The sequence below is a fragment of the Hemiscyllium ocellatum genome, chromosome 21 (assembly GCF_020745735.1).
Source record: "Hemiscyllium ocellatum isolate sHemOce1 chromosome 21, sHemOce1.pat.X.cur, whole genome shotgun sequence".
NCBI lineage: Eukaryota > Metazoa > Chordata > Chondrichthyes > Orectolobiformes > Hemiscylliidae > Hemiscyllium > Hemiscyllium ocellatum.
Genome location: NC_083421.1, coordinates 2,618,545 through 2,690,633, shown reverse-complemented (window position 1 = coordinate 2,690,633; position 72,089 = coordinate 2,618,545).

Below are 72,089 nucleotides of genomic sequence, written 5' to 3'. Positions count from 1 at the left end.
AGCCTCTAAACGCTTCCCATTCATATGTTTGTCCAAATGCCTTTCAGATATTGTCACTGTACTTGCAGCTACCAGCTCATCTGGCAGCACATTCCATATGCACACCTCCTCTGTGTGAAAAAGTTGCTGTTTTGTCCCTGTTAAATCTTCCCCTTTTCAACTTAAAGCTGTATCCTATATGGTTAGTCTCGCCTATCGTGTGGAAAGACCTTGGCAATTCACCCTGTCTAATCCTCCCATGATTTTATTAACTTCCATAATGTCACCTCTCAACGTTCTCCATTCCATTTGAAACCAACTTCAAGAACAAGCATTCAATAATAAGCAATGCAAATTTGAAACAATATTTTAAAAATGACAGGTAAAGAACACTCAGCCCACATTTCATACTGTGATTTGTTTTTCTTCATGTTACAACACTAAGGCAGGTGAAACTCTTACTAGTGCCAATAAGACGTCAAGAAAATAAATTCCTTTGTCTAACGGGGATATAATCTCTACAGTGAAAAGGTTTCTCTAGCCAGAGCTATGTAAGAACGGGACTGGTTATACCACACGGTCAGCGTTCAGTTGCCTTTAGTACAGTGAGAAGAAAACTGAGAATACTTTTTGAAATTTGGATTATTCAGTGCAAAGGGGAAGAGGTGTTTTCAATAAATTTACTCCAAGAAGGAAACTTTCGGGAGTGAGATGAATGGAGAGGCCGAACCAAACTGAGACCAGAGGCAAAGTGGCAGCAGAAACGGAGCTTGATGCTACTGCAGGGAAGGTAGACCTGATCAAAGAACTTCAGTTGTCGTGGTCGGGACCATAATGTCAGAGAATGTGCTCTGTAATTGGAGAGGGAGAACCTGGAATCAGAAAGGGGAGACAAGCAGGGAAGAGGATAGAGCAGCAATGGCATGAATTTCAAGGTGTAATTTAGGAAGCACTATTGAAATTCATGCCTCGCATCTGCTTCTGGTGCCATAAATAAATGCCCTAAATCTGGGTACACAGTAATTCTCGTTAATTTGTGATTGAATAGTATCCTTGACACTATGGTTCATCTTCTATCAAGTTCTTCTTTTCAAACAGAAACAATAATTTCTGTGCAGTCTGGGATATCTGCTTGAATGTCTGCCCATGTATACCCACTGACCTTCCTCTGGGTGTAATTCCACATCACGACTCAGACCAGATGTGAGACACAAATCCTCAATTTAGATGTCTGGTTCTATTCAATCATTCGGGGGAACGTCTGCATGTGGGTGAACATATGATCAACGGAGACTGACTCAATCACACCTCCCAGCTGAAGCAACAATTCACTTGTACTCTTTCAATCCAGTCTCCTGTCATTGCTGCTCACAATGCAGTCTCCGTTACACTGCTGAGACCCAACAGAGACTGTACTGAGGAACATTCTCACTCTGTCTGCCGGAATAACCTTGATCTTCTCACTGCTTCCCATTTCAATAACCTTCCTTGCTCTCATGCTGACATTTCAGTCCTCAGCTGCTGCAATGTTCCAATGAAGCTCGTGTAACACCTCACTTTATGGGTTTTACGTTTCCGCCAGTAGGAGTTTACATTAATTTCCATAACTTCACATTCTGAACCCATTATGGCTGTTCTCCATTTTATATACATTCTGTTTCCTGGTTTCCCTATGACCTTGTCTAGATCTTGTTTATGTTGCACTCAGTAGAGAAAAGCTATTTCTCCCATTCAGACTCTAATATGCACCCAATTTACATCTATTTCTCTTTCACCACAATCAAACGTCCCTCCTCTGTGACATTGCTTCTCCACATGCTCTCTTTCCCCTCATCACTCGTTCAATTTTGTCAAAGGATTAGAACGTCATTTTCAGTTCTGAACAAGGGTCAAGCTGGACTTGAAATGCTATCTCTGTTTCTCTGTCTACGCAGATGCTGCCAGACCTGCTGAGTTTCTCCAGCAATTTCTGCTTTTGAACAGCTTGCAAGACGTGTATCAAAGCTGCTAAAACGCCCTGTCTAACATGGAGCATCATAAACTGGAAAGTGAAGAATAACACAAGATGTACAAACACATTGGTTCTGAAATTACATAAGATTGGCATCATTGACAATACAAAGTTCTGAATCAAGGCCATGGAGAGAAACAGAGAGAAACAGTTACAATGTTAAAACCGAAAATGGCACGACTGGACGGAAAAGATTCAGATGAATATTAGAATTGGAATCGTTGCAGTGTGGAAACAGGCCCTTCGACCCAACAAATCCATACTGAACCTCTGAAGACTAAACCAACCAGACCCATTCCCCTATCATATATTTACCCCTGACGAATAGACCTAACCTGTATATTCCTGAACACTATAGGCAGTTCCGTAAGGTCAATAACCTGCACATTTTTGGATTGTGGATGGGAACCGGAGAATGCAAAAAAAACTCACACAGACACAGGGAAAATGTGCAAGACTGTTGCCAGAGGATGGCATCAGACCTGAATCTCCAGCGCTGTGAGGCAGCATTGTTAACCACTGAGCCACAGTACTGCCTCACGGAAAATATTTAGGGGTTTCCAGAAACATGACAAATAAGAGGTGTCACACCATGGACAGACACTCAGAGGAATTAGAATATTAAAATGGAAGTGTTACCACATCATTAACCAGAAGAGGTCACGGGGTGATGGGTGAATGGGTCTCGGTGTGAACTGGGGGACAGACAGCTGAATTGCATTGCAGATATTGCAGCTCAAACCTGGAAATTCATGTGGTACGATAGATCACAGCTGGACAGAAGGAAAATTGTATTCACTTACAACCTGTAACGTTTGCCCAGTCTAACCTTTCAGTCTATTATTCCCATTATCGGATCGGTGATTCAATGATGCTATACCAGGATCAGAACCATGTGTACCTAAAACTGATGACAATCCATTTACTGCTATCACATTGACTACTGTACTTACATTCCAAACAGCAGGACTAATATCTGATAGAGAGGCCAACACGATTACAAAGCAAACAGATCAGATCGAAGCTCTGCAGTCCTGTCAAATCCAGTCAGAAATGGAGTTGAACCATGGAACAATTGACAAGATAAAATCACTCCACGAATATTATTTGAAAACAATATTCATTGGGATTAGGGCGTCGCTGACTGGGTCAGTATTTATTGCACAGAGGACTGTTTAGATTCAATGATATTGCTGTGTGTCTGGAGTTACATGTGGGCCTGAGCAGGTATGGATTGCAGCTTCCTTCCCTAAAGGACTTCAGTGAATCAAATTATTTCTCCCACAATCAGCAATTGATTCATGATCATCATTAAACTCTTAATCCCAAACATTTATTGGATTTGAATTCCATCATGTACTGTAACAGGATTCGAACTCAGGTCACCAGAACATTACTGGGGCTAGCAAGGCCAATAACCTGCACATTTTTGGAATGTGGGAGGGAGCACATCAGCAGAAACATCACTTGGCTATCGCTTTAACATTCCGTGAAAAAATGGAAACTTTGTGCACATCAGTGTAAAAGACAATGATGCAGTGTATACACCATCCTCAGCATGAAGTGCTACTTGGATGATCCCCACAGAAGCACAGATGCCAGACTTCAAACAATTCGATTCGCTGCACGTGACATGAAGAAACAACTGAACACAGTAGATACGACAAAGGCAATGGGCCCTGACACCATTCCTGCAATAGAACGAAAGACTTGTGCTGCACAACAAGCCGTGTCTCTGTGGATGCTGTTTCATTCCAGCTCCACCTCTGACATTTCTCTGGCAACGCGGAAAATTACACAAAAGTGTCCCAACCCTAAGAGGAGAATAATTTCAATCTTACCAATTACCACCCCCTCAGTCCCATCACGATAATCAAATTGGTCGGAATTCCTTTGACGGAACTGTCGACCAGCACAGAAATAACGTGCACAGTGCTGTGTCCGATCGGCCCCCATGTGGAGATGGTGTTGCTGTGAAAATATCACTGGATTACTAATCCAGACCAGAATAATGCTCTGGCAGCTGGTGGAAGTTAGAAGCAATTAATAAAATATCGAGATCTAAATCTGGTACCAGTAATATTGACCTTGAAGCGCATGTCAATTGTTAACGTAAATTTCCTTCCCCAGTGTACATTCAGGAAGTGAATCTCCCGTGCTTTCCTGGTCGAGCCAAAAAGTGACTCCAGACACACAAACATGTGCTAAACTCTCCAATGGTCTCTGAAGCGGCCATGCAAGGCCGTTATATCAAACTTCTCCGAGGTCTTAATGGATAAAAATGACATAACACCCGGCACCAGCCTCTGAATCGGAAAATGGAATAGGAAGCACAGTTCTGTCGACACTGCAGAGACCTCCTTCCTTACATCTGAGAGGTTATGACAACATTAACAGAGCTTTCCCACAGACTGCACAGAAACATCGTGAAATGAGTGGGCCTTTCAACACATTGAGTAAAAAATGAGGTCTGCAGATGCTGGAGATCACAGCTGAAAATGTATTGCTGGTTAAAGCACAGCAGGTTAGGCAGAATCTCAGGAATAGGAAATTCGACGTTTCGAGCATAAGCCTTTCATCAGGCCCTTCCCGATGAAGGGCTTATGCTGGAAACGTCGAATTTCCTATTCCTGAGATGCTGCCTAACCTGCTGTGCTTTAACCAGCAACACATTTTCAGCTTTCAACACATTGAGCCTTCCCCAATCTAGGTTTTGACTAAACAACTCTTCAATTCACTTTTCCCTAACACTATATATAGTATATCCTTTGAAGTGATCATATATCAGAAAAATATGAAGTAGGAACTTTGGTCCGTCAATTTTGTTCTCCCATTCAATATAACAATGGCTGCTCCTGTATCTCCACACCAAACTACTGCTGCAACTTCACCCCTTTAGTGTCTCGAAATCCTTATTTATATTCAGTGCCTTAGTTTCCACAGTCTTATGTGGGACAGAATTCCCCAGGTTCACCAGACTGCGAGTGGAGACATTTATTCTCATCTGAATGCAGAGTGGCTTGCCTGTACCTAATACTGTGACCTTTGTTTTAGACGTCCCATCCAGTGGAATTACCATCCCTGCTGACAATCTGTTTCACCCTGTCAGAGTTATATATATTTCACTGCGATCTCCACCCATTTTCTTAAACTCCGTGGAATACAGGCCCAGTCGCCTCAAGCTCTGCTCCCACAGGAAGCCTGTCATTCCAGAGATCAGTCTGGTGATACTGACTGCACTCCCTCAGTGTCAGGTTTGTGCTTTGTCAGATAAGGAGACCAATACTGCACACATATTGCACAATGTTCGAGATGGGAGCTCAGCAAGGCCCTGTGTAGCTGTCGTAAGACACACCTGAGCTTAAATCCCCCGCAAATGAAGGTCAACACACCATTTATCTTTCTACCTGCTTTCTGTTGCAGCAGTATTGCTTTCGGTGACTGGTGTACAAGGAGATCGAGATCCTTTTCAATGATACAGCTCCCCACTTGGTGTGTCTATGTATACTGGTCAGCGTTTCAATATCAATCCCAGTATTGATTTCTGGCTTCAGAACTCACTGCCCTGCATGGGCCTTGGAGCTTGGTGCTGAAGAAGTCAACAAATGTATGCACATAAGTATCTTCATGCAGCAACGTTTTTACATTAATTCCTTTTGAAATGTTCGTCTATTTTTTCCTACCAAATTGCTCCATGTTACGTCTATCCACATTGTTCTTCATCTGCCACGTATTTTATTATTTCGTCCACCTGTCTCAATCACCTTGAAACTTTTTTGATATCCTCCTCACCCACTTACAATCTCAGACAGGTACCATCCGCAGATTTGGAAAGATTACATTTAATACACATGAACAAATGTTTGATCTGTTTTCTGAATAGATGGGGCCCAAACAGGAATTCCTGGATTATCCCGCTAGTCATTGCTTTCTACTGCAAAATATCTAGAATGGTTTATGCTGATTCACTTTTTCCTGTCAGCTCTCCTATTCTCAACCCATGCCAGTATATTAGATCTCGCTGTTACACACTGTTGTGGGCCAGGACAGACCCTCTCAAATCATTTCAAGGAAATAGCACAGACCCAACGTTTGCTCGCTGACTTCAGCAAGTGTAAGGCGGATATTCCAGGAGTGACGCAGCTGGTCAAATCGCTTAGTTTTAAACAAAACAGAATGTCTTTGCAAGGTTACTGAGTGAGACACAAACACAAGAGGATACAATACAGAATAACTTAACCCAACTGAAAACCCAACAGATTATCCCAACTTAATGAAGGTGTTTCAAGTACTTGATATGACATCCCATGGCAAAGCCGAAAGGAAAAAAAATAAACAAACCCAGTTTCTTACAGGAGAGTTGTCAGAGAGAGTGACGAACGACATTGACCTGCTTCTCTGGGTCCGGGAGCTTTACAACTGGCTGCCTGCTTTAAGTAAACAGCCAGACTGCGAAAATCATATCAAACAAACCAAAGCAGGGGAGCTGAATTAGGATAACTGGCCACTCCACTTTCTTAAGAACAGAAGAACTAGGAGCAGGAGGAGGCGGTCTGGTCCTCTGCCATTCAATAAGATCAAGACTGATCTACTCGTGGACTCTGATCTACCTTCCCGCGCTGTTACCGTATCCATTATTTACTTTATTATTCAAACAGTATCTACCTCAGTTTTAAATACATTTACTGAATTAGTATGAACTACCTAACTGGGCAGGGAATTCCAGAGATTACAAACCTCTGGGTGAAGAGGTCCCTTCTCAATTCAATCCTAAATCTACTCCCTCTAATGTTGAGGTCATTCCCTCTTGTCCTAGCTTCACCTGCCAGTGGAAGCATCCTGTCTACTTCTATCTCATATACTGACTGCATAATTTTATATGTTTGTATGAGGTCATCCTCTCATTCTTCTAAATTCCAATAAATATAGTTCCAATACGCTAAGTCACACCTCATAAGCCAACCCCCTCACCTCTAGAATCACCCGAATAAACCACCTCTGCACTCCCTCCAGTGCCAGTATACCCTTCCTGAAGTAAGGAGAACAAAACTGCATGCAGTACTCCAGGTGTGGCGTGACCAGCACCCTGGACAGCTGCAACATAACCTCCCTGCTGATAACCTCGATCCCTTTAGCAATGAAGGGCAACATTACATTTGCTTTCCTCAGTAACTGCTGTACCTGCAGACCAACCTTCTGTGATTCATGCACATGGACACGCAGGTCCCTCTGCACATCAGCAGGCTGCAACGTTTTACCATTCAAGTAATAATCCTTTTTACTGGCACTCCCAACAAAATGGATCGCATCACATTTATCAATATTTATTTCCATCTGCCAGACCTTTACTCACTCCCTCAAAGTATCTATGTTCATCCACCAAGTCCCACAGTCCTCTGCATGCTTTGCTATTAAACGCACCTTCGTGTCATCTGCAAACCTTGACACATTATACGTTCTCTCTAACTCCAAATCATCTATATAAATTGTGAATAATTGTGGCCCCAACACTGATCCCTGAGGCACACCAACAAATATTGATTGCCAGCCAGAATATCACTCACTTGCACTCACAATTTGCTTCCTGTTAGTCAAGCAATCCTCTATCTATACTGATACTTTGCCCGTAACGTCATGCACCATTTTCTTGTGCAGTAGCTTGTTGTGCGGCAACTTGTTGAAGACCTTTTGAAAATCTAGGTACACCATAGACACTGGGGCCTCGTTGTCCACTTTGCTCCATATTAACTCCATAGATTTCCAAAAGACTTGTTAAACATGACCTGTCCTTCATGAACCCATGCTGCGTATGCACAATGGGACGATTTCTATTGAAATGCCTTGCTATTTCTTCCTTGATAATACACTCAAGCAGTTTCCCAACTACACAGGAAAAGATAACTGGTCTATAGAACATAGAACATAGAACATAGAAGGATACAGCGCAGTACAGGCCCTTCGGCCCTCGATGTTGCGCCGACCGAATCCTACCTAACCTATACTAGCCCAATAACTTCCAAATGCCTATCCAATGCCCGCTTAAATGACCATAAAGAAGGAGAGTTCACCACTGATACGGTGAACTCTGATACACTGATACGCAGGGCATTCCATGAACTCACAACCCGCTGTGTGAAGAATCTACCCCTAACATCTGTCCTATACCTACCTCCCCTTAATTTAAAGCTATGTCCCCTAGTAACACCTGACTCCATTAGCGGTAAAAGGTTCTTAGTATCTACCCTATCTAAACCCCTAATCATCTTATACACTTCTATCAGATCTCCCCTAAACCTTCTCTTCTCCAATGAGAACAGCCCCAAGTGCCTCAGCCTTTCCTCATAAGATTTTCCTACCATTCCAGGCAACATCCTGGTAAACCTCCTCTGCACTCGTTCTAAAGCTTCCACATCCTTCCTATAGTATGGCGACCAAAACTGCACACAATACTCCAGATGAGGCCTCACCAGAGTCTTATACAACTGCAACATGACCTCAGGACTCCGGAACTCAATTCCTCTGCCAATAAAGCCCAGTACACCATATGCCTTCCTCACAGCACTATTTACCTGGGTGGCAACTTTCAGAGATCTGTGTACATGGACACCAAGATCCCTCTGCTCATCCACACTACCAAGTAGCCTACCATTAGCCCAGTAATCCATCACCTTGTTATTCCTACCAAAGTGAACGACTTCGCACTTAGCTACATTGAATTCCATTTGCCACATTTCCGCCCAGCTCTGCAACTTATCTATATCCCTCTGTAACTTACCACTTCCTTCCTCACTATCCACAACTCCACCGACTTTTGTGTCATCCGCAAACTTGCTTACCCAGCTTTCAAGTCCTTCCTCTAGATCATTTATAAAGATAACAAAAAGCAATGGTCCCAAAATAGATCCTTGTGGTACACCGCTAGTAACTGCGCTCCAAGATGAACATAATCCATCAACTACTACCCTCTGTCTCCTTCCAGCCAGCCAATTCCTAATCCAAACCTCTAATGTATCCTCAATGCCATACCTCCGAAGTTTTAGCATTAGCCTACCATGGGGAACCTTATCGAACGCCTTACTAAAATCCATATACACATCATCTACTGCTTTACCCTCGTCCACTTCCTTAGTCACCTTCTCAAAGAACTCAATAACGTTTGTGAGGCACGACCTGCCCTTCACAAAACCATGCTGGCTATCCCTGATCACGTTATTCCTACCCAGATGTTCATAAATCTTATCCCTTACCATTCTCTCTAAGACTTTGCCCACCACTGAAGTCAGACTCACTGGCCTATAGTTACTAGGGCTATCCCTACTCCCTTTCTTGAACAATGGGACCACATTCGCTATCCTCCAGTCCTCTGGTACTATTCCCGTTGACAATGACGACATAAAAATCCAGGCCAATGGCTCTGCTATCTCCTCCCTAGCTTCCCATAGGATCCTGGGGTAAATGCCATCAGGCCCAGGAGACTTATCTATATTCATCCTTTCCAATATTCCCAAAACCTCTTCCCTGCATATTTCCAGGGCATCCATTCTAATTATTTGTGATTCCATATTCGCATCAGCAACAGTGTCCTGTTCCTGAGTGAATACTGATGAAAAGTACTGATTTAATGTCTCTCCAATCTCCTCCGCCTCCACACACAACTTCCCACTACTATCCTTGACTGGACCGATACCTACCCTAGTCATCCTTTTATTCTTGATATACCTATAGAAAGCCTTTGGGTTTTCCCTAATCCTACCAGCTAAAGACTTTTCATGTCCCCTTCTCGCTTCTCTTAGCTCCCTCTTTAGCTCCTTCCTGGCTACCTTATAACTCTCAATCGCCCCTACTGAACCTTCACGCCTCATCTTTACATATGCCGCCTTCTTCCCTTTCACAAGGGACTCCAATTCCTTACAAAACCACGGCTGCCTCACAAGGCCCTTTACACCATGCCTGACTGGTACATACTTATCGAGGACACGCAGTAGCTGCTCCTTGAACAATCCCCACATCTCATTAGTGTTCTTCTCTTGAAGCCTGTTTTTCTAATCCACACATCCTAAGTCATGCCTCACTGCATCATAATTTCCCATATTTTGTTTACCTCCCTTTTTAAACAGTGGTGTCACATGTGCTGTTTTCCAATCTGCTGGGAATGCCATGGAGTTCAGCAAATTTTGTCAAACTACCACAATTGCATTTACTATTTCTCCCACGATCTTTTCTAGAACCATGGGATGCATTCCATCATGGCCAGGAGACTTGCCTACCCTCAGCTCCGTTAGCTTGCCCAATGCTATCTCTTCCATAATAATGATTGTTTCCAAGGTCCTCACCGACCTCCGCCTCTTCGGCAATTACTAGCATGCTATTAGTGTCATTCACTATGATGATAGATACCAAACACCTGTTCAATGCCTCGGTCATTTCGTCATATCCTATAACTAAATGACTCTTCCCATCCTCTGAAGCACCAACATTTACTCAAGTCATTTTTTTTATATATTTATGGTATATACTATCATCTATCTATCTTTATATACTTTACTTGTTTTTTTGTTTTGTTTTCTCTAGTGTTCTATCATATTTTTCTTTATAATTCATTTTGTGGCTTTCTGTTGACCTTTATAGTTTTCCCCAAGCTTCTAGGTTTCTGCTGTTCTTGGCCACTTCGCATTCCTTCTCTTTCAATTTGATAGCGTCCCTTATTTTCTTAGACACAATTGACAGATTACCCATTTTCTTAGAGTCTTTCCTTGTCCCTGGAATATACTTTTGCCACGGAAATTAAAGATCTCCTTTGAAAATTATCCACTGCTAGTCAACTCTCCCATCATGAAGTATTTGTTTCGAGGCGACTTTCGCCTACGCCTCCTTCATTGTATTGTAGTCTCGCTTGCTGAAGCACGGTACCCTGGTATTGGATTTTATCTTCACACTCTCCATCTGTATTCGAAATTCAACCATACTGTGATCTCTCCTTCACTATGATGTGAATAATTATTCTTGTCTCATTGTACATCACGAGACCTATGAGACCTTGCTCCTCACTATGCGTGCGATTATGTTATACTTGAAAACATTCCCAAGTAGTCAAACCCAGACTTTTTGGATTCGTTGCTTTTAAGACGTCCATGAAAAATAAAACAAGGACAGAATAAACTTGTTAAAGGAGTAGCATTGTCACAAAACTAGACTTGGGACTTCATCAAAAGTGTTTCTGATAATCCAAATTCACTGCATCCATTGCTGCACCGTAATTTATTTCTCAATCAGTTTTTCAAATATGATTGGCCTTTAATAAATCGTCAATGACTTTTCCTCTGTTCATTACTTTTCCACTAATGTAATTTTCAAAGTTCCCTTGTAATTCGTCCTTTCTAATAGACTTTTGTATTGTCCTGATTTTTTTTGGTACTAAGCAGACTGTGATTCCCTGCCTCATTTAGCAATACTGGGGTTACATTTGCTGCTGTCAAATCTGTGAATTCAGTTCCAGAATCATCAAGCATTTGGAAGAGGATAAACAGAGTATTCATTATTACCTTGGCCACCTCCATTAGTAATCAACGAGAAGATTAACAGGTCATGGGGATTTATCAGATTTCAGTCAATGTAATTTATCTAAAACTGTTTATGTACAGATTTGATTCTATTTACTTTTTCTCAGTAGATTGAGATGTGCTTGAAATTTATTTTTTCAAATGTTTTCTTTTGTGAAGGCAGAACAGAAGTGTTTGCTTCATAGTGTTGACATTTTCCTGTTCTCCGTTCTCTGGTTTCAGCTGCAATGATTTTCTCTCACATTTCACCTTTTTATACTCTATGTTGAGAAGCTTTTACATTTCACTCCATTTAATGTACGCTTCATAAACCGATCATTTCCTGTCTTAAGCTGCTCAGTGATTGACCTTTAACAGTCATACAATCACAGAAGCATACTCTGTACAGTCAGAAATACAGTACAATCTACATTTGTCCCACTTTCAAACATCAGGGCGGTAGGCGCGAGTGTTATGACACTTCAAGTACTTGTACAGGTACCTTTTCACGGCTGTGAGATGACCCACAATAACTTCCCTCAAAAAAGTGTATTCCAGACACCAACATCCACTGGGTGAAAAACTATCCTGAAATCCTCGCTAAACCTCAAACCTTTCACTTTAAAAGTGTCCTCCTTTGTTCTTGACCCTCTGACTTCAAGCAACCACTGCTGTCTCTCCATCCTGTCCATGCCCTTCATAATCTTACCCTACGGAATCACGTTCCCTCTCAGTATTCTCTGCTCCAAAGTAAACAACCCGAGCTTATCCAGCCACTCTCTAAAGCTGATATGCTCCATTGCAGGGAACATCGTGGTGACTCTCTTCTGTGCCACTTTCAGTGCAATCACATCTTTCCTGTAATGTGGAGCCCTGAACTGCACACAGTATTCCATCTTAGCCTAAACCAATTGCTGTATAGCTCTTGTAATCTATGCCTCGATTAGTAAAGACTATGCCTATTGTCTCCAATTACTTCTTAACTAATCTATTACCCATTCCCGTCACATTCAAGGATGTGTGGAGAAGCATCTTCTGAAATTCCGAGTCCGCTGTCATTTATTGGGTCCTCCTCTGTCTGCTTTCTTCTTCCTCATATTTATCAGGATTACATTCCATCTGCCATTGATCTGCCCATCTGACCGTTCCATCTGCATCTTCCAGTAACGTTAGACGTTCCCCCTCACTGCCAATCACCCGAGTAATCTATGTGTCTGACACAAACCTAATTATTACACTCTCTCCATGCCCCTTCACATTCACATCTATATCAATTTTGAATACCACAAATAATAAGGGACATAGCACTGACACACAAACAGTCTTCAACAGCCACCTATTTTCCACAATAGTTTCTCGCACACTGATCTGCTACTCACTGGTATGTAGTTCCTTGGTTAATCTCTACAAACCTTCCCATAAATGGAGTTTTCCAGTCCTCAGCACTTACCTGTGACCAGATTGCATTTACACATTTGCATCAGTGCCTTTCATCCATTGTTTCCAACAGCAGCCTGAGGTGTAACTGAGCTGGATCTAGGGACGTGTCCAATTTTTTACCAGCCAAAACTATCAAGCAAGCCCTGTACACATCTTACATCAATCTGCTCGAGAGCCTCTCAGTCCATCTTCTGGAATTCTGTCCCTGCATCCTCCTTCTCCCAAGTAAAACAGACATGAAGCTCTCATATATCAATCTATCAATGCTCACCAGATTCACAAACAGATTCCCTCCTTGATCTCAGGCCAAGTTTCGTCATGAGAAAACCTTGCTATCTGAGGGATGAATCTGGAGAATGTCCATTCAGTATGTGGTATCAGTATATTTCATTTAGATCCAGACAGCAAAATTGTATAAAATGCTCCAGGTGCAGTCTCACCAGCACTCTGTGTAACTAGTGCAGAATATTTTTATTGCTGGTCGGAATAAAGTACTGCAGAAGCTGGAATCTGTACTGAAACTAACACATGCTACACATCACAGTAAGTCAGACAGCATCCGTAAAGAGAGAGCAAGTTAATGCTTTGAATCTAGTTGACACTTCATCATCTGTATTCGGATTCCCTTTAAATGAAGGCAAACTTAACTTTTATCTTCCCTGTTTGTATATGTTCCTCCCAATACACTTTGCTTTAATGTTTTCTGCTAACATATCTTTTGTGTGTGCTGATTAAAAATCCTCCTGAATATCTGACTATATGGCATCCATTGCTTCTCTATGTTTAGGTCTACAAGATATATCTTCAAACAAAACATTTGTAACTTGTAACTTCCCTTTCATAAATGCAGAATAATTCTCTTGAAGTTTGTTATTACTTTCACAGTGTCCAATATTACATTCGTTATGATAGATTGCAAAAGATGACTTCCTGTAGATGACAAGTAAACTGGTCTGTAGTTTTCCACTCTCCGGCTTCCTTTCTTAAATCATTGGAATGCATTGATATCCTTTCAAATTGAACACGAATAAATACAGTATCTACAATACAAACCATCTGTGTATTGCTGCTTTCACGGAAATTGCAGTATGAAGTACATCTGGTCTGTCAGACTTACCAATCCTCAATCCAGATATGTTGTCGTATACTACCACGTCAATAGTATGAATGATTTTAGTGTTTAATTACAAAAGTTCTATGGTATTTCTGGGATATTGTCTGGATCTTCGTCCGTGAAGACAGACATAATGTAACAGTTTCGTCTCCCTGTCAATTTTCTGTCCACTACAAAAAATTATCCTGTCCATACATTCACTGTGCCATATTTGGCCTGTTTTCATTTTCCTTTCGAATATGAACAGACATTTTTCGCCAGTATTTACCAAGAACAAAAAAATGCAGCACAGGAACAGACCCTCCGGGCCCGCCAAGCCTGTACCAACCTAAACTTATCACCTATTTTCGAAGGATCTGTATCCCTCTGCTCCCTACCCGTTAATGTATCTGTCTACATACATATTAAATGCCGCTAGCGTGACCACGTCTACCTCTTCTGCTGGCATTACTTTTCAGCCATCTACCAGTCTATGTGTAAAGAACTTTCTTAACATATCTCCCATTAACCTTTCCCCTCTCATCTTGAATTCCTGACCACTAGAAATTGAGTACCCCACTTTGGGAATAAGTGTCTTGCTATCCACCCTGTCTATACCTCTCTTGATTTTATAGAACTCAATCAGGTCCCCGATCTTCCGTCAGTCTTATGAAAATAATCCTAATCTACCAAACCTCTCTTCATGGCCAGTTCCCTCCAATACCAGGCAACATCCTGGTGAAACTCCTCTGTACCCTCTCCAAAGCATCCACAACTTTTTGGTAATGTGGCGATCAGAACTGTATGAACTATTCCAAATGTTGTCGAACCAAAGCCGTACACAATTGGAACATGACCTGTTATCTCTTGTACACAATAAATTCCAACAGATTCCCTTCTGTCAGTGACAAGTTAATTGTTCTGTATTTCGCCACTTTCCCTTTTCTTCCCTTCTTAAAATGGTGGAATGCGTGAAGTAAAGAATGCTGTTTGCCTTCGTGACCACTCTATCGACCTGCCCCTCTAAGGAACAATGGACCTGAACACCCAAATCTCTCTGCACATCAATTTTGCCCAGGGCTTTTTCCATTTACGCTATAGTTCACTCTTGAATTGCATCTTCCGAAATGCATCATCTCACATTTGTCCAGATTGAACTTCATTTGCCATTTCTCTGCACAACTCTCTAATCTATCTATTTTCTGCTGCATTCTCTGACAGTCCCCTTCACTTTCTGCTACTCCACCAATCTTAGTGCAATCTGCAAACTTATTAATCAGATCACCTTTACCTTCCTTCAGTTCATTTATGCGTATCATAAACAATGATGGTCCCAGCATTGAACCCTGTGAAACAGCACATAGAACAGTTTTTCATTTTGAGAAAATTCCTTCCACAGCTATCCTCTGTCTGATGCTGCTCAGCCTGTTCTCCATCCATTTAGCTAGTAGACCCTGGACCCCTTGCAACTTCACCTTCTTCACCAGCTTACCTTGTCAAAAACCTTACCGAAGTCCAGTATCTGACATCTACAGCCCTTTCCTCACTGTCAATTTTCACTTCCATAAAGAAATCTATTATGTTTGCGAAGATGTGACCTTTCCGGAACAAAACCAGGGAAGGTCTTGTTTGGAGTCTGTTTAGAATCAGACGGGTTTTATTTCCAAGGCAGGATTTTATAAAATGCACATTGGCTGACTGCCAACTAAGTGCATGTTTTTTGTAAAAAAAAAACAAAATAGAATGCATTTGCAAATACAAATCTGGAAATTCAAATTCACCCCACAGATTTGTGTGTATGCATGTGAGAAATGTGGAGTGTGTGTGTGCACGGCAGTAGTGGAAGAGTGAGAGAGAGGGTGTATGTGTGTGTGCGAGAGAAACAGCGTGTGCGTGTGTGTGCACATGTACATGCAAGGGTGTCAGGTGTGTGTGACCTCGTTAAGACACAGATAGATATGGCAGATCCCTTTCCCCACACAGACTCACGCCCTGGTTTCAGAGCTTCCACACTCTGCAGCCTCTGTTCCATTTGTTGTTCATGTTACAGACCAAGAGACTGTAACTACAGTCCCGATGCTCCATCCTCAGTTGGGTCACAAAATCCTCAGGTCTTCCTGAATGTCTGTGGCAGCTCACTGCACACCCTCCAGAAAACCATCCCCAACACCTCCACTAAAGTTTGATCAACAGGAGTCAGTCAGAAGATTTTCATAGAGTCATAGAGTCACACAGATGTACAACATGGAAACAGACGTTTTGGTCCAACCCGTCCTTGCCGACCCGATATCCCAACTCAACCTAGTACTACCTGCCAGCACCCAGCCCATATCTCTCCAAACCCTTCCTATTCATATACCGATCCAAATGCCTCTTAAATGTTGCAATTGTACCAGCCTCCATCACTTCCTCCGGCAGCTCATTCCATACACGTACTACACTATGTGAAAAAGTTGTCCCTTAGGTCTCTTTCCCCTTTCACCCTAAACCTATGCCCTCTATTGCCGGACTCCCCGACCCCAGGGAAAATACTTTGTCTATTTACTCTATCCATGCCAGTCATAATTTTGCAAACCTCTATACGGTCACCTCTCAGCCTCCGACGCAAGTTCGATGCCTGTCCCTTCACAAAAATACTCGAGGGCTTCCTCTTGTTACTGACCACAGGATCAGCTGAGAGGGACAAACACAGGCATTCAGTGGATAGGCACAGCCTAAATTTCAAAGACGTGAGTCAAACTGCTGAATCCCTCCTGTCCAACATTGATCATTAAATTGTCAACCTTTTTTTCCATGTGTGTGGGAGTAGTGCAAGAGCACTGCAGGATTGCAGAAATAACATGGAACATGGGACACACGGGGAAGTGAACAACAGTCCACACACACCATTTCATTGTTTCTGAGTTTCAGAATGTCAGCACTCGATACAGTAGGCAGCCAAAACCCAAAGCCAGGGCAAGTCCAGAGGGACAAAACATTCACATTAAAGAAAGAAGCAGATAATAAAGATAGAAATAGGCCATGTTGGTGAAATATGGAGAAAAAGACAGGGCAGTGGGACTAACTGGGAAGCTCTGCTGACTATGCCAATGTATTGGTTAGTAAAATGAACTACATGCCCAGCGTGGCGAGCTGTGCAGACTGTACCAGTGTAATGCTTAGTAAGGAGAAAGTGAGGACTGCAGCTGCTGGAGATTAGAGTTGAAAATGTGTTGCTGGAAAAGCGCAGCAGGTCAGGCAGCATCCAAGGAGCAGGAGAGTCGACGTTTCGGGCATGAGCCCTTCTTCCTGAAGAAGGCCACATGCCCGATATGTCTATTCTCCTGCTCTTTGGATGCTGCCTGACCTGCTGCGCTTTTCCAGCAACACATTTTCAGCTATTGCTCAGTAAGCTGAACTATCTGTCCAGCATAGTGAGCTGTGCAGACCGTGCCAGTGTATTGCTCAGTAAGGTGGACTATCTGCCCAGCATGGGGAGCTGTGCAGACCGTGCCAGTGTATTTCTCAGTGAGCTGGACTGTCTGCTCAGCATGGGGAGCTGTGTAGACTATGCCAGTGTATGTCAGCCTCAGAATTGACCAGGGATGGGATGTAGTCAGAGGAACGAAATGCAGTCTGTAACCAGAACAGAACATAGTGACGTCAATGCTTTGAATATTAAAGTAGCAAGGGCAGTGATACAATGGATCACGATTCCCAGTTGAAACTGGACAGGTCAACATAAAGACCCATGAGTAACACTGCCAGAAGCAAGGTGGGAGAGAGTGAATTAACAAGTTCATTGCTGCAGTTAGTTATGGTTTCTAAAGTGAACATCTCGATTTAGAGACTCAGCAGGAACAATAACAGCGAGAATGATAGTAGAATCTATTAAAGGACAGTATTACAGTCAATCATGATTTATAAAATTAATGACTGAACATTGAGACTTACCAGGGACACCAACGAAAGCCAGGATTGGATAATAAAAATATTTAATAATGTAAAGTGCCTCTTCGATCCGCCACGATAAAAGCAATTGATCATAATATGTAGAGAGATACCAAATATGCCAATATAAACTCCTGTCCATTCTTGAATCATTCCAGCCTAATATTCCCAGATTGTGAAAAGTTGTTTGAACATTCCAGTCTAATGTCCTCAGATTCTGATTCATTGTTGGAACATTTCAGGCACTTGTGCTCTCATTCTGATCTCTCCCCACTGCCTCTCTTGAGCTGCCGATCCCTATTAATGATGTTGGTGATGCTCCCTCTCATACTGTGGAATAGTACAATCAACGGAACCCATTTATCATTAAAAGATGGAACTCCTCCACTGGGATAATGACAATCCATAGAGACTGGCATTACGCACACGCACTAAGCAAAAAGGCTCAGTTAACTCCTTCCTTACATAACTTTTCCTATCCCATAAAAGGGAACATTTACTCAGTCTGCGTGGAATAGATGGGCGTTGCTTAGGGATGGTCGATAAATCTTTCAATCTTCTTTTTCTTTCTTCGTTGTATGTGGAACTGTTTACATTAAATACTGTTAATAAAGGGAGATAGATTTAAAAAAAAACTAGCTGCATAAGGTGACCAGTGGGGACACTTCCATAGACAATAAACCAGTGTCCACTATTTATTGCCCATTGGCGTTGTGCAGTGCTACTCCTTGTGACATCATTCAGAGCATTGAGACTACTGCTCACGAACAGGAGAAGTTAATTCTGTGCCCATGTGTCTGTCACAGAGGGACAGGAGGAGAACATTCAGCCATTCGACCCTGTTACAGAAGGACAGTGGGAAGCCATAAAGCCTCTCAGGTCTGTTGCAGAGGGATAGGAGTAGACCATTCAGCCTCTCGGGTATATTGCAAATGGACAGGAGGAGGCCATTCAGGCTATTGAGCCTGTTACAGAGGGACAGGAGGTGGCCATTCAGCCCATTGAGCCTGTTATAGAGAGACAGAAGGAGGCCATTCATCTTCTCAAGTCTGTTGCCGAGGGAGAGGAGGAGGTCATTCAGAATATTGAGTCTGTGACAGAGGGACAGGAGGAGGCCATTCTGCTTCTTGAGCCTGTTATTCAGTAACTACCAGTTTTAAAACTGTTATGGAGAAGAACAGTCCTGACATAAATGGTAAAGTTCCAAATTGAATCAGGCCAACTTTGAACGCTTTATATAGGCAATTTCAAAAGCTGCTTGGGAGAAGCTCGTGGCAGGAAAGGTGGAGGCCTTCACAAATGAGATTACACAGTCTAGAGAGAGTATGTTCCAGTTCATGAGCAGTGCAAGGCTGGTAGGTGTCGGGAATGCTGGATGGCGAGTGGAATTGAGGTTCTGTACAAGAAAAAGACGGAAGCATATGATAGGTAGAGACAGGAGGGATCGAATGAATCCATCGAGGAGTACCAGGGCTGTATGCTAATACTAAAGAGGGAAAGCAGGAGGGTAAACTGGGAGCATAAGATATCGTTTGAAAATAATGTAAGGGACAATCCAAAGCGATTCCACCAATGCATTGAGGTCAAAAGAGTAACGAGGGAGAAGACAGGGCCCTTTAAAGATCAGCAAATTGACCTATGTGTGGATCTACAGGAGATTGGTGAGATTTTACATCACTATTTTCGATCAGTATTTACTTTGGAGTAGGATATGGAAGGTAGAGAACTTGAGGAAATAAATGTTGATATCTTGAAAAGTGTCCATATTACTGAAGATGAGGAGCTGGCCATCTTAAAAGGCATTAAGGTGCATAACGCCCTCTGACCCTTTATCTGACTCTTGGATAGACACTTGGAAGTTAGTACAATGAAGGGCACATAGGTTAGTCTGATCTTAGAGTTGGAGAAACTGCCGGCACAACATCAACAGCTCAAGGGCCTGTACTGTGCTGCACTGTTTTGTGTTCTATGACCTGATCAGGTGTACCCCAGAATCTTATGTGAAGCTAGGGAAGCCATTGTTTGATATCTGGCTGAGAGACTTTTATCATGGACAGCCACAGGTAAGGTTTTGCCATTGTTTAAGAACAGTTGGTAAGGAAAAATGAGGAAACTATAGACCGCTGGTCCTGATGTCATTGCTGGGTAAGTTGTTGGAGGGAATTCTGAGGGACAGAATTTACTTGTGTTTGGAAAAGTAAATTCTGATTAGTGGTAGTCAACATGACTTTGCATGTTGGAAATCTAGTCTCACAAATTTGATTTTGTTTATTAAAGAAGTGACGAATTAGATTGATGAAGTCACAAAAATAGAACTGTGGAATAGAATATGGACTTTAATAAGGCATTCAAAAAGCTTCCACGTGGTAAACTGTTAAGCATGGTTCGATCGCATGGAATACAGGGAGAGTTGTAGGTAATTCTCTCAAAGGTAAGAGATGAAGGTAATGCTGGTGCAGCATATTTTATTTGGACTGGAGGCCTGTGACCAGCAGTCTGCCACAAGGATCTCATGAGTTTTGTCATTTATGTAAATGATTTGGATGTGAATATGACTAGGAATGGTTAGTGAGTGTACAGGTAATACCAAAATTGGTGAAGTAGTGTATAGTAAAGAAATTAAATCAGAGTAAAACGGAACCCTGATAAGATGTGCCAAAGTGCCGAGGAGTGGCTGATGGAATTAATGTCAGACAAACGGATGGTGTAACATTTTTATGAGCCAAATTGGGTCAGCACTTGTAGGCAGGATCCTGGGAAGTGTTTCCAAACGCAGACAGCTAAATAGAAACTATAGAAACCTTGCAGTGTGGAAACAGGCCATTTGGCCCATCGAGTTCACACTGACCCTCCAGATAACATGCTGACCAACACGCCCATACTTTACTCCAGTAACTCTACATTTCCCTTAGACAATCCACCTAACCTGCAGTTTAGTGAGGCTACTGAACCTATCCTGTGCATTTTTAGACTGTGGGAGGAAAACCAAGCACCCGAAGGAAACCCACACAAACACTGGGAGAAATTGCAAACACCGCACAAAGAATCACCAAAAGGTGGAATTGAACCCAGGTCATTGGTGGTCTGAGGCAGTAGTTTTGGCCCTTTGCCACCTAACGACCATCGGAGTGAGTGACTGATTTCTCCCACTGTCTCTGGATCTGTTACATCTGTTCAGATGATGTCGAATTCCAGCGTGGAGTCTCTGCCAAGCCCTCCTTTACCTTCTCCCCAGGCTTCACATTCCAATGGACAGGGCCTTAAGCTGTGACTGACACATTTCTTGCATATCTGCCCTCATTCCTTCCCCTCCTTTCCAGATCAAGTGTTCCATTAATACTGCAGCATGCAAGATAATTGCTGATCTAAAATAAAACAAAGAGCTGTATACACTGGAGATCGGTAAACAATACCTTTCAGTTGAAGACTCCCCAGATTTGAAACATTGACTTTGTTCTCTTCTGACAAAGGATTGTGAGAAAGTGACAACTGCAAATGCACTGAATTCTAAAGTGAATTCCCGATGAAGGATTTATACCTGAAATATAGTCTTTCCTGCTCCTCGGATTCTGCCTGACTGGCTGTGCTCTTCGGGAGACACAATTTTCGAATTTCTTCCTTCAGATGCAACCAAATCCGTTGAGTTTTCCCTGCAAATTCTTGTGTATATAATTTCCTATTTATTACATAGGCAAAACGTTCCCTACAGCATTGACTTCCATGCACATCCCACACCAGTGTTTGCTTCTCCTTCTTGATTCTAAGCTGCAGTCAAACTGTTTCTGTGTAAAAAACTGAGCACCGTCGTGAGGTGAGTGGTAGATTCAGCGAGATTTTTCTTGATGCCTTTCTCGATGTTACAAAATCTCGCTGCATTTTGTTAGAAAAACGCATGTATATGAAAGGCTGCGAAGGATATGGGCAACGTACAGGGACATGGAGTGTATGTGGACCGACCTTTTGGTCGGAATGGACCAGTTCTGGCTGAAGGGTCTGTCTCCATGCAGTAGGATTGCACGACTTTAAATGAAAGTAGTTTGGGATATAGACGCGGGTGGGGTCGGGGGGGGGGGGGGGTGGGGGAGGGGTTTGAGAAACAATTTCATGGAAAGGTATGTTCACTGGTTTCAAATTTCTGAATGAAGACATGTCGATAGCATCTGACAACATAAGCCAACATTACCAGGAATGATGGGGGAATGGAATATTGGTGTGAGTTCAGATGATAGAGAGTTTTGGATGAGGATTTTTTCTGCTGCTTTGTACCTGGGAGTGGGGTATGCAGAGTCTTTGACTCTGGGCTGAATCTAACACTAATTTCCCTCAGTGTCATTTTCATTGAGTGGCAGAGGGATTGGCTGTATGAGACTGAGCGAGTTTCCTGGTGCTATCTTATCGAACTCACCTCATTAACTAACCAACCCACCGCATGGTGTCCCTGTCATTCAATGCCAGCCTGATTCTGCCACTCATCATGGTTGGAGGTATTCACCATCGCCGAAAATCCCTGGATATTCCGTGATCCCTTGCACGGATGCCAAAAATAAACGCCAGTGGGCGAATAATTGAGCGTTCTCAGTTCGGAGATGCCCTGCCCAGTTTAGGCTGAGCATAGCAAATGAGACAATAGTTAATAGAAAATAGACAATAGGTGTAGGAGTAGGCAATTCGGCCCTTCGAGCCAGCAGCAACATTCATTACGATTATAGCTTATCAACCACAATCCGTATCCTGTTCCTGCCAAATCCCCGTAAACCTTGATTCCACTACCGTTAAGAGCTCTATCCATCCATAAGGGGCAATTACACCACGGGTTTGTCGACAGGGGCATTGATGTCCTGGAGAATGGATTAGTAGAGAGGGGGACCATTCTTTTCTCAAAGGGAATCACACCACCAGACCCACCGAGCATGGTCTGAGCTCCCCACCCAGCTCAGTGCAGTATCTGCAGTCTGAAGAAATGTCCAGCAATACAGGACAAGCATCAATAACCTTCCCCACTCTGTCAACATAAGGGTCACTGTATTCTCTCTCTGCTTCCTCACATTCACTGTATATCTGTTATAGCACCTTCCCCTGAACAAGGCTCATGCTCCAGCACCTCCCCCACCTATCTCTCTCACGAGCGTCTGTGATACCCACACTCATTTATAGAATGCTCTGGAGAGTGATGATTATGGAATATTCCAGATAACGTTCCAAACAATTCCCAGTTTCAGGAGAATGGAAGTGCCCCAGTGTGGAAAACATGAGGGAAAGGAACAGTGTGTTTTTTTTTAACAATTAAAATTACATGCACACGAAATTAAAATCCATCATGAGCCCATTCCGTCCTTCAAATGTGCTCTACCATTTAATAAGATTGAGAGTGGTCTGACTGTCTCCTGAGCTCCATTTTATAGGAACTTTCATGCATTCAGCCCCGGCTTCCTGTCTCTGACCAGACAACACCCAGGAAATTTTATCCTGGGTTTTTTGAAGTATGTGTTTCTTAGGCATTTCCCATGGGGACGGACTCTCCTACTAATATATCCCATCAGATTTCTATTTTCATGCAATAGTAAGCATGCATCACACAGACCAATCAGAAATATACTGTTATTTAATAGTTGTTGATATCTAAACACAATTATTACTCTGGTTAATTTGCTTGTGTCACCTTATTTCATTCAGCTCAAGATAGCATCTAAACACTTGTTTCCACAATTTCCAGCAGGAAACATTTTTATCCCCAGCTGGTACATTGACCGTTACCTGAATTGTACCTTTTTCCTTGTTATGAAAGTTTCTCTTGCCCTTTGTCTGCGAGTGTTTCTGTCTGAAACAGTCACACGGGCTCAGTTGGCTGGAGGGCTGGTTTGTGATGCAGAGGGAGGTCAATAGCACAGGTTCAATTCCCCACACTGACAGAGGTCACTATGGAGGGGGCGTTTTCTCAACCTCCAGGGCTCAACTCCACATTCCTGCTAATCCCTCATATGCCTCAACTCGCTGATATGTCAAAAACCTATCAGCCCTTCTGTAAAATCATTCAGTGACCCAGCCTCCACAACTGTCTGGGTTAGGGACCCAGCCTCCACAACTCTCTGGGTTAGTGAAATTCAGACTTCACGACCTCCTGAAATAAGACATTTCTTTGTATCTCAGTTTGAAATCAATATCCCTTATTCTGTCCCTGAGTTAGAGATTCAGCCCAGGTGTGGAAACACATTCTCAGCATCTACCTTGTCAAGCCCCCTCTGTATCGTTTACGTTTCAGTAATATCACGCTCATCCATTTCAAGCACAATGAATAATCGCCTCACCATTTTAGATGTATTCAATAATTCAACCCTTTCATCCCAGGAACCTGCGTACTGTATCAACCTAGTTACTTGCTGCAACTCCATGCTGACTTTATATTTCATACACAGGAACACTCCAATCCCTTTTAACTGCTCCTTTGTTGTGAGTCTTCTTCGTGAAATAACAGCCTGCTTTTTGGTTCGCAGTGTCATCCTCAAACTCAGATGTATATTGCATTCAGCTCCCGCCGTCAGGCTGTCATTATAGACTGTAAATAACTGATGCCATCGCACTGGTATTTGTGATACGCCAGCAGATATATCTTTATCATTGCGATCCATTAATCCGGACTCTCTGATTTCTATGTGTTAACCATCCGTCATCCCACGCTAATAAATTGTCTGTAACACTATGAGCTTCTGTCTTGTATAAGACCCTTATTTTGTGATACCTTGTGGACAATCTCTGGAAAGCCACATGCCTACCAGTTCCGCTTTATCAAGTCCGCTTGTTACATTTTCAGTGCTCCCAGAATAACTTTGCAGGCAAAATATAATTTCCCATTCACAAAACCATGCTGATTCTGCGTGAAGCTTTTCTAAATGCCCTTCAATTCTTTCCTTAATAATAGACTCTCGCAGATTCCCAGTAATAATGGTTAGGCTAAATGTTTCATGCTTTCTGATTCGCCCATTTCTTGAAGACAGGCGCCACATTGGAGGTTCTCCAGTTTCGCTGGACTACTCCTGAAATCCACAGAGTTATGGGATCTTTCACGCAGTACCATCGGGCACTCTGTAACCACTTTTTAAAAAATAAAAACAACTGTGAATTACTGCTGACCAGTCTACCCTTACTCTTATCTGTTTGCCAAAAAACTTTGTTCCTTTTGTTACAGTCAGTTCAAAAACTTTCCTCCTATTAATATTTTGTTTATATCATTGACATATTTACAGTACCTTCCCCTGTGAGGAACAATGAAAAGTACTGGTGCCTGTTCCCTGTAGCCAGTTCCCCAGTCACACCTTCCAAATGACCTCAATATACTTTCCATTCTTCATTTCTACCTAAGGTCACACACTGATTTTGAACTTTTTTTTATATACACAGGAAATTTTGTGACGCTTGATTTTATATTTCTTGCCAAATTACTTACATCATATCTTTTTTTCCCCTTTTTCCTCGCTTTCTAGATTCATACAGTCACATCACGCAAAACAGACCCTTTGGTCCAACATGTCCATGCTTAACTAAACTTGCTGCTTTCACGTGTCCCATATGCCTCTAAACGTTTACCATTTATATTTGTCCAAATGTATTTTAAATGTTGTAGCTATGCTTTCATCTACCACTTTTCCTCTTGCAGCTCATTCTATACACACATCTCCCTATATGTGAAAAAGTTGCACCATTGGCCCTTTTAAATCTTCTCCCTTTCACCTTAAAACTATGTACTCTATGTTTGAACCCCTCCCCTCCACCCCCTCTCCAGGGGAAAATACCTTGGCTCTCCACCCAATCCCTGACTGTCATGATTTTATAAACTTCTATAACGTCACTTTTCAATCTCCTCCACTCTATCTAATACTAACTTCAAGAACAAACATTTAATCGTAAGCATTGCAATTTTGAAACAATATTCAAAATGACAGGTAAACAACACAGACAAAACTTCATACTGTGATTTGTTTTATCTCAAAGTAACAATACTAAGACACCGTGAAATCCTTGCCAGTCCCATTAGAAAGTCAAACGCTTGAATTTCTTTGTCGAAAGAGCGTAATGATCCCTACACTGGAAGCGTATACCTGGCCAAATCCAAGTAAGAAAGGGAATTCTTATACCACACGGTAAGTACGCAGTTACCTTTAGCAGGGTGAGATGAAGGCTGAGTGTACTTGTTGAAATTTGGATCACAGTGTGAATTCAGTGCGGGTTGGGATGGTGGGGGAGTGGTGGGGGGACGTAGGTGTCTGAAATAAGGTTTACTCCAAGAAGGAAACTTTCCGGAATGAGATGTGAGTGGGAGGTGTAAAACAACATGAATGGAGAGGCCGAGTCACAGTGAGACCAAAGGCAAAGTGGCAGCACAAAACACAGCTTGATGCTCGTGCGGGGAAGTTAGACCTGATCAAAACGCCTCAGATAGGAACCATAATGTGATAGAATGTGCTCTGTATTGGAGAGGGATAACCTGGTATCAGGAAGGGGAGATGAACACGGAGAGGATGGAGCAGCAATGGCAGGGGTTTCTGGGGGTAATTCAGGAAGCACAGCTGAAATTCATGCCCAGCATCTGCTCATTGTCCCTCTAATATACACCCTAAATCTGGGCACACACTAATGCTCGTTAATTTGCGATTGAATAGCATCGTTGACAGATTTTGTCAACCACGGGTGATTCATCTTCTTCTGAGTCCTTTTTTTTAAACAGAAACAATAATTCCTGAGCGTTATAGGATATCTGCTTGAATATCTGCTCCTGTATGTCCACTGACTTTCCTCTGGGTCTATTTCCACATCTCTTTTCAGACCAGATGTGAGTCAGAAATCCTCAATTTTAATATTTGGTTCTTTTGAATCATTCAGGAGGAACTTTTGCATGTGGCTGAATACATGATCAGCGGAGGTTGACTCCATTCTCCCAGTTTCTCCATCTCTGTTGTTTCTGTTTGATGATGTCACATTCCAGTGAACTGCCTCTGACGTGACCTCCTTTTTCTTCAAACCAGAAATCCCCCAACTCTGGCGGACAGGTCCTTCAGCTGTCGCTCTCCCATCGCCCACAGTGTCGCCATCTGTCCATCCCCTCCTTCCCAGAATAATGATATATCTCCCCTTGTCATCACTTCCTACTGCACTAGAATCCACATTCATGGAATCCTCCTCTGCCTCTTCCATCACCTCCAGCAGGACTACACCATCAAATGCATCTTCCCCTCACGTCCACTGTCAGCATTTCACGGGGACCATTCCTGAACACCCTGAACACTTCCCCACTTTCCCCATGGCACCTACTCATGCAATTGCTGAAGGTGCAACACTTGCCCATTCACCTCTTCACTCCTCACTCTCTAAGGCCCCAATCACAACTTCCAGTTGAAGCAGCATGCCACTTGTATTCGTTCAATCCAGTCTCCTGTCATTGCTGCTCACAACGCAGTCTCACTTACACTTGGGAGACCAAACAGAGAGTGTTTTAAGGAACACTTACACTCTGTCTGTAGGAATAATCCTGACCTTCCCCTTGCTTCCTATTTCAATAATCTCCGTTGTTCTCATGTTGACTTTTCGGTCCTGAGCTACTGTAATGTTCCAAAGAAGCACAATCCAAGCTTGAGTAACACCTCACTTGAAATTTTGATACATCACAGCCTGTAGGAGTTAATATTCAATTCCATAATTATACAACCAAACCCCATTATGGCTGTTCTCCATTTTTCAGACGTTCTGCTTCCTGGTTTCCTATGACCTTGTCTGTGACTTACGTATTTTGCACACAGTAGAGAGAAACTATTTATCCCATTTACGCTTGAATTTACACCCATTTTACATCTGTTTCTCTTTCACCACAATTAAAAGCTCATTCCTTTGTGGCATTTCATCTCCACATGCTCTGTTTCCCATCATCCATCGTCCACTTTTGTCAAGGGATTAAGGACTTCTTTTCAGTTCTGAATAAGGGTCACGCTGCACTTGAAACACTGTCTCTTTTTTTCTGTCTCCACAGATACTGCCCGATATGCTGAATTTCTTCAGCAATTTCTGGTTTCGAACAGCTTGAGAGACGTGTGTCCAAGCCGCTAAAATTTCCTGTCCATCATGGAGTGTCACACACCGGGGAGTGAACAATAATGCAAGATGTAGAAATTAATCGGTTCTGAAACGACTTCAGTCTGGCATCATTGATGTTTCAGAGTTTTTAATGAAAACAATGGAGAGAAACACATTCAATCTAAACACCGAAGGTGGCACGACTGGAAGGGAAAAGATCCATATGAATGTTAGAATTAGAATCACCACAGTGTGGAAACAGGCTCTTCGTCCCAACAAGTCCACAACGATTCTCTGAAGACTAAACCAACCAGACCCATTCCCTTACCCTACACTTACCCCTGACTAATGGACCCAACCTACGCATCCCTGAACACAATGGACAATTGAACAAGGCCAATGCACCTAAACTGCACTTCTTTGGACTGTGGGTGGAAATCGAAGCCCCTGGAAGAAGCCCATGCAGAATGTGTAAACTCCACACAGACAGTCGCCGGAGGATGGAATCGAACTTGGGTCCGTTGTGTTGTAAGGCAGTAGCACTAACCACGGACGCACGATTCTGCCTGTCGGAATGTGCTTAGGGGTTTTGAGAATCATGACAGTTAAGAGGGGTGACATCATGGACAAATGCTCAGAAGAATGAGAATATAAAAATGGAAGTGTTACCATATCCGAAACCAGAGTAGGTCGTAGGGTGATCGGTGAATGGGTCACGGTGTGAACTTGGGGATTGACGAGTGAATTGTAATGCGGAAATTGAAGCTCAAAACTGGGAATTCATGTGGTACTGTCGATCACAGCTGGACAGAAGGAGAATTGTATTGAATCACAATCTGTAACTTTATGCCGAGGATAATCCCTCAGTCTATCATTCCCATTGATCTGATCGATGTTTCAGAGACGAGTTGCTGAATGTACTAGTGTCAAAACCATGTATACCTAAAACTGATGACAATCCATTTAAAGCTACCGCACTTGGCCACTGTACTTATATTCCAAACAGCAGGACTAATATCTGAGAGAGAGGTCGAAATGATTACAAAGTAAACAGAGCAGATAGAAGCTCTACAGTTCCGCTACATCCAGTCAGAAATGGAGTTGAACTATGAAATAACTGACGATTAAAGAGGGCACCACAAATATTATTTAAAAACACCATTGTTCAATGGGATTCGGGCGTCACCTATTGCCAGAGGGTAGTTAAGAGTCAACCACATTACTATGGTTCTGGAGCTACATGTGTCCAGAGCAGGTATGGATGGCAGTTTCCATTCCTTAAAGACATCAGTGAACCAGATGGGTTTGTCCTACAATTGGCAATTGATTCATGATCTCATCATTAGACTCTTAATCCCAAACATGTATTGGATTTGAATTCCACCATCTACTGTAACAGGATTCGAACTCAGATCACCAGAACATTACTGAGGTTATGCGATTAACATCGCAGCAGCTATTGCTGAAGCTATTGCTCTATCATTCCTCGAAAGAATTGAAGCTTCCTGTACGTTAGTGTAAAAGACAAGGATGCCGTCTCTGCACCATCCTCAGCCAGAGGTGTTGCTTGAATGATGCCCACAGAATCACAAATGCCAGTGTTCATCCAATTCGATTCGCTGTACGTGACATGAAGAAACAGCAGAACACATTAGATACGACAAAGGCAATGGGCCCTGACACCATTCTTGCAAAAGGACTGAAGATTTGTGCTGCACAACAAGCCGTGTCCCTGGGGACGCTGTATCATTCAAGCTCCAACTCTGACATCTCCCTGGCAATTTGGAAAATTTCTCAAATATGTCCCATCCCCTAAGAGGGGAATAATTACAAGCTGACCAATTACCACCACTTCAGTCCCATCACGACAATCAAATTAGTGAAAGTCCTTTCTGCCAGAGATGTCAAACAGCAAAGAAATATCCAGCTCAGTGTGGTGTCGCTTAGGTCCCCATATTGAGATGGTGCTGTTGTGGAAATGTTACTGAATTACTAATCTCGATCAGGTTAATGCTTTGGCAGCTGGTGGAAGTTAGAAGCAATTAATAAAATATCGAGCTGTAAAGTCTGGTGCCAGTAATACTGACATGGAAGCCCAAGTTAATTGTCAACATAAATTTTCTTCCCCCTTGTACTTTTAGGAACTGTATCTCCCGTGCTTTCCTTGTCTTGCCTAAATGTGACACCAGATACACAGCCATATGGTAAACTCATCAGTCGTCTCCGAAACTGCAAGGCCGTTGTATCAAACTGTTCCGAGGTCTTAAAAGATTAACCCGGACAGAACACGGGGCAACAGCCTCTGCATCGCAAAAGGAAACGGTAAGCACACTCCTGTCGACGCTTTAGAGACCTCCTTTCTAACATCCGAGAATTTGTAACAGCATTTACAGAGCTTTCCCACAGACTGCACAGAAACATCGGGAAAGGGGTAGGTCACCCAAGCCGTTGAGCCTTCTCCACTCTGTTGTTTTGGCCAAACAACTCTTTAATTGACTCCTCCCAAACACTACATACTCTGTATCCTTTGAAGTGATTAACTATCTGGATAAAAAAAAGGAAGTAGTAACTTCGGTCCGTCAATTTGGTGAAGAAGTCAACAAAAGTATACACATAAGTCTCTTCACAGAGGAACAGATTTACATAAATTCCTATTGAAATGCTAACCGCTATTCCATTTTTCCAACCGATGTGCTCAACGTCAATTTTATCCACATTGTTCTTCACCTTCCACGTATTTGCACATTCCCTGCAATTGTCTCAATCACCTTTGAACTTCTTTACATCCTCATTACCCACTCACAATCTCAATTTGGGGCCATCAGCAGATTTGGAAAGATTACGTTCAATGCCCATGGACAAATGTTTGACATGCTTTCTGAGTAGCTGGTGTCCAAACGTCAATTCCTGGATTATCATGCTAGTCATTGATTTCCACTCCAAAATATATAGAACTGTTTACACTGATTCACTTTTTCCTTTAAACTCTCCCATTCTCAATCCATGCCAGAATATTAGATCTAGCTGTTACACACTGATATGGACCAGGACAGACCTCCTCAAAACATTTCAAGGAAGTAGCGCAGACCCAATCTTTGTTCATTGACTTAAACAGGTTTCAGGTGGATATTCCAGGAGTGATGCAGCTGAATGAAACACAAACAGAAGAGGATAGCAGATAGAATAAGGTAACTATCTGAAAAAAGCAAGAAATTATCTCTCAAATCCGGATTCAACCCAGTGAAACTCTTCTGCATCCCATCCAATGCCAGTACATTCTTTCTCAATTAAGGCGGCTAAACCTTCATACAATACTCCAGGTGTGGCCTCACCAGTACCCTGTACAGCGGGCAAATAACTTCCCTGATTTTAAATTGAATCTCTTCGGCAACGAAAGACAACATACCATTTTCCTTCCTCAGTACTTGCTGAATCTGCAGACCAACCTTGTGTGATCCGTGCACATGGACACCCAGGTCCCTCTGCAGAGCAGCATGCCGCAACATGTTACCATTCAAGTAATAAACCTTTTTACTGGTACTCCGAACAAAATGTATGAATTCACGTTTACTGACATTGTATTCCATCTGCCAGACATTTGCCTACTCAGTCAAAGTATCTGTGTTCCCCTTAAAAAGCTTCTAGATCTCTGCACATTTTGCTCTGCCACTCATCTTCGTGTCATCTGCAAACTTTGACACACTACGGATGCTCCCAACTCCACAACATTTATATAAATTGTGAATAATTACAGCCCCAACACTGATCCCTGAAGCATGCCACTAGTCACTGATTGCCAGATATGAATAGCATTCATTTAGACCCACCCTTTGCTTCCTGTTAGTCAACCAATCTTATATCCATACTAATACTTTACCCATAACGCCATCGTTATCTTCTGCCGCAGTCTATTGTGCAGCACCTTGTCGAAGACCTTTTGGAAACTGAGATACACCACATCCACAGGGGCCACGTTGTCTACCTTGCTCATAATGTCTCCATACATTACCAAAATACTTGTTACGCATGACCTGCCCTTCAAGAACCAATGCTGTGTCCGCGCAATGGGCCGATTTCTGTCAAAATGTCTTGCTATTTTTCCCTTGATAATACACTCATGCATCTTCCCCATTACACAGATTAAGCTAACTGGTTTATAATTCACCATCTTTTATCTACCAGCCTTATTAAACAGTAGCATCTCATTTGCTGTTTTCTTATCAGCTGGGACTGCCTCAGAGTTCAGCAAATTTTAGAAAATTACCACAAATGTACTTGTTATTTCTCCCCCTATCTTTTTTGTACCCTGGAATGCTTTTCATTCGGGGACTTGTCTGCCTTTAGATCTATTAGCTAACCCAACACCACCTCCTCCGTAATAATGATTATGCACATGTCCTCACCTACCCTCATCTCTTTGTCAGTTACTGGCATGTTATTAGTGTCTTCCACTCGGAAGATCGATACAAAATAACTGGTCAATGCCTCAGCCATTTTATCATATCCTATAACTGAGTGCTCCTTCTCATCCTCTAAAGGACCAACAGTTACGTTCACCACTCATTTTCATTTTATATATTAGGGAATCATCTGCAATCTCTTTTCAGATTCTGTGCTTTTTTTCTTGTGTTCTATCCTACTTTTCTTTATAGCTCTTTTCGTGGCTTTCTGTTTCCCTTTAATGTTTTTCCAATTTTCTAGGTTCCTGCTGTTCTTGGCCACTTTGCCTGCCTTCTCTTTAAACTTGGTAGCCGTGCTTATTGTTTCGACACCCGATGCAGATTACCCCTTTTCTCACAGTCTTTCCTTTTTACTGAATATACTTTTGCTAAGGCCTTTGAAAGATTCCTTTGAAAATCCTCCACTGCTCGTCAACTCTCACTGTAAAGTCTGTGTTTTCAGTCGACTTTAGCCAAGTCCGCCCTCATTCTATTGTTGTCTCCCTTGTTTCCGCACAGGACCCTGGTATTGGATTTTATCTTCACACTCTCCATCTGTATTTTAAATTTAACCATACTGTAATCATTCCTTCCAAGTTGATTTCTAACTATGAGGTTATTAGTTATTCCTGTCTCATTGCAAAGGACCAGATCTACCATAGCTTGCTCCTTATTGTACGTGTTTTTATTTTAGAGCAGTCAAACTCAGACATTTCGTATTCACTGCTTTTTCATCCTTCAAAAATAAAACAAGGACAGCATGACCTTTTCACAACACTAGACTTGGGTCTTCATCAAATAGTTTCTGAAAATCCAAATTCACTGCATCCAATGCTTCGTCATACTTTATTTCCCAGTCGGATTCTCAAATATGATTCACCTTTAATAATTTGGCATTGACTTGATCCATGTTCATTACTTTCAAACTAATTTAATTCTCAAAGTTCCCTGGCAAAGCATTCTTTCTAATAGACTGTTGTATTGTCTTGACTGCTTCTTTGGTGCTAAGCAGACTGTAATTCCCTGCTGTCTCCCTGCCTCTTTTAGAGATATTGGGGTTTTATTTCCTGGTCTCAAATCTGTCAAAATTATCAGGAATTTGGAAGACAGCTAGCAAAGTATCCATTATTCCCATGACCAACTCCTTTAGGAATCAGATATATAGATTATCAGGCCATGGGGATTTATCAGATTTCAGTCCAAATATTTGCTCCAAAACTGATTTATTTACTGATTTGATTGTATTTCCTGTTTTTTTTCGCAGTAGACATAGAATTGCTTGGAAGTTTTTAGTATTTTTCTTTCATGAAGGCAGAACTGAAGTACTTGCTTCATAACCTGCTATTTTCCTGTTCTCCATTCGCTGGTGTTGGATTGTAAGGAAGCTACAATTATCTTTTCCAACATTTCACCTTGGTATATTGTACTTTGAGAAGCATTTACGTTTCACGCTTGTTTAATGTACTCTTCTGAAACCTATTACATCCTGTCGTAAGCTGTTCAATGATTGACCTTCCACAGCCATACAATCACAGAAGCATAGCATCGAAATTACAGCACGATCCATATTATTCGAACTTTACGACATCAGTCCCATAACCATGAATGGTGTGACACTTCAAGTGCTCGTCCTAATACTGTTTAATGGTTGTGAGGTGACCTGTGATAACTACCCCCCCCCCAGGAAGTGAATCTCTGTACCCCTTCCAGAACCATCACATCCTTCCTGTAATGTGGCTCCCAGAAACTCAAATAGTATTCCATCTTGGCCTAACCAAAGTGCTACATATCTCTTGGGATCTATGCCTCAATGAGTAAAGGCTATGCACTCTGTTTACAATGATTTCCTACGTAACCTTTGATCCTCCCCCGTTACGTTCACGGATGTGTGGAGAAGCACCCTCTGAGCTTCCTGGTGTGCTGCCATTCATTCTGTACTCTCCTGTCTCCAAAGCGCATCACCTCATATTTTTCAGGATTACATTCCATCTGCCTTTGATCCGCCCATCTGCCCATTCCATCTGTATCTTCCTGTTACATAAAAAAAGTCCTCCTCACTTCCAAACATCCAGCCAATATTTGTGTCAAACACAGACTTGCGTATCACGCTGCCACTCCCCCTCCACTTTCACACCTACATCATTTATAAATACTACAAATAATAAGGGACACATCACTGATCATTGTGGTACATCAGGGAACACCGGTCTCCAGTCACACAAACAGCCTTCTACTCACATACACTTTTTGCAAAATTTTCTCTAACACGGATCTGAAATACACTAGTCTATAGTTCCTTGCTCTACCTCTACAACCCTTCCTATAAAGTGTGTTCTCCAGTCGTCGGGCAACTCACCTGGGACCATCCTTGTCTCCATCATCAGCCTGAGATGTAACTGAGCTGGACTTGGGTACTGGCCCAGTTTTATACCAGCCAAAACCATCAATCCCTGCTCACATCTTACATCAATCTGTTCAAGAGCTCCCCAGTGAACCTTCTTGAATGTTGTACCTACCTCCTCCTTTTCCCAAGTAAACAGATGTGAAGTTCTCAGATAACAATCAATCAGCGTCTCCAGTTTCAAACAAAGATTCCCGCCTCGATCTCAGACCAAGTCTCCTCAGCAGACCATCGTGCCAACTGAGAGATTAATCAGGAGAATGCCCATTCAGTATATGTGATCAGTATATTTTACTTAGATCAAGACATCAAAATTGTACAGATACAGTCCACCCAACTCTCTGTGTTACTAGTGCAGAATGTCTTTACTTCTAGTAGAAGAAAATTACTGGAGAAGCTGAATCTGTACGGAAGCAAATACATACTAAAGATCACAGTTAGACAGACAGCATCGTAAAGAGAGAGCAATCTGACACTTTGTGTCCAGTTGACTCTTCATCGCCTGTATTCGAATTCCCTTTAAACGAAGGCGTTTAAAGGGACACAGCTCTGAAACCTGTGGCACACCAGCATACACCGGTCTGCAGTCACACAAACAGCCTTTTACAGACAACTATGTTCTCCAATAGTTTCTCTAATGCTTACCTTCCCCGTTTGCATATGTTCCTCCAAATACACTTTGATTTAATGTTTTCTAATAACTTACTGTGTGTGCTGATTAAACCTTCTCCTGAATACCAGACGGTACCACATTCATTGATTCCCCATTGTCTACATCTACAACAGATATTTTCAAGAAAAAAATTGTAAATTATAACTTCCCTTTCATAAATGCAAAACAACTCTCTTGAAATTTGCTATTACTTACTCAGTGTCCATTAAGATCTTCGTTACAATAGCTTGCAGCAGATTCCCTTCTGTGGATGACAAATAACTGTCCTGTAGTCCTCCACTCTCCCACTTCTTCCCTTTGTTAATCATTTGAATTCATTTATAACGTTCCAAAGTGAATACAGAAAAGTACAGTGGTCCCTATTGCAATCAACATGTGCATTGCTGTTTTCTCTGAAATTTCAGTTTGAATTATATCTGGTCTGTCAGACTTATCAATACTCATCCCACTTCTGTTTCCAAATGCTATCTCATAACTCTATATGAATGGTTTTAGTCTTATGTTACAAAGGTCCCATGATGACTTGGTATTTCTGGGAGATTTTCTGGAACTTCCTCTTTGAAGACAGACACAATGTCGCTGTTTCGTCTCCTTGTCATTTTCCTGTTCTCTACAATAAATTATCGTATCCACACATTCGCTGTACCACATTTGATCTTGGTATCATTTTCATTTCAAGTATCAACAGAACGCTTTTCGCCAGTATTTATAAATAACAAAGACAATCACAGCACAGGAACAGGCCCTTCAGCCTTCTAAGCCTTGTCAAGCCTCCTCTGTATCTTGTACGTTTCAGTAATGTCACCCTCATTCATTTCAACCACAGTTACAATAAGCTTCAAACTCCAATTTGAGAGGGAGAGGGTACAATCGGAAATGACAATATTTCTGTTGAATAAAGAGAACTGTGGAGCTATGAGGGAGGAGATGGCCAAAGTTCAATGGTGCAATACCTTAGCAGGGATGACAGTGGAGGTACAATGGCGGATATTTCTGTGCCACATTTGATCTTGGTATCATTTTCGTTTCAAGTGTCAAGTATTTACAAATAACAAAGAAAATCACAGCACAGGAACAGGCCCTTCAGCCCTCCAAGCCTGTGTCGATCCAGATCCTTTTTCTAAATCTGTCAGCTATTTTCTAAGGATCTGTATCCCTCTGCTTCCTCATATTAAATGACACTATCGTCCCCGCCTCTACCACATCCACCGGAACGCATTCCAGCCACTCACTACCCTCGGCGCAAAGAACTTTTCGAGCCTATCTCAAATTAACTTTTCCCCTTACATCTTGAAATCTTGACCCCTAGTAACTGGGTCCCCCACTCTGGCAATAAGCTTCTTGCTATCCACACTGTTTACATCTCTCATGATTTTGTAGAACTCAATCAAGTCCTCCCTCAACCTCCGTCTTCCTAATGATAATAATCCTAATCTACCAAAACTATCTTTATATGTCGTTCTCTCCATAATAGGCAATATTCTGGTGACAATCCTCTGCCCTTTTTCCAAAGCATCCAGATCCTTTCAGTAATGTGGCAAACAGAACTGTCCGCAGTATTCTGAATGTGGACGAACCAAAGTCATATATAACTGTAATATGGCCTGCCTACTCTTGTACACAATACATTCCAACAGATTCCCTCCTGTGGGTGACGAGTTAACTGGTCTGTGGTTCTCCACTTCTTAAATTGTTGGAATGCAGGAAGGAAAGTATGCTGTATGTCTTCTTGATCATTCTATCGACCTGCCACTTTCAGCGAACAATGGACCTGAACACCCAAACCTCTCTGTACATCAATTTTTCCCCAGAGCTTTTTCCAGTTACTGTATAATTCGCTCTTGAATTCGATCTTCCAAACTCCATCACCTCACACCTGCCATTTCTCCATTCAACTCAGCAATCTATCTATATTCAGCTGTGTTCTCTGACAGTCTCCTCTACTTTCTGCTACTCTAACAATCTAAGTGTAATCTGCAAACTTGCTAATCAGACAACGTATACCTTCCTTCAGACCATGTAAGTATATCACAAAAAACAGTAGTCCCAGCACGGATCCCTGTGAAACACCACACACAACAGTTCTCCATTTTGAGAAACTCCCTTCCATTACTACTCTCTATCTCCTGTTGCCCAGCCACTCCTCCATCCATCTAGCTAGGACGCACTGGACTCTTGCGACTTCACCATCTCCATCAGTTTATCTCATCAAACGCCTTACTGACGTCCATACCTCCCACTGGACTACATCACACTGATCAGAAGTAAACTCCATCTGCCACTACACTCCTCAGTTTATATCTGATCGATATCATACTGTAGTCTGAGAATATTCGCTTCACTGTGGACTACACCCTCACCTTTCCTGTCATCTGCAAACCTACTAATGATACCTTATGCTTTCACAACCGAGTCATTAATGTACATAATAAACAGCGATGGTTCCTGTACAGATTATTGTGGTGCCCCCGCTGGGCAAAAGCTTTCAATCACAAAACCAACCCTCCACAAATTATGGATCCGATTTCCCAACTTGCCTTGCATCCCGTGGACCCTTCCCTTTTGAAGCAGCCTTCTATGTGGGACCTTGTCAAAAGGCCTTAATGAACTCCATGGAAGCCACATCATCTGCACTATTCTCATAAATATTTTCAGACACCACTTCAAAAACTCAGCTGAATTCATCTGACAGGGTCTTCCTCTCCCAAATCTATGCTGACTATCCTTAATCAATCATTGCCTTTTGGTATGTTGATCCATTCTGTGCCTCAGAATTGTTCTCAATAATTCCCCTCCCACTGCTGTCAGACTATCTGCTCTGTAATTACCTGGCTTTACTCTTCTGCCTTATTTGAACAAAGGAACCACATTAGCGATCCTCCAGTCAGTCGGCACTTCACCTGTGACCAGCAAAGAATTAAATATATCTACCAGGGCCCCAACAATCTCCTCCCTTACCTCCCATAGCAGCCTGGCATACATTTAAATGGCACTGGGGATTTTTCCACCTTTATGCCTGTGAAAACATTTATTACCTCCTTCTTATTGATCTTAACATGTTCTAGTTCCTCAGTGTCCGAACTGAAATCCCCGGCTACAATGCCGTTCTCCTGTGTGAATGCAGGTGTGAAGTGTTCATTGAAGACTTCACCTAATTCCTCTGGCTGCATGCACAGATTGTCCCATTGTTTCTTAGACGCCCCACTGCTTAGTTGGTAATCCTCTTACTCTTACTATTGTCATAAAATACTTGTAGCTTTTCGAATTCTGTGAGAAGCTCGGGAAGAGATTGCAAGGCCCTTTGCAGAGTTATTTGTATCATCAACAGTCTCAGTGAAGTGCTGGAAGACTGGAGAGTGGCTCATGCTGTTTCATCAGTTAAAGGCTGCAAGGAAACGCCAGAAAACGACAGACCACTGAGACAGACATCAGTGGTGTGTGAATTGTTGGAATAGATTCGAAGAAATTCATGCAGATGGAAAAACAATGGCAGATTAAGGATGATCCGCATGGGTTCATGTGTGAGAAATGATATCCCACAAACCTGACTGAGTTTTTGAGCAAGTGGACAGGAGGAAGAGTGGGAGATGGTGTGTAAAAGGTTCTGCATAGTCGACTGATTAATGAGGTGGGATCCAGGGAGAGCTGCACTAATGGATACAAAGTTGGTTTGGTGGTAGGAGACGGAGGGTAGCGGCATGGGTTTGTTGTTCTGAATGGATAATGTGACCATTAGTGTGTGGCAACGATTGGCGCTGGATCGAGTGTTTTTCTTCCTTCATATAAACGATTTAGAGGAGAATATAGGAGGCAGAGTTAGTACATTTCTGGGTGACACTAAAGTTGGTGTCAGAGTGGTCAGTGAAGAAGGTTGTCTCAGGTTACCATGGGATGTTGATCCGATGGGTCAGTGGGCTGAGGACCAGCAGATGGAGTTCAATTTATTTAAATGCGAGGAGTTGTATTTCAGTCAGGGGAAAAGAGTAGGACAAAAACAGTTAATGGTGCAGCTCTCTGTAGTATTTTCAAAGAGAGAGAGATGAGTACTGGTAATCAGTTGCTTGGATGTGGTGTCACAGGTAGACAGGGTGGGGAAGGAGGCATTTGGATCTATTTACCTTCATTAGTCAGAGCTTGGGAGACTGCGTTGAGACACCATATTGTGGCTGCACAGGATATTGGTGAGACCATTTGCAACCATTTAATGATGACCATAAAAGCATTGTTGATCATCAGGAAAATCTCATCTGGTCCACTTATACCTTGAAGAGAAGGACATCTGACATTCTAACTCGGTTTGGCTGAGATGTGTTTCCAAACCCACAGCAACATGATTAACTCTGAGCTACCCTCTTGCAAACAGAAGTGGGTAATGAAAGCTGGTGCAGCCAGTGACACCCACATCCCATGATTGTATCAATAAAAGGACGTATTTCCCTCCCTACTTCACATCTGACACCAGTGTGGTGTTGATCTTTATCCTGCAGATTGTGAATGGTTGTGTGTGTGTGGTGGTATGAATGTTCAGTTCTATGTGTATGCGTTGGCACCTCTCCTCAAGCAGAACAACCCTCACTTATCGCTGTATCTTTCTCTAGTCCCTAAAGCAGTCCTTATGTCCGAAACTGCCTTTCGGCCCAAATATGCTCCTGTTCCTCCTGTTTCTGTCATTATCGAATGTCCTTTATCCCCTCCTGCCCTGTTAATGTCTGGTCAAACCCCATTGACGCTTTCTATCTCGATAAACTGGTTTGAGTCCCACACCTTCCTCTGTATTTGTCATTCTTTCCCTGTCCCATAATCCTCCATATCTCTTGAACCAACTCCAGCACATATTGCCCTCCCTCACTCTGTGAACCCCTCCTGTCACAACAGTCCATATCGGCTTTTTATTGTCGTTGAGGCCCTTATCACACTTCATGTATCTGTCAGCACATCCAGTACATTCAAGTCTCCCGTATCATCTCATCAAAGCCCAACAATGTTTCCGCTTCCTACAACACTCCTCTTACTGGGATAACCCTTGCTCTCACGTTAACATCTGCTTCAACATTTTGATCGCTCTTTTGTCAGTTTCTCAGACACTCTGCCTTCCGAATTATTATCTTTTATTGACAGTCTTGGAAGCCTGTTTTATTCTAATTTGATCCTTAAAGACCCGAGGCATTCACTGATTCGCATTTCTTGCTGAAGTTTGGTCTGTGCCAAGGGAATGTCGTTTTGTTGAATATTTTCTTGCTGTTAATTTAGAGGCATACATTTCAGTCTGTTTACCCTGTTAACTTTGGGCAGTTCTCCCCTCATACCCATGCAGTTTGCTCTGTTTAAATTTTAGACTGTTGGGTGTACTTGGAGTGGTCACTGTGGAACTTCATAATCCATTTGAATTCCACCTTACTACCCAAGCCCCCCAGGCCCATCCAACTGCTGGCCAAGGACGGAGTGACTCTGATCAAAGACAAAGATACCATTAAACAACGCGGGGCGTGGGGGAGCACTTTTGAGACTTCCTCAACCAGGGTTCTGTCATCGATCAGAGCGTCCTTGACCGTATGCCACAACACGCTCCACACCACGGGCTCAGCAATGCCCCAGCACCACACGAAGTAGAGAAGGCTGTCCGCCAGCTCAAGAACAACAAGACTGCTGGAGCAGACAGTCTCCCTGCTGAGGTATTGAAACGCGGAGGCACAGAGCTCTTGCAGCTACTCCAGATCCTGAGCCAACAGAATTCTCCACTCCAGAGAGACGAGGAAGCACAGGCTGGGGATGGAGACTGGGATTTTCCAGATCTCTGTGGGACTCAGGGCCATTCTCCACATGTAACCCTCACTGCATCAGCGTAATTTTCCATTCTGTCTGTCTCGTGTTGGTACTCAGGAAGTTCCTGACTCAATAGATTTCCCATCTGCTGGGTGTCTCATTGAAGATGGTTGGTCAGCCAGAGAGACAAAGGGCAGGGAGACCTGGAGCCTTCAATAAATCCTGAACTGAGGTACGATCACTCACAGTGCACAGCGCAGAGAGCAATGAGAGGGCTCCAAACATCGGCCAACAAGACATGACATAGTTACAGTGCTGGAGGGGGAGCACAGTACAGACACACCCCAAGCTCAATCACCGCCCCTACTTTAACTTATTTTGCACTGAGACAGCATCGGGAATTCAGAGTTAACAATCCAGGCCTGTGCTGTCTTAGTGAGCATCCGTACAACAGAGGGGAAAGCAGGCCTGCCACAAGAGGGTGGGAATGCTGCCTGAGATCTTTCTGTTTTGTGTTCCCTCTCCAACACTGTATCTATGGTACGTCTGATGAACCAGTCTCTTCAATAATTTGTAATTCCTTCATTAGTTCCCATCCCTGTAACCTCCTCCCTTCCCTATAGTTCCTCCCCATATTTGAAATGTGCTGCATTCCAGACGACTATTCCAATCGCTGTAAGTTGCTTCAGTGTCTACAACATGCCTTACCTCGATAGTCTCTTCCTCCAGTAACTTGATACAGATTCATACAGCACGAAAACAGAACCATCAGTCCGACTAGTCCATGATGACCAGGATTCCTAAACTTCACGAGATTCATTTGCCTGCGTCCGGCCCATACCCCTTCAAACCTTCTCCTCTCCATGTACCCGCCGAAATGTCTCCTCCATGTTGTAATTGTTCTTGTTTCTCCCATGTGCCCCTAGCATTCCTTTATATCTCTCCACCATCCTCTGTGGGTAATTTTTCCCCTCATCTCCCTCTTTGAATCTTTGCTGTCTCACCTCACAAGCATGCCTTTAGGTTTGGACTCACCTACCATTGGCTATTCACCTTCCTTATGGACCGCATGGTTTTATAAACCTTTAAAAGATCAACCCGTAGCCTCCTCTGCCCAAGGGAAATATTGAGGACAAATATCTCCAACTTATGTACTCAATGTTCGGATCCATAAACGTAAGTGTGACAAATTCCGCATTCCCCACCCTATCCACCTGTGATACCACTTCAAAGGAATAATATAACTGCACCCCTTGGACTCTCTCTGTTCGACAACACTGGCCAGGGCTCTACCATTAACCGTGATCATTCTCGCTGGTTTGTCTTAATAAGATCCAACACCTGATTTTAACCTCCATCTTTCATTCCTTGCTCTACTGGCCCAGTTGGTCAAGATCCCCTTTGATAACCGTATTCACTGTCCTCTATGAAATTAATTTAATCATCTACAAACTTGGGAATAATGACTCCGATATTCTCAACCAAATCGTTTCTGTGGATGATGCACATCAGTGGACCTAGCCCCGATCCTGATACCACACTGCTGGTTACAGGCCTCCAGTCTGAGCAACAATCCTCTCCCAACACACTCTGTCTCCTACCGTCAAGCCAATTTTGTATCCAGTTGGTGAGTTCTCCCTGATCACATGTGATCTAACCTTACAAATCAGTATATAATGATAAACCCTGTCAAAGACCCTGCTGACGGTAGTGTAGGCAATGTATGGTCACCACTTGAACTAAAACAATCAAGTTAGTGAGACCTGACTTTGACTGCACAAAGCCGTGCTGACTATCTTTCATCAATCCTTTCCAAATGCATGTGACTCCTGTCTGGCGGAATCACTTCCACAACTTACCCACCACTGACATTGGGCTAATTGGTCTTTAGTTCCCTGGCTTTCCATCACAGCCTTTCTTAAATAATGACAAAACCATATTCTTGTCATCGTCGTACTGCATGGAAACTGACTCTTCAGTTGAAACAAACCATAATCTCAAAGTAAACTTGTCCCAGCTGCCTATTGCTGACCCATATCGCTCCAAACCTTTCTATTTCATGTACTTATCCAAATGTCTTTTAAACGTGGTAAATGTACCGTCATCCATCACTTCCTCAGGAAGTTCATTCCACACTTGGACCACCCTCTGTTTAACAATTTGCCACTTATATCCTTTTATTTTGAACATCTCTCTCCTCTAACCTTAAAAATGTTTCTCCTCCTCTTGAGACTCCCCCATCCTGGGGAAAAGACAACTGCCATTAACTCTATTCATATCTCTAATCTTTTTTCATAAACATTCATAAGGTCATCTCTCATTCTCCAGGTTCCAGTGAAAAAAGACTCAGCCTGTCCAGCCATTTTTCAGAACTCAAACCTTCCATACCCATCAATATCCTGGTAAATCTCTTCTGAACATCCTGCAGCTTAATATCATCCTCCCTATAACTGGGGCGACTAGAACTGGACAGAGTAATGCCAGAAGAGGCCTCACCAATGTCCTTACAATCTCAACCTGACGTCCCAAATCCTACACTCAATGGACTGAGCAATAGTCAGGCATGCCAAACACTGTCTTATCCATCCTGTGATGCAAACTTCAAGAATTATGTACCTGAACCCGGAGGTCCCTCTGCTCTAAAACACGAACCGAGGCCCTAACATTAATTGTATAAGCTCTACCCTTGTTTGTTTTACCAAGTGCACTACCTCGCATTTATTTAGATGGAATTCCATCTACAGTTTTTCAGCCCATTCATTCATATCATCAAAATCCCTTTGTAATCTTAGCAAACCTCCTTCACTGTCCACGATTTCACGCTCCAGCCTTCCAACCCATCACACATGGCTGTCAATGGTACCTTTGCTCCACAATTTCCTTCCTAGCATCTCACAATGTCCTGTGGTACACATAAGCAGGTCCTGGGGCTTTCCATACCTTTGTGTTTTAAACCTCCAGCACCACCTCTTCTATAACGTGCACTCTTTTCAAGTACGAGAGAAGTACAGCATGGAAACAGACCCTTCGGTCCCCAACTCGTCTAGGCTGACCAGAAGATCTAAACAACTCCATCTCATTTATCAGCATTTGACCCATATACTGCTAAACTCTGACTATTCATATACCCATCCAGATACCTTTCAAACATTGTCATTAATATCAGTCTCTGTTACTTTCTCCCTCAAGTCGTTCCATACCCGCATCACCTTGTGCATAAAAAGGCTGTCCCTTCGGTCCCTTCTAAACCTTTCCCCTCTAACCTTAAACCTATGCCCTCTAGTTTTGGACTCCCAACGCCTGGGAAAACACCTTGAATGTTTGCCCAATCCACGCACCTCACATATATATAAACCTCTGTACGGTCACCTCTCAGTCTCCAATGCTTCAAGGAAAATATCCCCAGCTTATTCAGCAACAACACTGGCATCAGCTTGTGAATCTTTTCTGAGCCCTTTCAAGTTTCACAACATCCTTCCGAGAGCAGTGAGACTGGAATTGCGGTGTACTCCAGTTTTGGGCTGAGATATTACTCTTGGTCCCTGAGTTGCCCAGTCTTTGTTCACAGTAAGTTCTGGAGTGCAAAATGTGTTTAGGCTCTTAGCCATATCCTACAGTTCCACACATCGATAGCCTCATTGATCTTTACGGGCCCATATTTTGTCCCGAATTACTCCTTTGTTCTTAATATAATTATACAATTACTTTTGGATTCTCCTTATCCTTATCTGCCAAAGCTAATTCATGTCACCTTTCTGCATTCCTGAGTTCCACCTGAAGTGTATTCCTACAGCCCCTCTGCTCCTCAGGGATTCCCTTGGTCCAGCTGGCTATACCTGACATGTGGCCCCTTTTCCTTGACCAGACCCTCAATAGACAGCCAGTGTTTCTGAATGATGTCAGCATTGAGCTGCACACAAACAGGAACATGTTGGGCGCTGATCGCTCAATTTATCTCACTTTTAAAATATTCTCACTTGCCAGACTTCCCTTTCTCTGCAAACAGACTCCCCAATCACCTTTTAAAAGTTTCTGGCTGATACGATCAAGATTGGTCTGGCCCCATTTTATATCTTGAACTTTTGGACCAGGTCTGTCCTTTTCCATCGCTGTTTTCAAACTGATAGAATTGTGGTCACTTTGACAAAATGCTTTCCCACTAACACCTCAGTCCCTTTCCCTACCTTGTTTCCCAAGGGGCGATCAGGTTTTGCACCTTTCTCTAGTTGGGACATTAACGTACTGTTTGGGAGTTTTCTGGAATGCAATTCCCAAATTTCTCCCTTCCTAACATTGAATAGTGGCAATGCCAATCTAGGTTTGGAAAGTTTAAGAACCCCTCCATAACAGCCTTATTATTATGATTGATATTTGAGATCCCCCGACATATTTGTTCCTCAGTCTGCCACGGATTATTCAGGGTCAGTACACTCGTATCAAAGTGATGACCCATTCTTATTTCACAGTTCCACTAACACAGTGGGCGATCCCACAGGAATGTCCTCTCCAAGTATTGCTGTGATGTTTCATGCAATCAAATCCCACCACCACGCGTCATTCCTTTCTCGCGACCCCTTCGATGCTTCCTGTGGTCTCTCTATCTTGAAACGATGATTTGCTAGTCCTGCCCCTCCCTCAGCTGTGTTTCTGTAATAACAATAATCTCCCAGTGCCATGTTCACATCCATCCCCTGAGTTCATCTTCCTTAGCTATCAGGCCCCTCGCATTGAAATAAATGCAGTTTAATCATCAGGTTTTCCGTATTCCCTGATATGGTCTTGCCTGCCTTTTCTGTTGAAATTGCTCTCTTTAACTTGTGTACCAAACTCAAACTTTCTGACAGTTTTTGGTCCAACACCCTGACAGACTAGTTTATATCCTCTCAAACCGCTCCAGCAATTTGCCCCACCAGGGTGTTGGTCCCCATCTCACCCACAGGTCAGGTCCATTCCTCACTCTGTGTCCCTGTGCCGACACCTCCATGGATCTATAGACATGTTCACCAAGGTCCCCTGGCTCCTCAGAACACAACAAGGACCTACCGTTCATTATGTCTGTCCTTCGCTTATCGTTCCTCCCACAGGTTATTACCTCACTTCGATGACTACTAAACTCTGCTCAGATTATCGTATGATTGACATCGAACTGTAGACTGAGGCCATCCCCCTCACTCCAAACAATACCTCACCTTTCATGTCACCTGCAAACCTATTAATGATTTCTTCTGCTTTCGCATCCGAGTTGTTAATGTACATAATAACGAGGAATGGCTCCTGCACCGATCCCTGTGGTACACCCGCTGGTGAAAGAATTTCAAACACTAACAAATTCATCCACCAATTGTGGATCCAATTTACCAACTTGCCTTGGATCCCATGGTCTCTTTCCCTCTGAACCAGCCTTCCATGTGGGACCTTGTCACAAGCCTTACCCAACTCCATATAAACTACATCATCCGCTCTGCCCTCCTCAATATTTTTAGACACCATTTCAAAAACATCCACTGAATTTCTCAGACAATATCTTCCTCTACCCGAGTTGATCCTAACCTTTGCAAGTGTTGATTCATCCACAGAATTGTTTCAAATAATTTCCCTCCCATTGCTGAGAGACTACCTGCTATGTAAATACCTGGCCTGTCCCTGCTGCCCTTCTTGAACAAATGAACCACATTAGCGATCCTCCTGTCATACAGCACTTCACCTGTGGCCAGCAAAGTATTAAATATATGCACCAGGGCCCAAGCAATCTCCTTCCTTACCTCCCATAGCAGCCTAGGATACATTTTATTGGGTACTGGGGATTTCCCCACCTTTATGCCTGCGAAGGCATTTAATACCTCCCCCTTATTGATCTTAACATGTTCTATAGCCTCGCCATCCCAACCGAAATCCCCAGATACAATGTATTTCTCCTGTGTGAATACAGATGGGAAGTATTCATTGAAGACCTCATCCACTTCCTCTGGCTCCACGCACAGATTGTCCCTTTGGTTTCTCATAGGCCTTGCTCTTTCTCAGTAATCCTCTTATTCTAACTATTCTGATAAAGTACCTTGTGACTTTTCCTTAAAAGCATTTGACAAGGATATTTAATGGCCCTTGTTTCTCCCTCATTCCTGAGGACCCCCTTGCACTGCCTACACTTTTGGATGGCTTCGTCTGATTTTATTACACTGTATTTTCTTTATCAATCTCATAATATCGCTTTATTCGTATTCGCTGGAATTTTTGCCTTTACTATTCCCTTGTCAGGAACACATTGGCCCTGAATTTTCTCTGCATCACTTTAACATACTCCCACTTCCCTAAATAGACCCAACTGCAGATAGTCCACCCAGTCTATGTTTACCAGATCCTCTTTATTGATAGTGATACTGATAGGAGACTCAGTTCTGAGGGGGGCAGACAGGAGACTGTGCGGCTGCAGAAGAGAGCCCAGGATGGTGTGCTGCCTCGCGGATACCAGGGTCAAGGATGTCTCTGAGTCATAACAGAACATTCTGAAGGGAAGGGTTAGTAACCATTGGTCATTGTGCACATCAGTCCACATGACAGAGGTAAACAAAGGGATGGGGTCCTGTGAAATGAGTATCAAGAGTTAGATAAGAGTTTTAAAAGGATGACCTCAAGGGAAGAGATCTACAGATTATTCCCAGTGCCACCTGCACCGTTGAGGATTGAAATAGATAGATAGGCCAGATAGATGTGTGGCTGAGGAGCTGGAGGAGTGGGTAATATTTGGATCATTGAAGTCTCTTATGGGGTAGAGGTGACCTGTACAAGGGGGAACAGGTTTGACTTAAACCAGAGGGACACCTGGATCACTGTGAGGGAAATTTGTGAGTGTTGCCTGGCGAGGGTTTAAACTAGGTTGGCAGGGACTCTGAGTAAGAGAGGTACCATCGGCCAGTCAGGGGAAAAATACATCAGCCACCGAGAACACGTTTCCTATTCTGGATAGCCTGGGGCACCGTCAATGGAGGGAAAAGACTACTGGTTTAATGTGCATTTATTTCAACACACGAGGCGAGACTGGTAAGGCAGACAATCTCAGAGCATGGATTGGCTCTGGGGACTGGGATATTATAGCCATAACAGAAACATGGCTGAGAGAAGGGCAGGACTGACAGCTCACTGTTCCAGGATACAGAAGCTACAGGTCTGACAGAGTGAGTGAGATGGGAGAGTTGCACTTTTGATAAGGGAGGGCAGAACAACAGTGCTTAGAAAGGATACTCTTAAGGGATCATCAAATGAGGCCATATGGTTAGAAGTTAGAAACAAAAGGGGGATGGACTCTGTTGGGACAGTGTTCCAGGTTCCCAAAGAGACAGCGGATACTAGAGGAGCAGATGTGTAGAGAGATTGCAGGTACCTATAGAATAGAATATTATTAAATAATAATGTAGTATTGGTTGGAGATGTTAAATTCCCCTGGATGGACTGGGCCACCCACAGAGTAAAATGTCTGTACGGAGTGCAATTTGACAAATGTGTCCAAGAAATTTTCCTAAACCAAGATGTAACGCTAACAAGGCCTAACTCTACTCAGGCGGGAGCAGCACCTCACCTCCTCTCAGAAAACAAGGTCTGGAAAGTGACTGAATTGTCAGTCAGAGAGCACCTCGAGTCCAGTGATCACAACTGTCTTCGTTAGAGCAGAGTTATGGACAAGGATCAGACAGGTCCCCAGATGAAACTGGAGCAGGGCCAGGTTTGGGGCCATTAGGCAGGATTGTGTGAATTAAAAATCACAGAACACCAGGTTATAGTCCAATAGGTTTATTTCAAAGCACTAGCTTTCGAAGCGCAGGTGATAACCCTAAAAGGTGAAAGGCAGAAACTAAATGTGTTTGATATTACATTACATGACACTGCTATCCTGTTGTTATAAATTCTGTGCCATACGACTGTGCTCCACAACCACCTGATGAAACAGTGTTCTGAAAACTAGTGCCTCCTAATAAACCTGTTGGACTGTAAGCTGGCGCTGTGCGATTTTTAACATTGCCCACCCCAGTCCAACACCGGCTCCTCCACATCATGATTACCATCGATTGGGTGAATGTGTTTGAAGGAAAAGGAATGACTGGCAATGGGTTTAATCAATCCATATATTTTTCCAGTCTGAAAGACACGATCAATCTGTGGAGACTCTGCAATCCTCTCAGGTCCCTGCTGCAGTCAGGATCTGTAGAACTCACTCCAATGCCTGTTACTCTCCTGGTCCAGTTCCGAAAAGACTCATTATCTGTGCAACATCCTCCCTGGCTATCTCCCACACTGTCAATGCAAGCTCCTCCAGGCTCTCCATCCATCTACTCATCTCCATAACCTTCTCCAGCTCTTACACCTCTATCTGTGTAAATGCCACACTCCCCTACAATCCTTCCCACTTTGACTAAACTGCAGGAGGTTTAAACTTCCTTATCTGTGAAACTGTCTCCAACCACCCTATCCTACCAACATCCTTGTCCCTGTAAACTGTTTCATTCCTCACAACCTCCCCATCTCCTTGAACTCCTGCAGGCCCTATATCTCTGTAACCTCGTGTGGCTTTATGGTCCTCGTTCTCTGTGAAACTACCTCCCGTCCTCACACCCCTCCCAATCTGGGTTGTCTGCTCCAGATCAGATCCTTGCTGTGTCTGTTACCCTCGACAATCCTTGCAACCCTTCCTATTTGTGTCTCTTCATTAAGATCCCATCCTCTCCCGCTTTCTGAAACCTCTTTGTGCCTTTGTGACCCTCCCTATTTAGAACGGAGAAAAGTACAGCACAGCACAGGCCTTTTGGCCTCAATGTTGTGCTGACCTTTTATCCTACAGACCCTACATTTTACTATCATCCATTTTCCATCTAAGAATTGCTTAAATGTCCCTAATGTATTGGACTCTGCTACCACTGTTGGCAGTGCATTCCATGCACCCGCTACATGATGTGTAAAGAACCCACCCCTGACATCTCCTATAAACCTTCCTCCAAACATCTTCAACTTATGCCACCTCATCATTTCCAGTTTTGCAATTGGAAAAGTATGTGGTTATCCTCACCAGCTAAGCCTCAAATCATCTCATTCACCTCTATGAAATCACCTCTCATCCTTTTTCATTCCAATGAGAAAAGCCCTAACTCCCTCAAATATTCTTCGTAAGATCTCCCCTCCAGACCAGGCAGCATTCTGATAAATCTCCTCTGCACCCTCTCTCAAGCGTCCACATCTTTCTGATAATGAGGCAACCAGGATTGAACGCAATAAACCAAGTGTTGCCTCACCAGGCTCGATAAAGCTGCAACATAACCTCGTAGCTCTTAAAGTCAATGCCCCTGCTAAGGAAACCCAACACATCACATGCCTTCTGAACAAGGCTATCAGCTTGAACACCAGATTTGTGGGATCAATGGACGTGGACACCAAGATTATTCTGTTCCTCCACACTGTCAAGAATCCTTCATTTCTCCTTGTAAAGATTTTCTCCGGAATCGTTCAATCTTAAACACTCCCTATCTTGGTAACCTGTTCCAATCCTTCCAACACTCGTAAACCGGGAAACCTCTTAATGTCCCGAAAATCCTCCTTACCTGTGTAAGCTCCTTTATTAGTATCTTCCCTCAAAATTACTGAAACCTCTATTTGCCCCAGCAATACTCCTGATATCTGCATAACTCTCCAGAATGGCTGTGCACAGCTTCAGGTTCCCAGGCTGGGAGATGTGAGTTCAGATGTGAATCTTTTTGCCCGTTCTTTCTTTGTGCCTGATACTGACCTGGTGCTGCTCAGGTAGAAAGCACTCTCCGTGCATCTGGTAACCTCCAGATCTATGTTCCTGTCCAGAGCTCAACTCATCGATGCCTTCATTTGGAAAGCTCTTTATTTTGACATTATTGTCAAGCGGCAGTTTCGCGACTTGCAGGAATTGGGGAGTTGCCATTTTGAGAGAATGAAACGTTTAATATTGGGAATTTGGAAGCCTTTAAAAATGAAAACGGCAGTCGAGAGACAGTGTACAGTATTCCTGTTAGGGTCAAAGGAAAAGCTGATAGGTGTATGGAATACTGGATATGGAGAGAAATTGAGGTTTCAGTGAAGAAAAAGGAGTAAACATATCTCAGAAGAGAATGTGAATCCTGAGAAGAGTCTAAAGGCAGTAGGAGTGCACTAAAGTGGGAAATCAGGAGGGTGAAAAGGGGGCACGAGATGGCTTGAACAAATAGTTTTAAGGAGAATCCCAAGGGGTTTTATAAAAACATAAAGGACAAAATGGTAACTAGGGAGAGAACAGGGCCCCTTGAAGATCAGCAAGGCAGCCTGAAAGTGGAGCTGCAGGAGATGGGGAGATACTAAACAATTGTTTTACATCGGTGTTTACTGTGAGAAAGACATGGAAGATGTAGAAGGTAGGGACATAGATGGTGTCAACTTGCAAAATGTCCATATTACAAAGGAGGAGGTGCTGGATGCCTTGAAATGCATAAAGGTGGATAAATCCCCAGGACCTTATCAGGTCATAGACTCATAGAGACGTACAGCCTGGAAAAAGACCATTCAGTCCAACCCGTCTATGCCAACTAGATATCCCTACCGAACCTAGTCTCACCTGCCAGCACCCGGCCCATATCCCTCCAAACCCTTCCTATTCATATACCCATTCAAATACCTCGTAAATGTTGCAAATTTACCAGCCTCCACCACTTCCTCTGGCTGCTCATTCTATGCCCGTACCACCCCCTGTGTGAAAAGGTTGCCCTTTACGTCTCTTTTATATCTTTCCCCTCTCGCCCTCAAACCATACCCTCTAGTTCTGGACACCCCGACCCTTGGGAAAACGTTTTGTCTAATTATCCTGTCCATGCCCCTCATAAATTTGTAAAACTCTATATGGTCACCCCTCAGCCTCCGACGCTCCAGGGAAACCAGCCCCAGTCTTTTCAGCCTCTCCCTATAGCTCAGATCCTCCATCCCTGGCAACATCCTTGTAAATCTTTCACAACATCTTTCTGATAGGAAGGAGACAAGAATTGCATGCAATATTCCAACAGTGGCCTAATCAATGTCCAGTACAGCTGAAACATGACCTTCCAACTGCTGTACGCAGTACTCTGACCTATATAGGAATGCATACCAAATGCTTTCTTCACTATCCTATCTACCTGCGACTCTACTTTCGAAGAGCTATGAACCTGCACTCCAAGGTCTTTTGATTCAGGAACACTTCTTCCGACCTTGCCAGGACCCGATCAGGTGTAACCTAGAACTCTGTGGTAAGCTAGGGAAGTGATTGCTGGGCCCGTGCTGAAATATTTTTATCATCGATAGTCCCAGGTGAGCTACCAGAAGACTCGAGGTTGGCTAACGTGGTGCCACTATTTAAGCAAGATGGGAAGGAAAAGCCAGGGAACGACAAACCGGTTCGCCTGACGTCAGTGGTGGGCACGTTGAAGGAGGGAATCATGAGGGACAGAATTTTCAAGTGTTTGGAAAGGCAGTGTCTAATTAGAGAGAGTCAACATTGCTTTGTGCGTGGGAAATCATGTCTCAAGAAATTGTTTGAGGTTTTTGAAGAAATAATAAAAAGGATTGATGAGGGCAGATCGGTCAGTGTGAGCGATATCGACTTCAATACGGTGTTCGAAAAGTTTCCACATGGGAGGTTGGTGAGCAATGTTAAATCTCATGAAATGCAGGGAAAACCAGCCATTTGGATACAGAACTGGCTCAATGCTAGAAGACAGAGTGGTGGTGGAGGGGTATTTTTTGGACTGGAGACCTGTGACCAGTGGAGTGCCACAAGATCGGTGGTGGATCCAGTATTGTTGTTATTTATATAAATGATTTGGATGTGAACATAGGAGGTGAAGTTAGCAAGTTTGCAGATGACACAAAATTTGGAGGTGTTGTGGATAGCGAAGAATGTTACCTCAGATTACAACGGGATCTGGATCAGATGGGCCAATGGGCTGAGGTGTGGCAGTTGGAGTTGAATTTAGATAAAAGTGAAGAGCTGCGTTTTGAGAAAGCAAATCTCAGCAGGACTTACACATTTAATGGTGTTTTCTAGGGATTGTTGCTGAACAAAGGACCTTTGGAATGCAGGTTCACAGCTCCTTGGAAGTGGAGTTGCAGTTAGATAGGATAGTGAAGGAGGTGTTTGGTATGCCAGACCATAACAAAACGACGGTTGGAGGAAGAGCACCTCAACCTCCGCCTAGGAACCCTCCAACCACAAGGGATGAACTCAGATTTCTTCAGTTTCCTCATTTCCCGTCCCCCACCTTGTATCAGTCAAATCCCTCGAACTCAGCACCGCCTTCCCAACCTGCAATCTTCTTCCTGACCTCTCCACCTCCACCCCAGTCCGGCCTATCACCCTCACCTTGACCTCCTTCCACCTATCGCATCTCCATCGTCCCTCCCCCAAGTTCCTCCTCCCTACCTTTTATCTTAGCCTGCTGAACACACTTTCCTCATACCTGAAGAAGGGCTTATGTCCGAAACGTCGAATCTCCTGTTCCTTGGATGCTGCCTGACCTGCTGCGCTTTTCCAGCAACACATTTTCAGCTCTGATCTCCAGCATCTGCAGTCCTCACTTTCTCCTCGAACTCTTCCTTTGCGTTCTGTATTTGTGTCCCAAAAATCTCCCTGTATCTGTAACTCTCTCTCTCTCTCTATGTATGTATATATATATATATATATATATATATATATATAAGCCCATCCTGTCAAAATACGCTCCTCCAATATCTCCATCCATCTACTCATCTCCATCACATTCTCCAGATCTTAACTCTCCCGTCTGTGTAAAAATCACCCTCCCCTACAACCGTCCCTACCGCAGGAACCTCCTCCAGTTTGTGCAATGCTCTCTCTCTGTGTAAGTATCTCCAGGCCTTATTGCTGTTCCTGGCTCTGTAAGCTCTGCCACACTCTCCAGCCTTCCCATTGATGTAACCTCCAGAACCTCAGCATCTGATTCATTCACTGCAGCCTTCCGTACCTCTGTTAGTTCCTCAATTCTATACAAATCTCTTCGTCTCTGTGAATAGCAACAATCCATAAAATGCTCCCTGTCTGCATAAACTATTCCCATCCTGCACTGAGAAGCCTTACTGTCCTTTTGATCACCTGTAGTCCTTTCGGATCTCCCTGTAACTTCCCTGACTCCATTGAATACAGCTCATCTCATGTTATAACTCCTCATACTCATGTTACTCCCCATCTCTGTGATATTCTTCAATCCCTGCAATTCTCGTTCTTTTTCTCCAGATCTTCCAATGCTCCTGATCGATGTTAAGTTATTGATCCCTTGCAGCATGTTTAATACCTGAAGCAACTTCCACTTCCTCCATGCATCGTGCCCCAGTAACCTCCTCAAATACTGCAGCTTTGTAACTGTCTTTGTAATATCTTCCAACATCTACAACCTTCTCGATTTCTGTAACCTCCTCGATAACAGCATTCCACATCTCTGTGTAATAGACTGGAATGCTGCAAACCTGTTTTCACCGCGCTAGATAACTGTCTGAACTCCTGCAGTCTTACAATCCTTCGTATCTGTGGCTCCTCCAATCCTTACAATTTTCCCTGGCTCTGAACTGATCCAGCCCCTTTGAACCTTCCTAACTCAGTAAACGCCTGCACAGCCAACGAGCATCCTTATCAGTGTATTGCCGAAGCTCTACAACTCTCCCTACAGTTCCAAATACCACTTTCCCTATCTTTGTAACTCCTTCAGGACTGATAACCCTGTACCTCTCTGTGACATTTTTCATCCCAACAACCTGTTTGATCTCTAACTACCAACAGTGACCTCAAACCACCCCAACTCTGTAACATCTTCCAGTCTCTCCAAACCTGCTTTTCTCTGTAAGCTTCCCCAGTGCCTACATTCGCCTTTATCTCCGGTTACAGATCCTTGCTCAGGGAAGCAATGTCTCAGTACAGATACTGTAAGAAGACCAAAGAATCTTCAATGTATCAGTAAATTTGCCGAATTTTCTAAATTCTCATGAGTTCAAATTCAACCTTCTCCAGCTTTTCTTATCAATATCCCTCCATTTTGTGGGACAGTCTGTCAAACCTTCGCTGGGCTGCCTCCAATGCAAGAACATTTCCGTTTAGATAAGGGACCACATCTGTTCGCATTATTTTCAATGTGAGGTGACTGGAACCCTCTAAAGCTATTACAAACCTTCCCTATTGTTATTCTCCATTCTCTTTGGAGTCAACCCCAGCATTCCATTTGCCCTTTCTATGACCTGCTGACCCTGTGAAGCACTGTTCTGAGATTTATACACAAGAATTTCCAAGTTACTTTGTGATGTAGCTTTCTGCAGTCTATCTGAAACCAAGAGGTGACGGTAATAATCTGGAAAGTGGTGGAATGTATGGTAAATGATATGGCAGAAATGATAACTGCGCAATTCGAAACAGATGAATAAGCACGTCCTGTAAGCCCATCCCGATAGCACGGAGGAAGTGGGGTGGTTCAGTGGTTAGCACTGCTGCCTCGCAGCAACAGGAATCAGGCTTTGATTCCAGCCTCGGGCGATTGGCAGTGTGGAGATCTCCCTGTGTTTGTGTGGATTTTCTCCAGGTATTCCTGTTTCCTCCCACAGTCCAAAGATGTGCAGGTTAGGAGACGTGGCCACGGAACGTTTTCCACACTGTCAGGTTTCTGTGATCAAATGTAGAAGTCGGTCACTTGGATCATCGAGTCTGTTCCACTATTCGATGATGTTGGGATTGTTTCTCTTACCTAGTCCCTGTAACCCTTCATCCCCTTACTCATTAAGAACCTATCTACCAGGTAAAAGTGAAGACTGCAGACGCTGGAGGTTAGAGTTCACAGTGCGGTGCTGGAAAAGGACAGCAGGTCAGGCAACATCCAACGAGCAGGAGAATCAACGTTTCAGGCAAAAGCCCTTCATCAGTCCTTTCCTGATGAAGGGCTTTTGCCAGAAATGTCGATTCTCCTGTTCCTCGGATGCTGCCTGCCATGCTGTTCTTTTCCAGCACAACACCCTCACAAGAACCTATCTCTCTCTGAGCTAATACACTGAATTACTTCTGATCCAAAGCATCCCGTAGGCAGTGTGCTGCCCAGATCATCGCCCTCTGGCTGAATAAATTGCTCCACATCTTCATTCTAGAGTGGCGCCCATTCACTCTGAAGCTCTCTCTTTGGGCCTGAGTCTCTGCAAATCATGGAACCATCTTCCCCACATCCACTCCATACAGGTTCCTCCGTATTCTGTACGTTTGAATCAGATTCTACCACCGCTGCTTAAACGTCATCGAGTATAGACCCAGAATCTTCAACTGCTTCTCATGTGACAAACATTTCATCTCTGGGATCTTTCTGGGAAAACTGTTTCCCGTACCACTTCACATCTTTTGTCCAGACTGTTAATGTACAGCATGTTCAGTGTGGTCCCAACGCTTACCCCTGTGGAACTCCACTTGTCACTGGCTGACTCCTTTATATCCGCTCTCTGTCTTCTAACAGTGCCAAGTATGTTGTTCCGAAAGCGAGATCTCATTTCATAAAGACTGCTGGCTTTGTTTTCCTGCCTGGCTGGAGACAGCAGAGTAAATAAAAGGGAAGAATGGTTTATTGGGATTTTCAGAAACCTTTCAACAAGGTCCCACTGAAGAGGTGGATACGTAAAATTGGCACATGTGGGATTGAGGGAATGTACTGGCATGGATTGAGAATTCCTTAACAGACAGAAAAGTATGTGGAAGAAAATGGATTCGTGCTTGACATACAACTAATTTCAAATGATTTGATGTGTTTGATGGTCGGACAAAATCTAATGTTCCACATTTGTTGGTGACACAAAATTAGCTCGGAATGTGGGTTGTATGGAGGAAGCAAAGAGAACATGAACAGTCTGTGAGTTTCCCTTTTTTAAAATTCAATGATGTACCGTGGTCATCACTTGCTCGGCCATCATTACCTTCCCATCTGTAATTCCCTGGTGAAGGTGGTGGTCAGCTGTCTTCCTGACCCATTGCAGTCCTTTGGGTGAAGGACAGACACAGTGCTGGGAGGATGGAGCGTGGCTTGGAGGGCACCTTGGAAATTCTGGTCTGTCCGTGCACCTGTAGCTCCTGCCCTTCCAGGGAATAGTGGTTCCGGGTTTCAGAAGGGCTGTTGAAAGAGCCTTCCTGAGTGACCTTCATTCACGGACATGTGCATTGTTGGCTGAGTCAGCATTTTTAAATTGATTTTGAGTTGTCCCTGAGAAGATGGTGGTGAGCTGTCTGCTTGACTGACTGCACCAGCCGTTGGAACTGTTATTGTCTGTGTACCCTCCAGCAGGCACTACAACATTCCTCTTGTCTGAAACATATTTCATATGTACCACTGTAACTGCGTACAGACAATACAGCTCTCCCTGTATAGGTTCCTCACAATATCTCACCTCTTCCATTCCCGTCTGCGCTATTGATCTTGCAAATTGTTTTTATTCCTGTTTAAACTTCTGATCAGCATTCAACTCTTCCTTTTTAAATTTGTGAACTCTCGGTATCTGTATTCCTCCATATCACTGTTACAAATTACAACACAGGTTCCCCTCCTTAAATCTCTATGAATTGCATTGGCTGGATGTGTTTAATTCACACTTTTCATCCTCCATATGCACCTCACCTCGTCCAGCCCCCACAGTCCCACCATTTCGGAATGCACCCGTTCTCTGCACCTCCTCATATCCTGAGGGTCCTTGAATACCACCAGTGCTCCGATGATCTATATCCACCCAGTTATTATACGTCTTCTAACTCTGTAACATCCAGCAGTGCCCAGTAACTTATAACGCTTCCTGGTTGTCAATTTACATTCGTTGAAGTCTTTCTATCTCTCTAAGCAGTTCACAAAAAAACGCTTAGGCTCGACAAAGCTCCGTCAAAAATGAACCACCAACTCTCTATTTCCTTTGCCTTATTCAGTTCCTGCAACTCTCCCTGTATCTTCCAGTAACCTGCTTTAGGCACTGCACGTCTGTGTACTTCTCCAGATAGCCTGTTCCATCCCATATAACTCGCTCAAACACTGCAACACCCTCTGCCCCTTCTAATCCTCCTCTTTCGCACTGTTTTCCAGGCACAACAGCGATTCTGTAAGAGAGCAGTGCGGAATTGGATGTCATAAATCTCAGCTGAGGCTTGAGGCCGACCATTACCTGGGAGTCACAAAGGGAAGGAACCCGAGAGAGAGCAGCACAGACCGGGAGAATATAAATCAGCAGCGAGGATCGAGGCCGACTGAGACTTGGAGTTGGAGAAACAGCAGAGTAGGAGGCTCGAAATCAGCACCATATCACAGAGGGAGTGACTGTGTGTTGGAGCAATTATGAGCAGGAGCTTGAGGCTCACTCACACCTGGGAGTTAGAGGCAGCAAAGTGTGAGGAAATAAATCAGCACTGAGTATCGAGGCCTAGTCATACTGGGAGTCACAGGGGTGGTTACCCTGTGAGGGATCACAGTTGAGTGGGAGCTGGAGGATTACAAGTACCTGGGAGTCACAGAGACGGTGACCCTGTGAGGGAGCAGAGTGGAGTGGGAACTGGAGGATTACACGTACCTGGGGGTCACAGAGACGGTGACCCTGTGAGGGAGCAGAGTGGAGTGAGAGCTGGAGGATTACACGTCCTGGGAGTCACAGAGATGTTGACCCTGTGAGATCTTCACAGAAGAAAATGAAAGTTCATTTGCTGATAATAAACATTACTTGCTGTAACTTGCTGAAAAATGGCATTTTCTTTCATGGAATTAGGACTGAAGGCTCAAATATCAGTAACAAGTGAAAGTCTGAATCAGTATAAGAAAGAATCTCAGTCAGCTACAGACCGATAATGGAATGCATGTCAAACGTATGCCTCTGATGTTAACTTTATCCAACATAATTCATTGAGTAAGGCTAAACACGTTTCAGCTTATGTTCTGGTAGTGCAGGTTGGTCAAATGGGAAACGTTTTCTGTTACATTGAGAAGTTATAGCCCCTGCTGGTGTTCGAGATGAACACCTGGTCCTGCAGCTCAGTTAATGACTGGAGATTCTGTGAGATATCTATGATGCTGAGAGTTAGGTGGTTAACACTTAAAGGGAGGGGATCACACTGCTGTCATAACGCCTGTAAGAAGGAAGGGAATGGGTGAGAAGTCAAGAGGTGCAGTCAGGAAATAGAGGATCATCCTGGAGGGGAGGGGTGGGGAGGGGAGGCTCCCTCCCCATTCAGTTTCCCAGTTTGGAAGCTGATGAAGATGCGGGTTGCTCAGGGAAATGCACTCAGAGCCACCACAAGCAGCCTGACTGTATAGGAGGATAAGAGAAGGAAAGTGGGGCAATAGTCACAGAGGAGTCAGGAAATTGAAGACGGTGTCAGTGTTTCTGTGATTGTCAATGTAATTCCAGTATCGTGCGGTCAAGAATCTCACTGTGTTCATCAAGTCTGCTCCACCATTCAATTTTGACTGGGTTTTCAAGCCTGTTTTCCATCTTTCCCACTTTGATCTCATCGCAGTCAAGAACTTTTATATTTTTTTGAAAATCTACTCAATGACCTTGCATCCATAGCCTTCTGTGTCAATGACTTCCACAGATTCCCTACTCTCTGGGTGAAGACGTTTCCTCTTATCTCCGATCTAACAGGTTTTCCCTTTACTCAAAGGCTGTGCCCTCGGTTACCCGTCTCTTCTGTCAATGGAAACATCTTCCCAACGTCCACTCTGTCCAAGCCACTCCTCAGTATTCTGCAAGTTTCAACCAGATCTCCCCTTGTCCTAAACTCCATCATGTATAGTCCCAGAGCCCTGAAACATTCCTCATCTGCTAAACCTTTCATTCCTGGGATTTTTCTTGTGAACTTCATAAAGACCTGCTCGAGGTCCAATGCATCCTTCCTTATGGATGGAGCCTAAAGTATAACGTAATCAAAAATGATATAAAGGAAAGCAAAAAATGAAGTTTAGAAGTATTGGTTCAGGATAGTGTTAGTTAATGAGTCTGAGATTAAGTTGATGCCTTCAAGTACAGAATGAACTTGGCTGGAGCTTGAGTAAAAAAAAGCTTTCAGGTTACGCTGTGAGGGATCGGGTGTGTTCTGCCAACGAGTGAAAAGGATACAGAGATGGCAACGTGACAGTGTTGAGAAACTTGCATTATCCAGCTACAGGCTGGGATACTGACTCTGTCTGGGTAGTGACGGATTGCATGGAGGAGAGCTTACTGCAGGAGTATGTGCCCACCCCAAGGGACCATGCACTGCTGAACCTTGGAAAAAAAGTGGGGAAAGTGGATCCAGTATCAGGTGGGAACATTTTCAGGCACGATGATTATTTTATTGTAACGCTCAGGATGATGGTAGAGAATGCTGTGCATTGACTGAGTTTGAGAAAAATCAATCGACTGAGAACTACCTTCAATGGGGCAAGAATGAATCTGTGAAGGTACGACAGGAAAACCAAGTCGATCAGAAAAAGAAAAAAAATGAAGAATGGGCTCCCTTCAATCGCTTGGGTCTGTTCGAGGAATAGTTCCTCACACAGGAAAGGCAGGGTAAACAAACCCAGTGCTCCCTCGGTGACAATGGAGCAAAAGGTTAAGGTGATGAAGACAATTGAATAGCTGTCAAATAGAGAAGAATATTGTGAATCCTGAGAAATGCTGAAGGTTTTGGGTAGAGATGATACGGCGGAGGAATTTATGCGAACACGGAAAGCCAACATTAAATTGTCACACATCTAAGGGAGCATGTGAAAAGGTGGAGTAAGGCTGATTCAACACTTGAAAGAGGATTTATACTGAGATGAAGGGGAATGGCTAAGTGTGAGATGAATACTTCATCTTTGTCTTTACCAAAATGGCCGAACCCACCCAGTTCATGGTGACAGAGGAGAAAATTCTGTCACTTGAAAGGTACAACATTGATGAGGAATATATTTGTGGCACAGGCAACAAACATATTTCACTGCCTTTCCCTCTTTGTGGTCATTCAAGCGGGCATTGGATAAGCATATGGAGGTTATTGTACTGTAGGTTAGGTAGGCTTCAGTCGGCGCAACATCGAGGGCCGAAGGGCCTGTACTGCGCTGTATTTTTCTAAGTTGTATGTTCGAAATGTGACATTTAATCACTCATTCATTCATTCATTCGGGGAATAAAAGAGACTGTATCAATTTGGACACAAAATTGACTGATTGGTTGGAAATCGAGAGGAATGTTCACTAGAGTTTTAATTCAGGCTGGAGATAAATTTTCAGTGAAGTTCCGCAGGATTCAGTTCTGGTGACCTCATTCATTTTGATATGTATGAATGATGTACATCTGGTGTGCAGGGACCCATTCAAAATTTACTGTTGACACAGCTCTTAAAGAAATTTTAAACTGTGAGAAAACGTTGTAGAACTCTAAACTTACATTGCCAACTTCTTAGTAACAGTAGAGAGGTAATTGATGAAGTTTTGCACATTGAAACATGAGACAATGCAACTTTCTATCAAGAACATTAAAATACAACATAAAATGGGCAGGAATACAGACGCACAGGATGTGCAAAGACCATTGAAGTTTGTAGGACATTAAACATTGGCAAATCATACAATGTTCCTGTCTTCGTAAATACTGATATTTCAAGAGTAAGGAGGTGATGTTGAAATTGCATCAAACACATTCAACTTCAACTGTGTTACATGATCGGACAGATGTGAACACATTGGAAAGGATAAAGAACTGATCTAAAAGTATATTTCCAGGAATGAGAAAGATCAGTTATGAAGTCAGACTGTTGCAACTGTTCTCACTGAAGTGACGGTGGCTAAGAGGAGATCGGATGAAGTTTTTCAAACTCATAGGCAGACTGAATAGATTAGACTGGATAAAACTGGACCCACTCACAAAACGAGAGGACACAGATTTCAGGTTACGTACAATAGGAGAGCTATGATAGAAGTAAGAACCTTTTAACTTGGTGAGTAGTTAGGATACACTTGGATGTGTTGTAAATGGATGTTCAATGGAAATTTTCAAGAGGGCATTGGATGATTATTGCGACTAAAGGCAATGCGTAGTTCTGTTCGCCGAGCTGGGAATTTGCGTTGCAAACGTTTCATCCCCTGTCTAGGTGACATCCTCACTGCTTGGGAGCCTCCTGTGCAGCTCTTCTGTGATGTTTCCTCCGGCATTTATAGTGGCTTGTCTCTGCCGCTTCCAGTTGTCAGTTCCAGCTGTCCACTGCAGTGGCTGGTCTCTTGGGTCCAGGTCGATGTATTTGTTGATAGAATCTGTGAATGAGTGCCATGCCTGTAGGAATTCCCTGGCTGTTCTTTGTTTGGCTTATCCTAGAATAGTAGTGTTGTCGCAGTCGAACTCACGTTGCTTGTCATCCGCGTGTGTGGCAGAACACCGAATGGAGAATTCATCACAAATGTGTACAGGGAAGTCACATACACAGACCAAGTCCTGAACCACGAAAGCAACCAGCAAAACCCACACAAAAGAAGTTGCATCAAGAGACTGTTGAATAGGGCCACAACACACTGCAGTAAACCAGAACTGCAAAAAGAGGAAAACGAACACCTATACAATGTATTAGCCAAAAACGGAAACCCCGCAATTTCATCAACAGATGCCAAAGGGAAAGACACCGGAATGAGGAATGAGGCCGCAACCCAAAGGACTAGCCACACTACCATACATCAAGAACATTTCTGAACTGACAGCCAGACTACTACGACCACTAGGACTCATAATAGCACACAAACCAACAGCCACTTTCAGACAAGAACTCACCAGGACAAAGGACCCGATACACAGCATGAGCAAAACCAATGTAGTGTACAAAATCCCATGCAAGGATTGCATAAAACACTACATAAGACAAACAGGAAGACAGCTAACGATCCGCATCCATTAACACCAACTAGCCACGAAACGACACAACCAGCTATCCTTCATAGCCACACACGGAGATGACAAGTAGCGTGAGTTCGACTAGGACAACACTACTATTATAGGACAAGCCAAACAGAGGGCAGCCAGGGAATTCCTAGAGGTATGGCACTCATTCACAGTTCCTATCAACAAACACATCGATCTGGACCCAATATACCGACCAGTGCAGCGGACATCTGGAAGCGGCAGAAACAAACCACGACAAATGCCGGAGGAAACATCACGGGAGCGCTTCACAGGAGGCTCCCAAGCACTGAGGATGTCACCTAGACAGGGGACGAAACGTTTGCAACACAAATTCCCAGCTCGGCGAACAGAACCACAACAACGAGCACCCGAGCTACAAATCTTCTCCCACACTTTGAGAAATGTGTAATGTTACGGGAGAAAGCAAAAGATCACTACTCTGTAATCAACTCAGATGAAGAGCTGGTGGAGACATCATGCGTCAAATGACATACTTCTTGCCTTAATTTTTCTGTGTGGGTTGGTGTGATGTCTCAAGAGTTCTCCAACTTTAATAATACTGTGTCACCATAACCTCATTGATGCTGGGCGATCCGATTTACCTCTGAAACATCCATCAAAGCACCCCTCCTTATCTCTGTAACTCATACAGGCCATTTTATAAACCTCCTTTCTCTGCAATCTCCTCTAAATACACCCTCTCTCAGTAATTACTCTGATACATGGAAAGCTCCCAATCTTCTCCAGCTCACACAATCATCAGTCTATCAATGTCACTAACTGCCTCCCGCCCTGATAAATCTCATGACCTCCATAACCTCCTCCAGCCATTACACTGTTCATTATTCAGTGCACCTTTCTCCGTCCCTTACAAATCTGACCATCTCTTACACTTCCTCAAGTCCCTACAATTTTCCCTGTTGTCTAAAAACGTGCTCCAATGTGTGATCTTCTGTGTAAAAGCCTCTTGTCCCTCCACCACCTTCGTTCCCTACACAGCTCCCTAATTCTGCAGCCTCCACATTCCAAATCCCACCCTATCTGTGGAAATACCTCCAGCCGTCCTTATTTTTGTAATCAAAAAAACCCTCTATGTATCTACGAATCTTCATTAACCCCTTCAAATCCCACTGTCGCTGAAATTCCTCCCGCAACTGCAATACTCTCCATGAAATCTTTCAAGAAAAGTCACATTGTTTTTCAGGAGAACCTCGTCATATTAATCTCCTGCAGTACTAATACAAGGTTTTCTTTTGTCTTCTGCAAGCTCTCTATCTCAAACCCCTTCACCTATAAGGTCCTTATTATGTCTAATCTCATTCACACACTTGATCTGCCTGTATGTCTGTGCCCCTCTCCAGTAGGAGGAAAGGCTTTTTCGGGGTAGGGGTAGATTTTTTGTTTGAAGAATCTCATAAATTTATGACTGTTCGTAGAAAGTAGAGGATTTACAGAGATGGGAAGGGTGACAGAACATGAGGGATGTCACAGAGACTGATATTTGTAGGCACAGAGAAAATGATCTTTAGTTTGCATGTTTGACTATAGTTTGAAGAGGAAAACATGCTGTTAAACTGCAAATGTATGGATGTATTATTGAGTTTGGAATCTGCCTGTTCCAACTGTGGGACTCCTTACAGGAATAGGTGCGAAGAGCTGACCCACAAAGGCGGGGCAGAGTCTGTAATCTTCCAAATCATATTTGGGAGATCAATTCTAGGATAGGTGGGAGCAGCTGAGAATATTCAGGCAAGGCAGGAAGTGTGGGATTTTCTTGGTCTGATTGTGGGACTCATTTCCAGAATAGATGTGAGTAGCTATAAATACCTAATGCGCTGGGCTTGTTCAGTTCTGAATGTACTTACCTATTCTGTATCCGTATCTACATGTGATTCCGAACTGACATTGTCACAACAGAAGTGACTGCTGAAAGACAACAATTCCCAGGTAGGAATACTTGACCAGGGTCAACTCAACAGAGCATCAGATAAAATTATGTTCTCACTTCCTGAAATATTACAATTCAAACGTATTTTACGAAAACCAAACTTGTTTCATCTGGTGTGAATTCAGTCTGCATCATTGACCCGAATCTCTATGGTAGGACAGATTAGTTTACCTGTCACAGTGAGGGCTCTACCTGTAATCCTTGTGTGCTTTAACCACTTCTCACAACATGACTCAGCCCTCCCACCATCTCCCACATCCATTGGATTCTTTTTCTGATACAGACAGACACGGGTATCATTTTCATCAGGTTTCGTGGAGAGTATTTTTTGCAAGTTTACTGTAGACAAAATATTGATCTGGCTGGTCCAGCTCAATTTTCACTTCAACCAAAACCGAAAACTATCTTTGTCATTGTAAACTGCCTCAGCCCCTAGAACAATCCATATCTCTGTAATATCCCGCTGTTTTTGCACGCCTTCCTATCTCTGTAACCTTTTACATTCATCATGATTTCTGGTACTTGCTGTCATCCCCATATTCCTTCCTGTTTTTTTAATCAAGGCCAATGAAACAGTGAAACAAATAGAATGAAACAAGACCGATATGGCTGCAGTGTGACCAAGACTGAGAACCGGATAATCAAAGGCTTTCAGCATTTATACAAGAAGGAGAAAAAGCCCACCACAGTGAAGTAGCATTGTGTATAAAGGCTGAGATCAGTATTTCTGTGATGCTAATCAATTTGCACACTACTCTCTGTCCTCTCCCGATCCCTTTACATTGATTCTCTCGATATTGTCTAAATATTAGACATTTCTACAACACAGATTGCTCTGGAAATTGACTGCACTGATTAAAAAGAAGGTGCCACCCAGCTTCATCCTTTCAAAAAAAAACATTGTTATGATTCCACAGAGACTGTAGGATCTCAGGTACAGATCGAGGCACATTTATATAATATTCCAGAGTTTCTGCCTCAACTCCACTTCCATGCACGACTCTCAGATATTTTCCTTACTCTGGGAGAAATAACAACTTTCCTCATGACTTTTCTAATATTTCAGCCAATTACATTAAATATTTGCTGCTGGTAACTGAGCTCTCCAATAAAAATAAGACAGTCTCTCGCTCTCTACCCAGGCCCTTGAGAACATGTGCAAGCTAATCAAATCTCCTCTCAGCATCCTCCACTTCAACCTTTCCTCATAACTGCATTATCACTTTCGCAGGATAACAAACCTCTTCTCTACCACCTCCAAGAATGAAACATGCTCGAAACGTCAATTCTCTTGGCACTCTGCTACCTGACCTGCTGTACTTTTCCCACACCACACTCTTTGACTCTAATTTCCAGCATCTGTAATCCTCACATTGTTCCTCTGCACAATCCATTCTAATTCCATCCTTCCATGTGATATAGTGACCAGAACTACATGCAGTACACAGGCTGTGATTGATCTAGTTATTTATACCGTTCTTGTATAAGCTTACATTCTGCACTTGAACTGAGAAAGGAAATGTGCCATTTGCTACCTTATTTAGATTATTGACGACGCTGGCTACTTTCAGGGTAAAAGCAAATTACTGCGGATGCTGGAATCTGAAACCAAAAGAGAAAATGCTGAAAAATCTCTGCAGGTCTGGCAGCATCTGTAAGGAGGGAAAAGAGCTGACATTTAGAGTCTAACTGACCCTTTGTCAAATCAAATAAAAGGGAGAAGTAGGGAGATATTTATACTAGGATCTGTCCGCACTGACAGTATGCTCATTTATTGTGTATTCTTTCTATTGATTGCTGTCCCTAAATGACTTGACTTGCACTTCTCCAGGTTGCTTGGTGCATTCAACTGGACCTCATAGCTTCCATTTATAAGCAGACTACTATGTGTTCGCTCATCAAACCAAGTAAGTCACATCAAATGTATGAGTCTCTCTATGAAAACCCAACGGCCAGATTAATTACACACAGCTTTCCCTGCAGAAATTCAGGCTGAGAGTCCTGGATTCCTCGGGGATTTTCTAAGGATCCATTATTTCTGCCGCGCAGAATTCCGATCTGAAAGTATTCATTCAGCCCCTTGCTTCATACTAAACTAAGCTACAATATCAGCAGGTCTCTGACACTTTGCCTCTATCCAGCGAGGAACCGAGCTTGATGAACAATGAGCAAATATGGCAGCTTCTTTTGAGGATGTGAATCTCCTTTATAGGTCCTCTCTCTCTTTAAGTTGATAACTTCCAATAGTTTGCAGGCAAAATCTGCAAACGACAAGGGCCTGACTTGGCCAATCTCATTTCTGTCAGTTTCATGGAGGGTTTGTCTCCACAAGTCTAAGTGAACGTTCTCATTATAACAACATCCTGAATCTGCCTCATTAACTACCTGCCCTGCCTCTATGTCCCTTCTTTCATCTGATCCGAGCCCAATTATTTTCCGCTTTTTTATAGGTATAAAAACTGACCACTGCCCACACAACCCAGGATGCACCGGATTCCCTGCTGCAGATGCCATTAAAAAAAGCCACTACACTCTTGGATTGGCAATCCGAAAATGTCCTGGACATGACGGCATGGGGGATTGGGAAACGTAGTAAACTGAGGGTCCCACTTTGTGGCTGAGCCCCTGAGGCTCTGGTAGATGGCATTGTGCAGGACAGGGACATTATCTTCCTCCAGGATAAATAGACAAAGTCTTTTCCCTGGGGTGAGGGAGTCCAGAACCAGAAGGGATATGTTTAGGGTGAGAGGGGAAAGATATAAAAGAGACTTAAGAGGCAATCTTTTCAAGCGGAAGGTAGTGCATGTATGGAATGAGCTGCCAGATGATGTGGTGGAGGCTGGTACAATTGCAACATTTAAGAGGCATTTGGATGGGTATATGAATAGGAAGGGTATGGAGCGATATTGGCCGGGTGCTGGCAGGTGGGACTGGATTGGGTTGGGATATCTAGTCGGCATGGCTGGGTTGGACCGAAGGGTCTGTTTCCATGCTGAACATCTCTATGACTCTATGACTAGCAGGGGAAGCCATGACACCAGACCTGCTGGCTTGTCTGAGATTGACCCGTGAGCCGGTGAGGTGCCAGCCTTCTGGGTGAATGCCCAACAGTGTAGGAAGGACGTCAGTGACCAGGATAAGTGCCACCATCTGCACTTCGTGACCTTGCCCTCTCTCTCTCTCTGTGTGTTACTGCACCCACCTCCCACCTTGACTCATGGTCTCTTACTCTCACTGAATGCAACACTTTCTCTCGGTTTCTCTCTAACCTCTTTTCTGTCCCGCTCGGCAGCTCTGCCTGGTATCTGTGCTGCCCACTACCTCACTCAGGATATCTCCCCATCTTTCACTCAGCTGTCCCATTACTAACAGCTCTACCAACCACTTCCATCTCCCTAATGCCTCTTGATAATTTGCTCATTCCAGGAGGAACTATCCCACAATAGAGCAGAAAGAGCCAAGAGGGGTATGAGACACCCCAACATTCAGCTCCTCAACCCCTCACAGGGGAAGGACTCTGACCCGAACAACCATGAAAGGCTGACTGACTGTGTCCAAACTCCCGGACTGGGATCTGAGACTCCCCTTGACTCAGTGTGGGCACCGTGACTGACTGTGGGCAATGATATTCAGCTTTCTGGGTTTGTGTCTGTGCTAAACACAAAGGCAATACAGCAGGCAGGTGAACATGGTAGCTCGAGCTGAGGGGAAACACTGCTGAGGGCAGGGTAAGACAAGGCAATAATTCTGTGAGAATTCAAGTCAGCTCAAAGTGAGTGTGTACAAAAAAGGAATGAGCAGCCCAGAGGGACAGTCCATGAACTGGGTGTGTGTCCCTGAGCACAGTGTCCTTGCAGCAGCATTGACTGTGTGCAAATACGGAGTGAGCAGCCCAGAGGGACAGTCCATGAGCTGGGTGGGTGTCCCTGAGCACAGTGGCCTTGCAGCAGCATTCCAATGAGAGTTGTCAGTGCACCCTGAGCTGCAGCATTGAAGTTCAGAAGCGTATGGTCAGTGGGTCAGAGATGTGCAGGGATGGTATGGTGAGGCTGGCATGTGTCAGGTGCCAGCATTGGTGGGTGTGGACTACTTGCAGCTTCTGTCAGTGCCGTGTCCCCCGAGATGCTGGTGTCCAAGATAGAAGGCCGCAGGAGGGAGGGTCAAGACGGAGTAACCAGTTACCAGCTCTGGTAATGATGTCAAATTCTAAATATTGAGTTTCCCCACAGAGGGGAAGGATATGAAGCTGCAAGCTGATGAGGGAAGGGATCGACAATGATGTGGCTGTTGATCATCAGTCATCATTCAGTCAGCATCTCGCAGCAAGACCGGATTGACACATGATGCCCTCTTAAAGTTAAAACAAAAGTTTTTGTTCTGATACCTGCTATATCATTCTATTCCCTACTTACTCATACTTGTGCCAAGATCCCTCTTTAACCTTGCTATATTGGCTTATTCCCCTCTATCTGTGCATTGCAGGCACTTTCACATCTGTCCAAAATTTAAAAAAAACTTACCGATCACATCTCCTGAACTTTTTCCCTTTTACTTAAAACCTCCGGTCCTGAGTAATTGGTATTTATACTATGGGGGGGGGGGGGGGGGGGGTGGAGGGTTGGGGGGGGGGGGGTGCGGGATGGCTCTAGCTGTCCTTCTATGTATGCCTCTGATAATTTTGTAAATGTCTATCAGGTAGCCCAATAGCCAGTTATGCCCAGGTGCAAACAATCCATGTGTGTTCATTTTCTCCTTCTGGCTAATACCCTCCAAACCAGATAACATGCTGACAAACCTTTTCCATACCCTCTCCAACACTTCAACATCGAGTGGCAAGCAGTACTGTACACAATATTCTAAATGTACCTCGAACTAAGTTTCGTTATAGCTGCAATATGACCTGTTAATTTTCATACTGCATGCTCTGATGCATGTCTGCAAGTTTGCCGTCAGTCTTCTTGATCACCCTATCTACCCGTGTTACCACTTTCAGGGAACAGTGGAGCTGTACCCCAAGATCCCTTCTGACGTTGATGCGGCCAGTAGAATTTCCTTCGACTTTATACTTCTCTCCTGCATTAGACCTTCCAAAATGCAACACGTCTCAATTGTCAAAATAAAGTTACATCTGCAATTTCTCTGTCCAAGTCTGCAGCTGACCTATATCCTGCTGTATTCTCTGGTAATCATCCGCACAGCCTGCAACTCCACCAATCTATTTACCGATCTCCAGTCACAAAAAGACTGTTCCACCACTACTCTGTCTTCTATGGCCAAACAGGCACTGCAGGGGCTTGGGATCCGAAACTGTAGCTATAGGGTGCAGGACCTGAAGTGTAGGGAGGTTAGGAACATCGCATCAATCTTGAAGGAGGGTGCCTGTAAACAGGAAGGTGACTTGAAGTGTGGATACTTCAATGCGAGAAGTACACGAAATAAGGTAGGTGAACTTGCAGCGTGGGTTGGTACCTGTGAGTTTAATGTTGTGGCTATTACAGAGACATTGGTAGAACAGGGACAGGATTGGTTCTTGCAGGTTCCAGGGTTTAAATGTTTTAGTAGGGTCAGAGGTGGGGGTAAAAGAGGGGGAGGTGTGGCATTGCTTGTCAAAGATAGTATTACAGCGGTGGAAAGGACGATGGATGAAGACTCTCCATTTGAGGTAGTTTCAGCTGAGGTTAGAAATAGGAAAGGTGAGGTCACCCTGTTAGGAGTTTTCTACAGGCCTCCTAATAGTACCAGAGACGTACAAGAAAGGATTGCGTGGATGATTCAGGAGAAAAGTAATAGGGTGGTTGTTATGGGGGACTTTAACTTTACAGATATTGACTGGGAAAGCAATAGCTCTAGTACGATAGATGGGTCGGTGTTTGTCCAATATGTGCAGGAGGGTTTCCTGACACAATATGTAGACAGGCCAACAAGAGGTGAGGCCATACTGGATTTGGTTCTGGGTAACGAACCAGGCTATGTGATAGAATTGGAGGTAGGTGAGCACTTTGGGGACAGTGACCACAATTCGGTGACTTTTACTCTAGTGATGGAGGGGGATAAGTGTGCACTACAGGACTGGAGTTATAGCTGGGGGTAGGGAAATTATGATGCGGTGAGGCATGACATAGGATGCGTGGCTTGGAAAAGTAGGCTTCAATGGAAGGGTGCAATCGATATGTGGAGCTTGTTCATGGAGCAAATATTGATTGTCCTTGATAAATATGTACCTGTCAGGCAGGGAGGAAAGGGTCGTGTGAGGGAGCGTTGGTTTAATAAGGAATTGGAATCCATTGTTAAAGGTAAGAGGGCGGCCTATGTAAAGATGAGGCGTAAAGGTTCCATTGGGGCGATTGAGAGTTATAAGGTAGATAGGAAGGATCTAAAGAGAGAGCTAAGAGCAGCAAGGAGGGGACATGAAAAGTCCTTGGTTGGTAGTATTAGGGAAAACCCAAAGGCTTTCTATAGGTATGTAAGGAATAAAAAATGACTAGGGTAGGAATAGGTCCAGTCAAGGATAGTAGTGGGAAGTTGCATGTGGAGGCTGAAGAAATTGGAGAGACACTGAATGAATACTTTTCGTCAGTATTCATTCAGGAACAGGACATTGTTGCCGAAGTGAATATTGAGTCACAATTAATTAGAATGGATGGTTTTGAGATATGTAGGGAAGAGGTGTTGGAAATTCTGGAAAGGGTGAAAATAGATAAGTCCCCTGGGCCTGATGGCATTTATCCTAGGATTCTCTGGGAAGCAAGGGAGGAGCTTGCAGAGTCTTTGGCCTTGATTTTTATGTCCTCGTTGTGTACAGGAATAGTGCCAGGTGACTGGAGGATAACAAATGTGGTTCCCTTGTTCAAGAAGGGGAGTAGGGATAACCCTAGTAACTGTAGGCC